The 69173-nt window shown below is 49.6% G+C and overlaps 1 protein-coding gene and 1 pseudogene across 1 annotated transcript; both read right to left on the bottom strand.

Annotated features, from left to right (window-relative positions):
* Positions 1-14656: 14656 nt before the first annotated feature.
* LOC123815193 lies at positions 14657-32420 on the bottom strand (annotated as a pseudogene).
* Positions 32421-37511: 5091 nt separating this feature from the next.
* On the bottom strand, positions 37512-40869 carry LOC123815167 (patr class I histocompatibility antigen, A-126 alpha chain-like). Its single transcript, XM_045833382.1, is given in 9 exon segments — positions 37512-37919; positions 38075-38122; positions 38265-38297; positions 38733-38843; positions 38927-39202; positions 39801-39906; positions 39908-40077; positions 40269-40553; positions 40713-40869. Coding segments are annotated over 9 exon segments (1107 nt in total). The 5' UTR covers positions 40786-40869; the 3' UTR covers positions 37512-37914.
* Positions 40870-69173: the final 28304 nt, after the last annotated feature.

Here is a 69173-nt window from a genome sequence, read left to right as displayed (position 1 = left end):
GACAGTCAGGTGTGGAAGGTCAGGAGTCTAGTGCTGGACACTCAGGTTTAAAGTGCCAGCTGGACACCCACGTGTGGTGGACGTAAGTCCGGACTAGAGATACAAAGTCAGGGTCATCAGCTCGCATCTGGTCAAGGCAAACATCTGGCTGAGGGGGCCCAGGGAGCTGGCGAAGTTAGAGCAGGCGGGGGTCTGAGGGCCGGGCCTGCGGGGGGTGGGGGTGGGCAATAGGGCAAGGAGAGACAGGCTGAGGAGCCTGAGGAGGGGGCAGCCAGGGAGGGAGGAACTGGACTGTGGAAGGAGGGAGTGACAGGTGTCGGGCACCACCGGGGGAGAGGGTGACAGTGTAGTTGGCTGTCCAAGCCCAGACACTTGCGAAGGGGGCGTATTCATGACCGCACCAGAGCAGCAGAGACAAACCAGGGCTGTCCCGGGGAAGCCGGCCTGTGTGGACGCCTGTCGGGATGGGCCGAGGGAGCTGGGCAAGGAGCGGGTCGCTGGCCCGTGTACCGTGAGGTGGCTGGTGGTCTTGACTAGGGCGGTGCTGCGGGGGTGGGGTGGTGGCAGGGAGAGCTGGGAGCGTGGGAGAACCGAGCAGGACTGGGGAGCAGAGAGATGGGGGCCAGTTAGAGGGGGAGGTAGTTCGAGAGGGATGTTTTTGTTTTGTTTTTCAGCTGGGAAAAATAACATATTGTAAGCTAAACACACAGGGAAAATGTGACAGATCACCCGGTAGATGCAGTGTCTGTGAGGCTGAAAGGTGGTGGGAGCTGGGGGGCGACAGGGGGTGAGCCGGGTTAGAGAGTGGGGGAGGAGGAGATGGAAATTCAGGGGTCAGCGATGACAAAATCTGGTGGCGGAAGGCAAGGGGAGGACAGGACCATGGAGGCAAGGGGGCCAAGGAACGGACAGGCTGGGCATTGGGAGGGGGGGCGTGGGACGTGGAAATCCCTCAAGAATGAGGGCAGGGACATGCTGGGGAGTGAGAGCCAGGAGCCCGAATCTGCAAAGAGCAGTGCAGTCTGATGGTGCCAGACTCCACACTGAGGTCCTTCTAGGGGAGGGGGAGGGAGGGGCGACGGTCTGGAGGCATCTGCTTGTCCTCCAACATGTCTTCTCCTTCCTTACTGACAGAACCCCAGGGTGTAGCTGAGCACGTGGACCCCGGAAGAACACATTTCCCGGCTTTCCTGCAGCCATGGGGGTCGTGTGGCCACACCTTGGCTCTTGGGCTGTAAGTGGAAGTGTGTGTATGTCACTTCTGGGAGGCGTCCTCATAGGAGGGGTGCACCCTTCTTGGTTACTTTTTCCTTCCTGTTGGCTGGCAAGAGGACCTAAGGGCTGGAGCTGTAACAGCCTTTTTGGACCGTGAGGTAACCTTGGGAATGTGAGCTGTGACTGTGGAGCAACCAGCCAGGGGCCTAAATTTGAGAGAGAAAGATGGAAAAAAAGACAACAAACTGATCTTGTTTAAGTCACTATGACAGGAATTTTCTGTTACTTGTAGTTAAACCTGGTGCTGATGGCTACAACTGGAAAGCTACTTTGGGGTCACACTGAAGGTGACATTTGATACCAGTGGGCAGTGGTGGGTGCTAAGAAGCCTTTGAAAGTTGTTGAACTGGATGTGAGCTGGTGGGAACTGTACATTCAGCCAGGCTCTAGAAAATAAACTGAAGACAAGGAGGAGTGCCCTGACCGGTGTGGTTCAGTGGGTTGGGCATCGTCCTGTGAATTGAAAGGTCATCAGTTCGATTCCCAGTCAGGGCAGGTGCCTGGGTTGTGGGTCAGGTCCCTGGCTGGGGGCATGTGACAGGCAACCGATTGATGTTTCTCTTGTACATTGTTGTTTCTCTCCCTCTTTCTCCCACACTTCCCTTCTTTCTAAAAAATAAAGAAAAAACAAATCTTAATAAAAAAAAACCAGGAGGAGAGAGCTGAGGGGGAGTGTATGCAGTTGAGGGATAACTGCTGGAGACCCGGGTCAGTGAGGCGTCTGAAGGACTGTCTGGAGGGCGGGCGTTAGGAAGGCTGTGAGGTCAGTATTAAGTTTAATGAGCCATCCAGGAACTTCATTATGGCTAGAGTCGGGCTGTGTGAGGTTTGAGGAGGAAGCTTATTGAGGCAGAGTTGGATTTCCAGTCAAAAACACATGGTGTGCAATGGCAGGGTGAGGGTCTCTGGCGGCGTCTGGCAGACTTAGGAAGGGACATTTAAGGGTCCTCGGAGATGCCTGGTGCTCGGGTTAGCCTTGGGTGCAGAGGCTGACAGGCAGAGCATTTGGAAATGTGTGGGGCGCTTTGAGTTGTCACAGTGACTGGGGGTTGGTTGCGCGTGGCCCTTAGAGAGAGGAACCGAGGCACTGGGTGTCCTGTAAGGTGGCAAATGGGTGCTGCGGTCCTGCCCTGAGCACCACGCACCCCTGGGAAACACTGAGGCAGAGCAGCCCGGGGAGCAGGGACAAGCCGCACAGGGTTAGGTTTGAATTCTCGCTCTGTGGCTCTCTACCCTGGGTGAAGAGAAGCCCTCAGTTTCCCCATCTATATAATGGGATCACAATGGAGACCTTGCAGGGCTGAGAGAAAACTAATAGTGGCATTTGCAGGTGGCCCAGCACAGAGCTGGCCCCTGGGCTGCAGCTGGGAGGGGCAGAAGTCCTCAGAGTGGTGGGCGGAGCTGAAGACAAATCTGGGGAAAGCTGAAGTCCAGTCTGGTTATGTGGGGCCATGGCGTCCTACTGTGCTGCACATTGGGATCACTCAGGGGCTTTAAAAAATATGAATGCTTAGTCTTTACTTCCCAGATTTCCGAGTTGAAATAGTAGGAACTGGGGTTTGGGCACAGGAGTTTTAAAGGCTCCTTGGGTGATCAGTGCCTTCTGTGGGGCTTGAAACTCTCACTCTTTAAATCACTCCTCTGGGTAAAGCCGTGATTCTCAAAGCGGGGACCCTGGACCAGCAGCATCAGCATCACCTGGGACCGCGTTAGAGGTGTAGATTCCCAGGCCGCACCGCTGACCATCAGAAGCTCTGGGGTGGGGCCCAGCAATCAGCCCCCAGCACACCTTGGGGTGACTCCGACACCCACTCAAGTGTGAGACCCACTGCAGCACTGCACTGTCTCCAGGAGGCCTTCGAGGAAAGGCTGACGCTGCCTCACCCTTGGGTGGCTCTCCACACGTCTCTGAATACGGGAGCAGGCCACGTGAGCGGTGGGTGGCAGGCTCCACGAGCCCAGGGACTTTGTCCATCCTGCTCACGGTATCTCCCCAGGGCCTGGCCCAGAGTCAGTGTCGAATGTGTGAACAGCAGACGGAGAGAAGTACTGTGACCTGGGAGTGAGACCCTGCTCCCTTATTCTGTCCTGGCCCCACAGCGTGGGAGTGTGGTGTTTCTAGTGTCCTCAAAGATGGACCTCTGGCACCAACGGGCCCTTAGCCGCCAGCCTGTCCTCCTGGCGCTCCTTCAGTGTTTGTGCGTGTCTCTGAAGGGGTGCGTGAACGGAGCGCAGGTACACTACCTGACAGGAAATTTGAGATTTTTTCCTTTTCCTTTTTGTTTTGAAACAATTTCAAATGTACACACAAGCTGCAAGAATACTACAGTGAACTCTGGAATACCCTTGGCTAAAGACCCATTCACGTTTTGCTAATTGTCCCCATATGGCTTTTACAGGTCTAGGACCACACTTTGCATTAATTTTGTCTCTCTAGTCCTCTTTAACCTCTGGGGGGGGTTGCCAAGGGCAATTTTCCTGTATGTGATTTTCCCTTGTGGGCAATTCATGTGGCTTGAAAGTTGCCTTCAGGACGCAACCTCCACCTAAAAAGCCATTCACTGGACATGTCTCAGCTGAATCCCCAGTGGCCCTGGGGGTGAGCAGGGACTATGAATGCAGCCAAAAGCCAGGCAGGACTCTGCTGATGGCAGGGGACAGAAGTCCAGTGCCAACTGGAGTAAGCTCAGAAGCTGATCGGCCCCTTACCTGGGCCAGCTTGAAGCGTTCTCACCTCAGGCATGGCTGTACCCAGCAGCTCAAAACGTGTCCTCAAGTCTCTCACCCTCTCTGCTTTCCTCTGCGTTGGTGGGAAAGGTGACTGCTATGGGCTCTCTCATTATATGGATTCCCCCAAAGTGGGGGCCTGGCTGTCTCCACTGGACTCACTGGCTAAACCGGGATTAGTCTGTATAGTCCAAAAGGATGATTGGCCAACTCGAGTCATGTGCTCACCTCTGGGTGGGGCCCTCTGTGACAGCCCCATCCTTGGGAGAATGGCAATTCTAAGAAGGAAGAGAGGGGTTCTGCTGCTTCTGATTAATTGGCAGTAGTCCAGCGGGGAGCTATTGTCAGAGTCAGGACTAGTGATACCAGCAGCGACAGTAGTTGTAACAATGCACTGAGAGCGTGCTGGGTTCTAGGCACCGTAATAAGTGCTTTATCTGTGTTAGTTCACTTAATACAACCTTTTTTTTTTTTTGCGGTAGATGCTTCCATACATGTTTCACGTACGAGACAACTTCACAAAAAGGTGCAGTTACTGGCCCAAGGCCGCACAGCCAGTACTCAGCAGAACCAGGACCCCACATTCCCCAGCCTCGCTCCGGGGTGGATGGAGACTTGCCGCCCGAGCACACCCTCCACCTTCCGGGTGCAGTGAAGCCAGGCTTCTCGCTCCAGGCCGGGAGCTGTCCTGCAGCGCCCCCTCCCAGTGCACCTGGGAGCCCGCGGGGGAGCTGAACCTCTCCGTACAGATCGCTTATTCGAAGTTTGCCATCACCTCCAGAGCGCAGAGCACAGCCTCAAGATCCAGAAAACAGAATGGATGAGTTCAGAGCGGCCGCTAGAATACTTACCGAACTTTACAGAGCCCCGGTGCTCCGTGCTCGAGCTGCACCCCCAGATCAATGAACCCAGGCATCAGCGTTGTTTGGCACTCCCCAGGGGAACTCCGTGTTCAGCCAAGGTGAGGAACCGCTAGTTTAGAGGCCTTATGGCTTAGTGGAAATAGTCGTGGGTTAAGATCCACCCGGGTTTGAGACGTGGCTCCGTCATTGCAAACTGTGTGACTTTGTGCCGGTCACTCAACTTCTCTGAGACTCCATTTCCTCTTCTTGGAAAGATGTAATTAAGTCCCTCTGCCTTACACAGGGGTTGTGAGGGCCGAAATGAGACATTGTCCGTAAGCCCCCCTAGCACAGAGCTGGCACTCAGCTCCAGCGTTGCAGCAGGGGGCAGAGCAGAGAGCCCCGGTCCCTTGTCTGGTCAGTCAGGCCTGCGCAGGACCACCTCGGGAGGAACTGTCGCCAGAGACTCACTGTCACTGGGATGAGGTTATGGAATGCACTTTCGGAGCTGCTGGGATCCTCGAACCCCAGCCCTCCACTTGGGCTTCCGACCTCACGCAGGGGCTTGAGGCTTCTGAATCAGGTGAGCTTGGGATGGGACCGGGTTGGGTGAGGGGGGGTGGGTAGGCATTGGGGCAGACTGCTGTGGGGGAAGGGCAAGTGGCCATGTGAGCGCACTGGCTTCGTCTCACCACCAGGTGGCAACAGGAATCCAGCCACTGGGCGAGGACACTAGCCAGGCTGAAGGACGACTGGGAATAACACAAAGATATTGGAGGACTGAGTACTAGTAGTATGGGCCCAAACCTTATTTTCTTTCATTTCCATTGACTTCATGCAACAGTCCCATGAAGGCACCATTACTCTGGTGCTGGTACCCGGCAACTAGAAATTGCCCCCCCTCCCCCGTCAGTCTGACTCCAGATTAATCTCTTAGCCCCCGAGGTCATAGGAGGTCAGAACTGCAAGGGCCTTTGGAAATCCTCAGGTCCTGTGATTCCTAAACCTGTATGATGATAAAAAAGCATCCGAGGCTCTTTAAAAAAATATTCCCAAATTCCTGGGCCCCAGACACTGAATTAGAATCTCCCAGGAGAGGGGCCTGGGAACACGTGTGGTCAAGAAGAGTCCCTGTTTGGAAACAGGGATCTGATCTCAGAGAGGGAAAGTGACCTGCCTGAGGTCATACAGCTAGTTCTCTAGAGTTCCCAATACCCTCGAATTCAGAAGCCAGACCGCCCTCCAAGAAGACGAGATAATACACCATATGATCCAGCAATTCCACTTCTGGGTGTCTACCCAAAAGAATTGAAATCAGGGTCTGGAAGAGATACTCGAACACCCTTGTTCCTAGCGGCATTATTTCTGTGGCCAGAAGGTGGAGCAGCCCGAGAGCCTATGGAGGGATGCGTGGAACAAACGCGGTGCACGGACAACCGAACGGTACTCAGTCTCACAAAGGAAGAGAGTTCTGACTTGTGCTGTAACACAGATGAACCCTGCAGACATTATGCTAAGTAAAATGAGCTCCTCATAAAAAGACGAATTCTGTATGATTCCACTTACGTGAGGAACCTATAATAGTCAAGTCACAGAGACAGAAAGTAGGATGGTGGTGCCAGGGCCGAGGGGAGGGGGGCGAGGAGCTACTGTTCAGCTGGCACGGAGTTTCGGTTCTGCCCTGTGAGAGAGTCTGGAGGCGGGCGGCAGTGGTGGCGACTGCGCAGTGATATGAATGCTCTTGCCAGCACAGCCGCACACTTAAAGTGGGTAAGGTGGGTGATTTTGCGTTATGTGTATTTTACCACTACGACAAAATGAGGGCCCTGGCTGGGCGGCTCAGCTGGTTGGAGTGTTGTCCCCCGGTGCACCGAAAGGGCACGGGTTTGATTTCCCGGCAGGGCGCACACCTAGGCTGCGGGTTCCTCTCCAGTTGGGGCACGTGCGGGAGACAGCGGTTCCATGTGTCCTTCTCACATCAGTGCCTCTCTGTCTCTCTCTCTCCCTTCTTGTCTCTCCAAAATCAGCAAACATAGCCTCAGGTGAGGATTTGAAAGCCATCAGGGGTAAAAGAAGATGAGACAACATGTGCCCAGCCCTGGAGGGTGGTAGTGGTGAGGACTGAAAATGTAAGTATGAGTTTCTTCATGTTTTTTGTTGACGGGAGAGACCTAGTTCTTCTTGTTGATGCATGTAAAGAATTACATATCAGGAAACCTAGTAGTATGTAATCAGTTTATTAATGGTCCGCTTCCATGGAAGAGAACAGGACTGGGTAGAGTAGGGGGTGAAAGGGAAAGTTTCAGAGCAAAGCAGGATGAGGAAAGCCAGAGAGGCTGAAGACCAGGGTGGCAAGCCCCTGGGCAGCCTGAGGCCCAGTGGCCAGAGGCCCTGTGGCCCGAGAGCCAAGAGCTCCCTGAGTCCGAGAGAGAGAGAGAGAGAGAGAGAGACAGACAGACAGACAGACAGACAGAAAGAGAGAGAGAGAGACACGTTTGATCTCCGGACTTATACAGTTGGTGGGATAGGAGGGAAAAAGTTACATATTGATTAACAGGTAAATGTGGTGCCAGCTTTCCTGGGGAAATGAGATTACCCAAATTTAGGGATGAATGGGGGTCTATCAGTCCAAATTCTTATCTTGCTCTAGACTCCGTTTGGTCATCTTGTTGTAAAACAAATACGTGACAGGAGGCAGTTAATTAAAATTGGGGCAATTTCCAAAGTTATTTATGGGCTCTTTCTTTGGGCACCGGGGACCCTCTCCCACATTCATGCCCTTGGGGGTGAAAGCACAGTTTCAAGGCTTTCTTTCCCAGACAGTGGAAATGTTACATAGAATTTCAAGGACTTTTCTTTCTTGCTAATATAGTGTTTCTTGTGATGTTGAAACACCTGGCAATATTATCAGACCAGGCTCAGGACTGCTGAGTTAGTGTGTGAGACATGTCTCCTTCCTCCTCCCTGCCTCGGTTTACTATTTATTCCACCTAATTGGTAAAGGGCGTTTCCTGGCAACCAGGGTGCTAAATGGTGGCCAGTGACAGTATTGCAGTCTCAGAGTTCTTCCTATGCTGTCTCCTGCTTCATTTTGAGTCATTTTGTGTATAAATATAATGTGGAATTTGATGGATATTGTCAAATAACCTCTCTGCTTGAAAAGGATTGCACTAAAAATGCATGGATATACTTTTTTCCCCAATAATATCACCAACTTTGGGTTTTATTATTTCACATTTCTCTATTTAATGGGTGAGAGATGGTACTTCTTTATTATTTAAATTTGCATTAAAATTTATTAGATCTAAAGTAGAAGGTCCAGAATTTACCAATGTCATTGATAGCCTCAGACTAATTTTCCCCCAAATGTTAATTCCTAATTTACTACACTAAATAAAACAAATCCATATTTATTGTTAAGGTAAATCAACAAAACTACTAGCTCTGTTATTGAGAGGAGAAAGAAATTCCTGCTTGAGTTTCTGCCTTGATTGCTGCCTGCTTATTCAGCATGAATTCTGGGTTCTCAGACAGAGGCTGTCAAGGCAGGGCATGGGGTTGGGGACCTCCAATGTGCAACTCTGCTCCACCTCACTGCGCCCCCTGCTGGTCCTCCCGGCGGCTATTACCCGTATGGAACTCCCAGGTCACTCTCCCCTGGTAGGACAAAATGATCAGTGACAGGCTGGGCACAATTCCCAGCTCCTTGTTTCACTGAAAAGAGCCCTGTAATTGCTAGTCCATTTTTCCCTCTCTATCTCTTTCCTTCCTAAAAAGACTGATGCTTGCATGGTGGAAAAGCAGCTAAACTGAGCTGGATGCAGAGGAGGAGATTTTTCGTTTTCTGTTTGATTTTGTTCGGGCGGGAGGTGGAGGCTGACAGGAGCAGCACAGAGCGGCTTCAGGGGCAGAGGAGAGGGGAGAGGGGGGATTTTCATGGCTGTGGCTTTGAACTGAACTGTGTGTATGAGTCCCTTTCAAGTCCTTTGAGAGTGTGACAAAAGAATGAAATTGCTTGTTAATTACTTTCAGGCTACTGGGGTGTATTTCTTGTGTTAGATACCATTCAGAGACCAATCACCTGTGACTGTACTTTCTCAGGGTTCCGCCCTTATTAATGAACTTGGGCACCAGCTCTCCAGTGTCCAGCACCCTGGTGTTGCCACCCACCGCCACACCCTGGACCTGTCATCATCCAAAACCGCTCCAGCCCTGAAATCACATTTCAGACGTCCCACTCTGTGAGGACAGTCTCCTGCCCCCTCCCCCTTCCCCCACTTTCCCTCCACCCCGCCTCTCCTTTGACCCCCACTGGGGGGCTTCAGCCCATAGATGCCAATTCTTATGCCCAATCACCCTTTCCCTTTTCTCTTGGCAATGGTGCCCACTTTTTCCTCGAAGGAAAATTCACTTTTTCTTCCATATGGATAATGTGGTTCAGCTGAGGCTGACTCTCCCCTCCCCCACCCAGGACAGGCACATCTATCTGGGCAAGCGTATCTCAGACCCCTAGCCACAGCTGGTCAGTGGTCAGGGATGGTCAGCCCAGGGACAGCGAAGCTGAGACTGTTGCTGAGACTCCAGAGGAAGGGACAGTCCCTTGCTGCTCAGGTGGTTCAGCTGGCAGGACATCACAGCCTGGACCTGCGGGGGGCCATCCTGGGCAGGAGAGCCTCCAGGGTAGTTCGAGGAGCTGTGCAAAGGCAGGAGGTTCCTGATGGCCTTTTCTGAAGCTGGCCTGGGTTCTTCGCATGTGAGTCGCTGTCTGGGATCCGTGAGTCGGGGCTGGAGTCTACCACCTGAAACAGACCTGACATTACAGCGTCACTCCAGCCAGGCTCAGGGGTCCCTCCATGTGGGGCCCCTGATCACGTGGGAAGATTTTCTTCTTAAAACCTTTATGTGAAGGATAATATAGGTACAGAAAAATGCACCCAGTATAAATGTACAAGTCAATGCATTATTATAGAGCCACCTCCCATGGGACCTCAGCAAGGTCAAGAACTAGGACATCGTCAGCCCCGCCTCCCTGTCCGGGGGCAATCTGGTCCTTGCTTCCCTCCGTCATTTTCAGCCTGAGTATGGGTCCCTGAACACTAAGGCGTACCTTTGCCATTTTAGAATGCTGTAGAAATGGAATTATTTATTAATCTTAATGAAACCAAGTCTGTCAGACTTTTCATTTAAGGTTGGTGCTTTTGTGTCATGAAAAGAAATCTATTACCACCCTGAGGTTTTCATCCTGAATCTTCTCTTTCACTTTCTATCATCTTTCAGAATCTTTATTGTTCTTCCCTCCCCACCTCCTGCCCCGCCCAGGTTGACAGCCCACCTGGGATTTCTTTGTTTTGGGTGTGAGGTGAGGGGCAAGCTTCATTTTTTCTCCTCGTGAACACTTGATCTGTTTCCTAAAAAGGTTCATGTTCCCTGTGTCTTCGGTGCCACCTGGGTCACCACCCAAGTGTGTCTCTCCCTGCACAGCACCTCCCTCTCCGCATCACTGGACTTTTACAACAAGTCTTGATATCCAGGAAAGCAATATTCCCATGTTCTTTTCTTAGGATGCTGTTCTTGGCCCTTTCACTTCCATGTACTTTACACGGACATAAGAGATGAGAGACATCGATTGGTTGCCTTCTCATAAGCACCCCAACCAGAGATGGAACCTGAAACCTGGGTGTGTGTCCTGTCCGGGAATTGAACCTGAAACCCTTTGAACTGCAGGACTATGCTTCAACCAACTGAGTCACACTGGCCAAGGCTCCAGATGTATTTTAGAATCAACCTATCACATTCCAACAAACAAACAAACAAAAAAACCTAGAGGTTTTTTTATTTGATTGCATTGAATTCATAAATCAATAAATCATTCAACATTGAGTCTTCTAATCTTTTTATTATTTTTTGGAAGAGATGTATATATTAAGAGAAGAACATAGAGGATGGGAGACCTAAAGTAATTTATTTTTTTCCAGTTTTACAGACATATAATTGACACAGTGTTGTATAACTTGAAGGTATACAATGCATTGATTTGACACATTTATATGTTGCAAACTCATTGCCATCATAACATTAGCTAACACCACCCTCTGTCACAGGATCACCGGTTCTTTCATGTGGGGAGAGCATTTAAGATCTACTCTCCTGGCAAATTCCAAGTGTGTAACTCAGGACTGTTAGCTGTAATCACCACGCTGTTCGTCAGATCTCCAGCACTTGTTCTCTTGTGACTGGGAGCTCGTACCCAGGAGGTTTATCTCCCAGTCCTGGACACGGCGTATGGGTGTGTGTGCTCATGTGTATACTCACACACGTACACTGACTCAGTTGATTAAAATTTTTTCTATGCTTTTTGCATATCCCTTATTAGATTTGACCCTAGATGATTGCTGTATATTTTAATGCTATTCAGAGGGATTATTTGAAGTCCAGATTCTTTGGCTCAGCCTTTGGAAAGTCTGAGTGAGCAGTCCTGGGGTCGGGTCCAGTGTGAATGTGGGGAAAGCTGCCCAGGTGGTTCTGACACGCAGCCAGGCTCCGGAACGTGGGCCTCCCTGGGGCCCCGCTCTGACCTCTGTTCAGTCCCCTCCAGCTCCCTCCCCTCCCACTGGCCCGTCCCATCAGGCAAAGAACATGCTCAAGTCTCTGTCTTGGAGGGAACCTCCTAATTCCCTCAAGGTCCTGGCATCAACTTCTCCCATTCACAGCCACGCTTTCAGAAGGTGTTGTCTACGCCTGTGATTCCACCATTTTATGCTTGTATACGCCTTTAAATAAATCTGAAACATCATCATGTAGCCCCTCACACAGTTTTAAATTGATATCTAATTCAATACATCTTTCCCCTCCCCTGCACTCTTCCCGCTCTACCAGTCAGGCTCTGCTTTCCAAGTCCCCGCCCCCCCACAACCCCCACAAACACACAAACACACAGCTCCCCCACTATCTGCAGGACGACTTCAGACGCCCCAACACCACTACGGCTGCTCCACTCAGGTCTTTAGACTTTGCTGTCCCTAAATTGTGAGGATGATTCCAGTCTTTGTCCTACCTGCCTTCTCTGCAGATTTGAGGCTCTTGACATTCCTTCCTCTTTTCTGGCTGCCGACGCCTCTAACCAGCTGCTCAGTAACTGCGCTGAGCGGTTGAAAGGAGCAGGAGAGAAGCTGGAGGGAGCCCGGGGTGGGGGGAGCCCGGGGTGGGGGGGCCTCAGTGTTTCCTGGCCCCGCCCTCTTCCTCTTTCAGACGGGCTGACCCTACCCGCCTCACAACATTTTCCCAAGATGAAAAAAGATAATATTGACCATTGCAGAAATTTAAGCACACTGAAAAGAAAAAGAAATTAAAATCGCCTGAAACCCCCTGCCCTGGGAAAACCCCCGCTCAGCGTCGGCGCCTGTCTCCTGTGCGTGGCCCCTCTGCGCACTGTCCGCGCCCGCGCGTGCTGGCTTACAAGTGGGTACAAATGGCTAGTTCCTTAGATGCCTGTTTTTCCTTTCAAAAATTTTACTTATTTATGCATTTTGACTTTTCTTCCTCAGAAAACAAACGTTAACACTCCGGTGTGTGGCTTTCCAGGCTTCCTACTTATTGATAGACTCACACACAAAACCCTGAATTTATTCTTGCTACCGTTTTTATGTAAAAAGTGACCATGTTATGTGTACATCTATTCCTTTTGCTTCTTTAATTTAACCATTTGTATCAATTAGCATAGCTCTGAGCCACCCTTTTCAGTGGCTGTATAATATTCCACGACGGGGATGAGCCACCGTTTATTCACTCGTTGCCCATTAAGCGTGCCTTGTTTTTCAGTTTTGTCTTGTTTTGTTTTCATCACTGTGACTAATGGTACAATAAATGTTCTGGTACAAAAGGAGGTGATTCCCAGGCATGGATTGCTAGGTTAAAGAGCATGGGTATTTCACCCTGGCTGGTGTGGCTCAGTGGATTGAGGGCCGGCCTGTGAACGAAAAGGTCACCAGTTGGATTCCCAGTCAGGGTATGTGCCTGGTCTGTGGGCCAGGTCCCAGTTGGGAGCAAGCAATCTCTCACACACGGATGTTTCTCTCTCTCTTTTTCTCCCTCCTTCCCCTCTCTCTGAAAGTAAATAAGTAAAATCTTTTTTTAAAGTGTGTGTATTTCAATTTTAATAGATATTTCCAGATTGTTTCCCAAAAAGGCTTTAAGGAAACATGTTTTCACCAGCAATGAACGAGAATAGAGTCATTTTCCCCATATCTCTGCGGCCAGTAGAGATCATCGGTGTCTGTTGTTGGCTGGTCTGTGGTGCTGTGATAGCGCACGACCACTGTAATTTACTTTCCCCGGCAACTCGTGGGACTGAGCACCTTTTCATGCGCTCGTCGGACCCCTGGATTTACTCTTCCTCAAACTCTTCCTGTCCTTTCCCTTTTTGCAGTGGATTATTTCTCTTTCTTATCAGTTTGTGGGAGCTCTCTGTTCCATGTAGATATTAAGTTGGCTCTCACATTGATTTAAAATGGTTTCTTATTCTATTAATTCCCTTTTGACTTTGGTAAGTTATCTTTTGTCATAAACAATTTATAATTTTTATGTAATTAAATGTGCTAGCTTTTCTCTTAGAGCTTCTAGGTTTCTGGTCTGGGTTAAAAGGTCTTTCAGAAGATACATTTTATATATTCTGAGTATTGTTTACATTTGTGTGTTTAAACCATCTGACATTGACTTTTTATTTGGCTGAGGTGCCAGGTAGGGCTCCACCTCGTTTTCTTTCCAGCTGAGTGGGCATCACTTATTAAGTGTGATACCACTTTTTTTTCCTGATCAAATAGAAATTCTGCCATGATGACACAGGGTATGGCACAAATAGTACCCCTTTTTATTACAAAATCCTAAGCATGTCATTCTGTAACATAACAGTATCACAGTCAAGCACACCATATGACATTCTAGGTGAAATGTTCAAATGAGAACTATAAATTATTACACCCATAGTATCACCCTACCCACCAGCTCAAGCAGGCCTTCCTTCTGCCGGACCCTGTGTATCAAATCAAATCTGTATGGGGATCTGTTCTTGTGCTTTCTTCTCTTTCACTGAGGTTTTTTAAAATTTTACTTTTCACTTACAGTTTACATTCAGTATTATTTTGCATTAGTTTCAGGTGTGTGGCATAGTGGTCAGACAATCGTGTACTTTACCAAGTGCCCACCTGCACCGCACAGAGTTATCACAGTATTAGTGACTGTATATCCTATGCTCTACTTCACGTCCCTGTGACTGTTCTGTAACTCCCTGTCTGTGCTTCTTAATCCCTTCACATTTTTCACCCAGCCCCCCAAGTCCTGTTCCCTCTGGCAACCATCAGTCTGTTCTCTGTATCTATGAGTCTGTTTCTATTTTCCTTGTTCATTTATCTTGCTTTTTAGATTCCACATATAAGTGTGATACCATATGGTATTTGTCTTTCTCTGTCTGACTTATTTTACTTAGCATACTGTTCTCTAGGTCCACCCTTTTTTTGCAAATGGTAACATTTCATTCTTTGTTGTGGCCAAGCAATATTCCATCATATATACGTACCACTTCTTCTTTATCCTTTTTCCACTCGTCAGTGGATGGGCACTTGGGCTGCTTCCATAGCTTGACTATTGTAAATAACGCTGCAATAAACATAGAGGCAATATATAGTCTTTCTAATTAGTAGTTTGCGTTTCTTTGGATATATTCCCAGGAGTGGAATCTCTGGGTCGTGAGGCAGTTCCATTTTAAATTTTTTTTCTTTTTATATAGTATATTTTATTAGTTTGTACTAATACATTCTCATATTAAAAAGGCAGTTTAGTACAAGAATCTTTCTTCTGATATTTGAGTTATTTGAAATAACATAGAACTGTACATAAAAAATATCCTCATTTGGATAACAAAAAAAAAGAGACAAGCTAAACAACAAAAAATTTTCCTTTTTTACAGGTGGACATTGAAGTGGACCTAATATGGTTTTCTTTTTTAAAAGCTTCCAAAGACAAAAGCAGCTGAAAACCTAATTAAAATGAATAAAAAGTTTTTTACTAAACTACTGGTCTCCAGCACCATTTTGTTTTCTGCTGTTTTGATACAGGTTCTTCTTTGTCTGTTTCTTCTCTTGCTCTTTTTCCTGGTCCAGATGCACCATTTTCATCACGTTCCTCATCACTATCAAATTTAGTCTTCTTGCCCTGAAACTGTTCTTTTCCTTTAGCAGGCCCAGTCTGGGCAGCTTTATTTCCCTTTCCTTTTCCTTTAAATCTGCAACCTTTTGACTTCCATTTGTTTAGGGATTCTTGCTGATCATCTATGATTTTCTACAATGCTTCTTTTTCCACATCTCCATCTAGTACTTCCCATGTCACTTCTTTGTTCCTTAGTTATAGGTTACCATTATTTGCATCTTTGGCTTTATCCAGTGCTTCCTTAGCTTTTTCTTTAAATAGAATTATTCCCTCTTTTGATCCTCTGACAAAGTCTATCCATTTTATTTCACCATGATTTGAGAAAAGGATGTACAAATCTTCTCTACAGGTCTGATCATCTAGGTCCCCCAAGAATTTCAGCAAGCAGCCAATTTTTTCTTCCAGATATTTAATTTCGGCATTCTCTGCTAACTTTTGTTTTTCTTCTTGCTCTTGTTTAGCTCATAATTTAGCTTCCACTTTATTTTGCTTTCTTTCTTCATTTTTTTTTTTTTTGCAAAGTAATCTTCCTTGAAAAGTATAAGTAGATCTGTGTCTTTGTACTTTTGTCCAGGGGTCTCCACAAACTTTTTAGCAGACTCAATGCTATCGAACACAGCAAATATTGATCCCTTAAATGCTTTGTACAATGTTCTTCTCATCTGAATATTTAGTACTTGACCTTTATCTTCTAACCATTCTTTAATGTCATCAAGGGTTGCATCAGTAGGGAAGCCTTTAATATAAACAGATCTGTTTTCTTACATCATTTTTATACTCATCAGTCACTTCAGGGAGGGGTTTGTTTGGAGATGTTCTGATTTTGGTTTTATCTTCACTTATCTCCATGAGTTCTGCCTTTGATTTGCTCAATGCTTCTACTATTACATTAAAGTCTGTTGTTAGACAGTTTAACCTATTGAATTTTATCATTATCTCCAAAGGTACCCAGCCTTCATCCAGTTTGATCTGTTCCTTTAAAAATTTGTCCCGTGGCAAATTTAAGTCACCAAAATAATACTCAATTTGATGACAGATTTTAGCCTCCAGAGCAGCCATTTTTTCATCACGATTTTCGGCCTTTGTGGCTGTCTTTCAGGTCCTGGTCCAGCAGACTCCAAAATCACTAACAGTGACTGCAGCGACTGGCCTCCCCAGAGCCACCAGCTTGACTAACGTGTGTAAAGATCCATTTTTAATTTTTTGAAAAACCTCTATACTGTTTCCCACAGTGTTTACACAAGTCTTCATTCCCACCAATGGTGCATGAGGGTTCCCTTTTCTCCACATCCTCACCAACACTTGTTGTTTGTTGGTTTATTGAAAATAGCCATTCTGCCCTGGCTGGTGTGGCTCAGTGGATAGAGTGCTGGCCTGCCAACCAAAAGGTCCCTGGTTTGATCCCCAGTCAGGGCACATGTTTGGGTTGTGAGCCAGGCACCCAGTTGTGGGTGTGTGAGAGAATACAAACAGTTAATGTATCCCTTGCTCTGCATGTGAGGGAGTTTCTCTTCCCCTCTTTCTCCCTCCTGTCCCCTCTCTCTAAAAATAAAGAAATAAAACCTTGAATAAAAAAGAAAATAGCCATTCTGACAGGTGCTCACTGTGGTTTTAATTTTAATTTCCCTGATGGTTAGTAATGTTGAGCATTTTTTTCATATGTCTGTAGGCCATCTGTATGTCCTCTTTGGAGTAGTGTCTATCAGGTCCTCTGCCCACTTTTTATTTTATTATTATTATATTTTAATTCTCACCCAATAATATATTTATTGAGTTTAGAGAGAGAAGATGGGGGGAGAGGGAGAAACAGCAATATAAGAGAGAAGCATTGGTTGGTTGCCTCCCATACACGCCCCAAATGAGGATTGAACCCACAACCTGGGTGTGCATCCTGACCCGGGATCAAACCTGCAGTCAACCTTTTGGTGTCTGGGATGATGCTCCAACTGAGCCACACGGCCAGGGATCTGCCCACTGTTTAAGCCTATTGGTTCTTCTGGTATTGAGTCACTGACTTTAAAGAAAAAGTAATTCTTGGAAAGGTGTTGTCAGGAGTCAGAGTTCTGGACACGCCTATTGTCCCCATGTCCTTGGCCAGACTTGAAGAGTGGGCCACCCGGCTTACTGCTCTGACAAGACACCCCCACCCCGCACACACAGGGCTGTTTCTGCATTGTGTGTCTGCATGCACTTCTCTGCACCCGCTTTTCCCCCTGCCGGCCTCGCCAGCATGCAGCCTCACCACAGCTCTGCCGCAGATACCAGGACTAATCTCATTACACCCTCTGTCCCTGCTTACCTCTGGGCAGCCTTCTCCCTGCATCTGATCCCCATCTGCCCCCTCCCCCTGTGCTCATGCCATCTCCCACCCCCTAACTCCTGAAACTCTCCATGGATCCCCCTTGACTCAGGCCTGGGAGGGGCCCTAGGATCTGTCTTCTATGAAGAGTCCTTCAGCCTCAGCTCTTCTGGAAACTGCCTCTCCCTGAGGACCCTGCTCCCTCCACTACAAGCTCCAATGGTAGATGAGTTCTCCCCCTCACGCCTCCTGCCCCTGGGCCAAAGGTGGGGTTGGTGATGTTTTTCCTCCACTTCCAGTACATGACCTTTCACTCTTCTCCCCAAATTCACTCCCAGCTTTAAATATTATGCTATTTAAAAATATTTTAATTTATTTTTAGAGAGAGGGTAAGGGAAGGAGAAAGAGAGGGAGAGAAACATCAATGTGTGGCTGTTTCTCATGTGCCCCCTACAGGGGACCTGGCCCTCAACCCAGGCATGTGCCCTGACTGGGAATAGAACCAGCGACCCTTTGGTTCACAGGTCGGCACTCAACCCACTGAGCCACACCAGTCAGGGTTAAATCTCATGCTATTTAACAATACTTTTGTTGCAGACGTCTGGGCACTGGGCCCTCCTCATTCTTTGAAGAGTTTAGCACCTGACTCACTACCCTTCTCTCTAACACCACTCCAGCCATAAATCTTTTTTTTAATCCTCACTTGAGGACAGTTTTTCATTGCTTTAAGAGAGAGAGGAAAGGAGGGAGGGAGCGAAGGAGGGCTCAGAGAGAGAGAGAGAGAGATGTGATAAACATCGAATGGTTGCCTCCTCTATGTGCTCCAAATGGGGATTGAACCCCCAGTGCGCCCCAGTGTTCTGCTGCTGCCATAGCTCAGTGGCATGAAACAACAACCGTTTTATTTTTTCATGGTTCTGTGGGTTAGGGATTTGGCTCAGCTCAATTCAGCGATTCTTCTGCTGGTCTCACCTGGGATCATCCGTGTGGTGGCAGTCGTCTGGTGGCTTGTCTGGGCTGGATGGATGACCCAAGATAGCGGGCCTGTCGGTGCTGGCCACCAGTTGGGACTGTCTGCACTCGGCCTCTCGTCCTCCAGGAGGTCCGCCCCGGCTCCTTCCCCTGACAGTCTGGGGGCAGCACGAGAGGGAGAGGGGAAGCTGTAAGGCCTTTGGGGCCCCAGGCTCAGGACACCCACAAAATCATGTCTGCCATGATCTGTTGGTCACAGCACATCACAGGCCAACCTGGACACAAGGGAGGGAGAAACAGACCCCACCTCTCAGAGGGAGTGGCAGTGCAGTCGCACTGCAGAAGGGGGATGGGAGGGCCTTCCGGCTATTCATCCTGCAGTCCAGCTCTGCCCGTTGGCGTGTGCTGCTGGGAGAGGAGGCAGCAGTTCGCTTTGCTGATTGACTGTAACTTGGACTCAGTGATGAGCTCCATTGGGTGAAGCCGAGGTGCTAGGGATCCCCAGAATTACGTAGAAGGAATCCAAAAGCACACGAAGGGAGAAATGTGAAGTGGATTTGTCGCGTGTGACCTGCACATCCCTTCCTTATTGCATCCCCAGAGGATGCAGCCAACACGGGGCATTAGAAATATGACATCCAGGGGGGACCAGTGCCCCTGATGAGCTCATGCTGGCCTTTCCCACAGCTCAGGAGCAGCCGGGGAGACCCACCCCTGGGATGCTCGCTGGAGTCCTGGGACAGGAGAGGCCAAGTGGCAGCATTTAGTGCCCAGAGTTTCAATGGGCATCAGAGGATGGTGATCGGAATGTTTGATGCACAGGTTTTGAGGGTGGCTAATGGACTGGGGTGTCCCTAGGAATAAAATAGGTAGGCGGCCTGAACTGAGGCCAGGATCCCCTTGAACAGCACATTGCAACATCTCATAAGCACGCAGTATAAATCTTCCCCAAAGCTTCCCTCAAAGGACCCTGCACCATTTACTCGGGTAACTGTGTCCCGAGGAAAAGGACATTCTCAAACTTTTGGAGATTACTAGATACTATCTTGATTTGTCATTAATTCCTGGTAATCAAAAAAGCCAGTAGGGGCTGATGCTGGTCAGATGATAAATGGAATTTTAGCTAAAGTTTAGCCAGTGGGATCACAGACCCATCCTGTGGTTACTTCCCGAGTCCCTCAATGAATGCTTGGCCGGTGGCTGAATCCTCGCATTGGCTCAGGGGAACACCAAATAAGGCTATTACGGTGTGAGGGACCACAGGAAGGAGCCCAGAACTTCCCCTCCCATCTGGATAGGAACTCAAAGGGATGCTGTACTCAGGATACCTGTGACACCCCCATTTATCTCACCTGTTGGCTTCTGCAGAAGGCAATGGCTTTTAGGGAATTTCTGTAATTCATTGTAAACATAATCTGTTCCAGATGAGATCTCTTTATTGGAGCAAATTAGCATAGCCCTTGGTCCCGCTGCTACATCGGTCTGGCAAACGATTTTCCTCTCCGTAATGACTTGCAAGTTCGGTGTCGCCAGTATGCGTGTGCTTTCACCGTGCGCGGTACCTCTGCACAGCCCTGACTGCAGGCTCTGCCCATCCTCGGACTCTCTCGTGATCTGGTCTGCGGAGGTTTCGGTCGTTCTACTGTCTCACAGAACATGTACTTTGCTGATGATGTTACTCTGATTGGATCTAAGGAGCAGGTCGTAGTAAGCACTTTAAATTCCTTAGTAAGGCAAGCAATCCATTGGGTGGGAACAGCCCATAAATGTAGGCACTTGCCATCTCAATAAAATTTCTGGGGGTCCAGTGATTTGAGCAAATTAGTAATTTCTTTAAAGGTGGATGTTATACCTTGTACTACCTATGACTAAATATGAGGCCTGATGCTTTGTAGGTCTTTTTGGATTTGGGGGTGGTATGGTTTGGATTGTGTTTCCCCCAAAGATATGTTGATGTCCTAGCCCCCAGTACCTCAGAATGTGAGCTCAGTTAGAGAGAGGGTTTTGCAGATGCAGTCAAGTTACAATGAGGTTGTTGGGGTGGGTCTATTCCTGTGTTGCAATGTGACTGGTGTTCTTGTGAGAAGAGGGAGCTGTCATGTGAAGACAGTCGCACAGGGAGAGCCTGTGCTCTGGCAGAGCCAGAGATCAGAGCGATGTGTCTACAAGACAAGGATTGCCGGGAGCACCAGAAGCCAGGAGAGGGTCAGGGGATGGGTTCTCGCCTACACCCTCTGAGAGCGCATGGCCCTGTGGCACCTTGAGGTGTGTGTGTGTGTGTGTGTGTGTGTGTGTGTGTGTGTTTAATTACTTTATTGTTGTTCAATTACAGTTGTCTGCATTTTCTCCCCACCACTCCCATGCCACCCCAGCCAAAACCACCTCCCTCCTTCTTCTTCTTTTTCTGATTGGTTGTTTTTTGCTACCTGATATTCCAAATCATTGATTTGATTCTTGGCTTTATCCATTCTATTGTTGTTTCTTTGTAAATTGTTGTTTATTTCAATTAGTGTATCCTTCATTTCTGACTGGGTCTTTTTTATGCTGCTGAAGTCTTCACTAAATTTCTTGAACATCCTTATAACCAGTGTTTGGAACTCTGTATCTGATAGATTGCTTATCATCATTTCATTTAACTCTTTTTCTGGAGTTTTGATCTGCTCTTTGATTTGGGCCATGTTTCTTCGTCTCCTCATTTTGGAAGCTTCCCTGTGTTTGTTTTCATGTATTAGATAGAGCTGCTATGACTCTGTGTCTTGGTAGAGTGGCCTAATGTAGTAGGTGTCCTGTAGGGTCCATTGGCACAGCCTGCCCTATTGCCCAAGCTGGGTACTTGAGATGAGCCCTTCCTGTGGGCTGAGTACACCCTCCTCTTGTAGTTGAGCCTTGACTGCTGTTGGCAGGTCAATGGGAAGGATTTTTCCAGGCCAGTCAGTTGCAAGGACTGGCTGTGACCACTGACCACCAACATCTGCCCTCTGTGGAGGATCAGCTGTGCAGGAGCAGGGTGGTGGTGCTCTGACATGATCTGTAAGTGTCTACCGAGTGCAGTAGACCTGGGGTTTCCTGGATGGTGCAGGCCAAGGTCAGCCCCCACCTTGTTTTGCCTGGGCTGCCATTCCTGAGCTGTACAGCAGTCTGAGATGGCTGCTACTCGTGCTGGGCTTGGAGATTCCCAGGCAAAGCCACGCTGTGCAACAAGGCCAGCTGCTGCTAGTGCCAGACTCACTGAGGCCAGCCATTGCTTGTTTGATAGGATTTAGGAAGTTGTGAAGCATGAGCCAAGACCAGTCATTTATATGGAAAAGCAGCCTGGGTGGGCCTGTAAGCTGGAATGGATGGAGTCTCTGGGAATCTCCAAGGTGGTCAAACAGTGTTAGGCAGGTTGATGGAGTCTCAGATATTGCACCAGTTGCCAGCTCTGGTCGGGGGAAGGGTTAGCAAAGGCATAATGGCCTCTGCTCCCCTTGATGCCAGATACTTCAATTTCTCCCTGTATACCACTGGTGCCTTTCAAGCTGCTAACCTGGTGCTGGAGCTCAGAGGGAGTGAGTCTGAGTAGGTGAGTCTGTGTGTGGGTTTTTTAAGAGGAACTGCTTTGGGCTCCAGAAGTGTCCTCCACTGACCCTGGTGGTTTTTGCAGCTAGAAGTTGGGGACTTATCTTTCTGGCTCGGGAACCCTGGGCTGGGGGATCTGGTGTGGGGCTGGGACTGGGACCCCTCACTCCCAAGATCTCCCTCCCAAATTTTTATCCACCACATGTGGGTGAGGGATCAGCCTGTTGTGTGTCTGCACCCCTCCTACCAGTCTGCATGGATGTGGTTTCTTTAATTCCGTAGTTGTCAGACTTCCATTCAACTCCATTTCTGTCAGTTCTGAGTGATGGTTGTTCTATATTTTCATTGTAATTTTGATGTGGTTGTGCGAAGAGGTGAGCCATGTCTGCCTGTGCTGCCATCTTGACTGGAAGTCCCCCCAGATTTTAAAAAGGAGTGTCTTGTTATTCATAACAAATCCATTTCAATCACTCCAGACTGTGTTAATGAGGTGACTTTTGGGAAGACTCTAAGGGTGGGGAGCTGGTTGCTGGGGGAACCACCTTGACTGGAGGGTTGAAACTGCAGCCTCTTCTGTCCTTCTGAGAGGGGAGAGAGCCTGGAGATTGAGTTTAATCACCAATGACCAATGATTTAATCAATCATGACTATGTAATGGAACTTCTATAACAACCTAAAAAGATTAAATTATGTTTTGTAGTTTTCAGTGTGTAAGTCTTGTACTTTTTTTTTGGTTAAATTTACTCCTAAGTATTTTATCCTTCTTTGATACTTGTGTGAATGGAATTATTTTCTTAATTTTATTTTCACTTTTGGATTGTTCATTGCTAAGTGTAGAGAAATACAACTGAACAACTGATTTCTGTATATTGATCTTATACTCCCAACTTTGCTGAACTTGTTTATTCTACTAATAAAACTAGTAAGTAGTTCTACTAGGCTTTGTTTTCCATTTTGTTCATTGGTTTCTTCAAAATATATCATAGCTGCTTTGCTCTTCTGTTCATACATGGACACCTTTAATTAATTTATCTTGTTATTTAAAAAAAATTCTGCAGAAATTTTTTGGTAACTTGATATATTTTCTTTTAAATTTTTTTTCTTTTATTCATTTGAGAGACAGAGGGAGAAGGAGATGGGGGGACAGAGAGAAAGAAACATTGATTTGTTGTTCCACTTATTTTTGCATTAATTGAATGATTTAAAAAATTTTTATTTATCTTTAAATAAATAAAGGGGAAGGGAGGGAGAAAGAGAGAAACATAAATGTGTGGTTGCCTCTCATGCACCCTCTACTGGGGACCTGGCCCAAGACCCAGGGATGTGTCCTGACTGGGAAATCAAGCTGGTAACTCTTTGGTTCTAAGGCCGGCACTCAATCCATTGAGCTACACCAGCCAGGGCTCATTGAATGATTCTTGTATGTGCCCTGACTGTGCTATCTCACTGTGGTTTTGAATTGCATTTTTCTAATGATTAGTGATGTTGAGCATGTTTTTATGTGCTTACTAGTGATTTGTATACCTTCTTTGGGGAAATATCTATTCAAGTCCTTTGCCCATTTTTGAATCTGTTTTTGTGTTGTTGTTGAATTTTATTTTATTTTTTAAAAATGTTTGATTTATTTATTTATTTTTAGAGAAAGGGGAAGGGAGGAAGACAGAGAGAGAGAGAGAGAGAGAGAGAGAGAGAGAAACATCAATGTGTGGTGCCTCTCACTTGCTTCCTACTGGGGACCTGGCCCGCAACCCAGGCATATACTCTGACTGGGAATTGAACTGGCAACCCTTCAGTTCTTAGGCCGGCACTCAATCTACTGAGCCACACCAGCCAGGGCTGTTGTTGAATTTTAGAAGTTCTCTCTATATTTTTGGATATTAAGCCCTAATTGTAATGGGGCACAGAGTAGGGGTCCCTGCAAATAGCAGCGGTGTCCCCACAACCCTTGATTGGGGGAAGGGGGAAGTGGTTGATACAGCATTTAAGACACCCTGCACAACAATGGCAAGTTAAGAGCCATGCCTTTCCTGAAGGGAAGAGGACTGCCTCCCTAAGGTGTGCATGACTTTTAGAGCATATAGTGACTTGAGCTTCTAGCCAGGGGAGGCAGATGCCAGCCTCAGATGCCCCTGTGTCACTGGGAACTCTTGCCCTGACTAAAGATGGCAGCAAAAGAAGGAAAAGATAAGGGGGAACTGGCAAAAATGGCAGACACTAACACACCATAGGAGGGGTCGGATATGAGGTCACATAGGAAGTTCTGTGCCAGGCTTCTAAAAGAGGGAGGGCTAAAAGAGAAGGGGTGTCCACCATGAGGTTTGTGTGTGTAGGTGAGAGTCCATCATGAGGAGAAGAGGTCTGGAGGGAGAGACACCTGAGTATGAGCATGCCACGAGGTCTGGAGTAAGGAAGAGGAGGCGTGCTGGGAAGCCTGCCTGGAGAAGACCGCAGCAGAGCTGATGGAGCTGTGTGGGGACCTGCCTAACAAGCATGGATTCGTGGGAGATGCTTGGAGCTGAACTGTGACTGGGAATGCTGAGTTGCAGACTCCTGCTTCTCTGAAGGACGTACAGATAACTCACTCTCTTGGGACTGTGCCTCCCTGGACCCCATGGTGACCCAGTGTGACATGGCATGTTTTCCTGAACCACTGCGTGGAGGCTGAGACCAACGTACCCCAGACCCTGAAGGAGAGAGCTGCTGCGAGAGGATGTTGACTCTGAAACCCACAAGCACACCTTCCAGAGGGGATGGGGATCTGTCTGTAAGACCAGCTTAAGGACAGATAAGGGCACGGAGAACTTCCTGGCATGTTTTAGCTTGTAGGCTTTTGGAGAGCAGGAAAATGCTGGGTCATGGGAGAAGAAGGTTCTGAGCTGGAGTGTTCTCAGCCCCCCTGAGGCTGGAACTCTGTTAATAAAAACCTGTTTCCTTCAACACTGATTGTTGGGTTATGTGTCAAGGTGCCACGTGGCTGAGCTCCTGTTTGCTTGGTTAAATGACCAGGTATGTGATTTGCAAATATTTTCTCCTGTTCAGTGGATTGTCTTTTTACTGTGTGAATAGTGTATTTTGATGCACAAAAATGTAAATTTTCAGGAAGTCTAATTTGTTTGTTTTTCCTTTGTTATCTGTGCCTCAGTTGTCATACCCAAGAAATCACTGCCAAATCCAATGCCGTGAAGACTTGTTTGTGGATGATAAAAGGGGCTACATACTAACCTGACAGGCTCAGGGGAGGCCTGTGTGCCAGCCTCACAAACTCAGAGACTGAAGTAACCACAAATGATGGTGTGAAATTAAAATTTATTAACTAAAAGCAGTTTATGGCAGGTAGTCATGTCCTAGGCTAGCATCTTCCCTGACAAAGGTCAACCTTTACCTTAATTAAGCCTGCCTATCATCTTTTTGCATCTACAATAACATACCTTTGGAATGTCTCAGTAATTTCTCCTTTCCAGACCCCTCGAAGCAATGGTACCTCAGATAGTGCACCAGAGCACCAAAGCAGAGACCATAAATTCCCTCACTGTTTTTATAATAGTGTTAACTTTTGACTACTAACTATCCTATATCCACCTATGTAAACTAAGCATGTGTTTCCCTAGCTGCTGTGGCTCAGTGGATTGAGCACCAGCCTGAGAACCAAAGCGTTGCTGGTTCGATTCCCAATCAGGGCACGTGCCTGGTTTTTGGGCCAGGTCCCCAGTATGGAGCATGGGAGAGGCAGCCACACACTGCTGTTTCTCTCCCTCTCTTTCTCCCTCCCTTCCCCTCTCTCTAAAAATAAATAAATAAAATCTTTTTAAAAAAGGAGTACGTGTTTAACAGTTTATCTAACTGTTAATCTGTTAATCCGTTTATCTGTTTTTATCTAATCCCAGAAATTTCCCTGCTTTGCTTTCTTCCACCTCCCAAATCTATCACCAACAGATTTCATGTAACCCACTCTCACCTCCTCTCTTAACTGTACTGTGGAAAGCAGGGTGCACAACTGCCATTCTCTGGAGCTTTTCCTCTCTCCATTGAGACTTTTCCTCCCAGCCACTGTCCTCAGTTTGGCTCAAATAAACTCACAAAAATTCTTTACAGGCTTGAATGTTGCTTATGTTGATATGTCCTGTGTTTTCTTCTAAGAGTTTTATTGTTTTAGGCTTTACATTTAAGTTCTGGATCCATTTTGAGTTAATTTTTGCATACAGAGTTAGGTAAGTGTCCAGCTTTAATCTTTTGTGTGTGGAAAACCCAGTTTCCCCAGCATCATTGGTTTCAAAGACTAGTCCTTCCCCTCTGAGTGGTCCAGGCACGCTTTGTCAAAAACCACGTGACCATACATGCAGGGGTTTACTTCTGGGCTCTCTGTTCTATTTCACTGTTTTATATGTCTGCCTTTATGCCAATACCACACTTTTTTGTTTTTATTTCATAACATTTTTTAATTTCACTAATTTTGTCGTAATTTTTGAAATTGGGAAGTGTGAATTGTATAGTTCTCTGTCAAGATTGTATTGGCTATTTGGGGTACCTTGAGATTCTATGTGAATTTTATGATGGGTTTTTCTATTTCTGCAAAAAGTCATTAGGATTTTGTAGGGATTGTATTGAATCCATAAACATGGCACGTATTTCCATTTATTTATTTCTTCTTTAATTTCTTTTAGCAACGTAAATAGTTTTCATTGTACAAATCTTTTACCTCCTTGGATATTTAATTACTAAGAACTTTATTCTTTTTGATGCTCTTATCAATGGAATTGTTTGTGCAATTTCCTTTCAAATAGTTCATTGTCTATAGAAATGCAAATGATTTTCTGGTGATGACATTGCACCCTGCTACTTTGCTGAATTAATTTATTCCAACAGCTTTCTTTTTTTGAGTCTTTAGAGTTTTCTATATACAAGATCATATCATCTGCAAACAGAGATGATTTTATTTCTTCTTTCCAAATTTTGATGCCTTTTATTTCTTTTTCTTGCCTAATTGTTCTGGCTAGAACTTCCAGTACTATGTTAGAAATTGTCTTTTTATATTTTTTAAAGTATTGATTTTTGAGAGGAAGGGAGAAAGAGAGAAATATCAATTTGTTGTTCCACTTATACATTCATTGGTTGAAACTTGTATGTGCCCTGACCAGGGACTGAACCCACAACGTTGGTATATTGGGATGATGCTCTAACCAACTGAGCTGCACAGCCAGAGCAAACCTCCAGTACTATGTTGAATGGGGTGAAAGGGGCATCCTCATCTTGCTCCTGAGCTTAGAGGAAAATCTTTCAGTCTTTCTTTATTGAGAGTATGATGATTGCTGTGATTTTCACACATGGCTTTTATTATGTTGAGTAGTTTGTTTCTGTTCCTATTCTATTGAGCATTCTTATCATGAAAGGGTATTGAATTTGTCCAATTCTTTTTCTGCATCAATTTTCTTCATTCTTCATTCAATGTTGTGCAGTTCAAAACTATGAATTGCTTATTTCTAGAATCGCACATTTGATGTTTTTGGACCACGGTTAACTAGGTAGGTGAAACCACAGAACACACAGCTTCGCTGTAACACTGCCGTGGACATGGGGTGCAGGTGTCTTTCTGAGATGGATGATTTCATCTCCACTGGGTGAGTACCCAACAGTGGAATTGCTGGATCACAGGGCAGTTCTATTTTTATGGTTTTGGGAACCACTATACTAGTTTTCATAGTGCCTGCACAAATTTACATTCCCACAAATAGTGCACAAGTATTCCTTTCTCCACCTCCTCACTAATGCTTTTTATCTCTTGCCTCTTTTTTTTGTAAAAAATTATTTATTTAATATTTAGAGAGAGGAAGGGAAGTGCAAAGAGAAGGAGAGAAACATCAGTGTGTGGTTGCCTCTTGTGCACCCCCTACTGGGGACCTGGCCCACAACCTAGGCATGTGCCCTGACTGGGAATTGAACCAGTGACACTTTGGTTCGCAGCCCATGCTCAATCCACTGAGCTACACCAGCCAGGGTGACACCAATGGATTTTAATAGGGATTGCATTTAATCTGCACATTGCTTTGGGTGGTATAGACACTTTAACAATATTAATTCTTCCATTCTATGAGCATAGAATATCTTTTTATTTATTTTGTTCATCACTATCTTATAGTTTTCAGTGTACTAGAATTTAACCTTTTTGGTTAAGTTTGTTCCTTGGTAGTTTATTCTTTTTGATATAGTTATAAACAGAATTTTTAAAATAATTTCTCTTTTGGCAGTTTGTTATTAGTTTATAAAAACACAAAAAAATGTAATTTGATTTAGTATCCTGCAGTTTTACTGAAAGTGTTCATTAGTTCCAACAGGTTCTTTTTAAATGGAGCTTATAGGGTTTTTTTCTACATATAATAAGCTCATGTTAAGTGAAAATGTGACATTTTACTTTTTCCTTTCGAATTTTGATACCTTTTATTTTCTTGACTAGTTGTTCTGTCTAGGACTTCCAAAATTATTTTGAATAAAAGTGGCAAGAGTGGACATCCTTGTCTTGTTCCAGAATTTAGAGGAATATCTTCTGCTTTTTATCATTGAGTGTGATTTTAGCTGTGGGATTCTCACATGTGGCCTTAATATGTTGAGGTATGTTCCCTCTGTGCACACCTGTTTGAGAGTTTTTGTCATCCATGATGGTGAATTTTGTCATGTGGTTTTCCTGCATCTACTGAGAAGATTGTGTGATGGTTATCCCTCATTTTGTTTAGGGGATGTACCCACTGACTGAACTGTGGGTCTGAACCACCCCTCGTGTCCCCCTTCACCACGGAGTGTGGTGATTGGAGCGTGTGCTTGGACTCGGTTTGCTAGTGTTGTGTGGACGATTTTTGTGTCTCTGTTCCTCAGGGTAGTTGGCCTGCAGTTTTGTTTTCTTGTGGCATCCTCGTCTGGTTTTGATGTCAGAGTGATGCTGGCCTCCTAACATGAGTTTGGGAGTGTTCCCTCCTCTTTATTTTTTGGTGTAGTCTGAGCAGGATTGGTATTAATTCTTCTTTGAATGTTTGGTAGAATTCACCAGTTAATCCTGGTCCTGGACTTTTGTTTGTTGGGAGGTTTTTGATTACTGACTCAGTGTCCTTACCAGTAATTGGTCTGTTCAAGTTTTCTGTTTCTTCCTGATTCAGCCTGGGTAGGTTTTATGTTTTTAGAAACTGATACATTCTTTCTAGTTCACCAATCTGTGGGCATATTGTTGTTCATAGTAGTTCTCTTACACTTTGTATTTCTGTAGTATCAGTTGTAATGTATTCAATTTCATTTCTGATTTTATATGTTTGAGTCCTCTCTCTTTTTGTTCTTGATGAGTCTAGGTAAAGGTTTATTTATTTTGTTTATCTTGTAAAAGAACAGCTTTTCATTTCGCTGACCTTTTCTACTGTCTTTTTAGTCTCTACTCCATTTATTTTTGCTCTGATCCTTGTTATTTCCTTTTCTCCACCAACTGTGGGCCTTTTCTGTAGTTACTTGAAGTGTAAAGTGAGGTTTTATTTTTAGATTTATTGTTTCTTGATGCAGACATTTATTGCCACTCACTTCCTCTTAGAACTGCTGTTGCTGTGTCTCATAAGTTTTGGTATGTTGTATTTCCATTTTCATTTGTCTCAAGATATTTTTAAATTTCTTTTTTGATATTTTTTTATCCATTGACTCTTCAGTAGCATGCTTTTTAATCACATATTTGTAAATTTTTCAGTTTTCTTCTTATAATTGATTTCTAGTTTGGTACCATTAATGAAAAAGTGCTTGATATAATTTCAATCTTAAATTTATTAAGATCTGTGCTTTGGCCTGATTTGTGATTTTCCTGGAGAATGTTCCATGTACACTTGAGAAACATGTGTATTCTGTTGCTTTTGGTTGGAATGCTCTGCATGTACCTGTAAGTCTATGTGATCTAATGTGTTGTTTAAAGCCAGTTTTCTTATTGATTTCTGTCTGCATGATCTACCCACTGGTGAAAGCGGGGCATTAAAGTTCTCCACTATTATTTCCCCGCTGCCTATTTCTCCCATTAGGTCTGTGTGATGTTTGCTTTATATATGTAGGTGCTCCTATGCTGGGTACAAAAATGTCTACAAACGTTGTGTCCTCTGGTTGGCTTGATCATTATGGAATGCCCTTTTTGTCTCTTAACACAACCTTTGTTTTAAAGTCTGTTTTGTATGCTGTAAGTGTAGCCACTTCAATTTCTTCTGGTTTTCATTTGTGTGGACATCTTTCCTTCTGCTCCTTTTCAATCTGTGTGTCGTTACATCTGACGTGAGTCTCTTGCAGGCAGCATGTCAGTGGTCTTTTTTATCCATTCGGCCACTCTGTCAGAATGCTCTTCAGACTGGAGAATGTAGTCCCTCTACATTTAAGTTGATTATTGATAGAGGTGTACTTACTGCTACTTTGTTCATTGTTTTCTGGCTTATTTGTAATTCCTCACGGTTTCTTCCTTTGTGCTTTGATGACTTTCCTTAGTGGTACGCTTAGATTCCTGCCTCTTTATCTCCTGTGTCTCTACAACAGGTGTTTGCTTTGTGGTTATAATAGTGCTTACATGTAACAAATTATGTTTATAATAGTCTACTTTAAGTTGATAACAACTTAACTTCGAATGCATTCTAAAACTCCACATCTTCCTGTCCCTTCCCCATGTTTCGTGTTTTTGATGTAACATTTTACACCTTTTTTTCTTGGGTGTCACTTAACTAATGATTGTTGTTATAGTTATTTTTACTAGTTTTGTCTTTTAACCTTTATACTGACTTTATAAGTGATCGATCCACTGTCCTTACTATATATTTACCTTTACCAGTGAGATTTATACTTTTGTATGTTTTCTTATTACTGTTTAGTGCCCTTACTTTTCACATGAATGAAGTCCCTTTAATGTTTTTTGTAAGGTCAGTTTAGTGGTATAAACTCCTGTAGCATTTGCTTGTCTAGAACACTATCTCTTTCTCAGTTCTGAATAACTTTTCTAGGTACACTATTCTTGGTTGGAAGTTTTCTAGAATATATTTAATTGATTATGCTATTATAGGTGTTCCAACTTCTCCCCCTTTGTGCCCTCTGCTTGGTACCCCCCCTCCCTCCAGCAATCCCTCCCTTACTTCATGTCCATGGGTCATGCTTGTATGTTCTTCAATTACTCCATTTCCTATATTCCTCTTAACCTCCCCTTGTCTATTTTTTACCTACCAATTTGTACTTCTCTATCTTTGCACCTTTTTGCCCTCTCTCCCCCTTTTCCCTTCCTCTGATAACCCTTCAAATGATCTCCATATCTATGATTCTGTTCCTGTTTTGCTTGTTTGCGTAGTTTGTTTTTAGATTCAGTTGTTCATAGTTGTGAATTTGTTGCCATGTTATTGTTCATAGTTTTGATCTTCTTTTTCTTAGATAAGTCCCTTTAACATTTCATATAATAAAGGCTTGGTGATGATGAACTTCTTTAACTTGACCTTATCTGGAAAGCACTTTATTTACCCTCCCATTCTAAATGATAGCTTTGCTGGATAGAGTAATCTTGGATGTAGGTCCTTGCCTTTCATGACTTCAAATATTTCTTTCCAGCCCCTTCTTGCCTGCGAAGTTTCTTTTGAGAAATCAGCTGATAGCCTTATGGGAATTCCTTTTTAGGCAGCAGTCCCCTTTTCTTTTGCTGCTTTTAGGATTCTCTATCTTTAATCTTGGGTAATGTAATTATGATGTGCCTTGGTGTGTTCCTCCTTGGGTCTAATTTCTTTGGGACTTTCTGGGCTTCCTGACCTTCCTGGAAGTCTATTTCCTTCACCAGATTGGAAAGTTTTCTTCATTATTTGTTCAAATAAGTTTTCAACTTCTTGCTCTTGTTCTCCTTCTGGCACCCCTATGATTCTGATGTTAGAGCGTTTAAAGTTGTCCCAGAGGCTCCTAAACCTCTCCTCATTTTTTTGAATTCTTGTTTCTCCATTCTGTTTTGGTTGGATGTTTATTTCTTCCTTTCATTCCAAATCATTGATTTAAGTCTCAGTTTCCTTCCCTTCACTGTTGGTTCCCTGCATATTTTGCTTTATTTCATTTTGGGTAGCCTTCATTTATTCCTTCATTTTGTGACCAAATTCAACCATTTCTGTGAGCATCCTGATTACCAGCGTTTTGAACTCTGCATTGGATAGATTGGCTATCTCCTTGTTGCTTAGCTCTTTTTCTGGAGTTTTGATCTGTTCTTTCATTTGAACCATATTTCTTTGTCTCGGTGCACCTGTTATGTTGTAAGGGGTGGAGCCTTAGGTATTCACCCAGGCAAGGCAACCCTCTTTGCTGTCTTGTGGCGCTGTTTAGGGGAGGGGTCAGAGAGGGAACAATGTGGCTTGCTTGCTGCCTTTTATCCCCACTTTCCTATGAACTCTGTCATGTGAGACTGGGTGTTTCTCCGGCATGGCAGCCCTCACAGTATTTTACAGCTAATTTGAGTCTTTAGTTTTCCACTCAGCCAGCCCTGCCTTACCTGCCCGGTCCGCCGCATTGTCTCGCATCCTCTCTGCTAGGCTGCCCATCTCCGCCCCACCTACCAGTCTCGGTGAATGTTTCTTTAACTCCTTGGTTGTCGGAGTTCCATGCAGTTTTATTTTCTGGCACTTCTTGTTGTTTATTGTTTTCAGATTGGTTGTTATTCTTCTTTTGGTTGTGTGAGGAAGTGAAGTGTTTCACATTTCCAAGTATTTGAATCAACTGACTCTTGCACCAGTAATAACGAGAGATAGAATTAGTCCCAATTCTTACCAAGAGCTGATTTTGTCTGAGTTTAATTTTCGCCATGCTGGGAGTTGTGCAGTGACGTCACATTATGGCTTACTCTGAACCTCCCTCTGACGCAAACTGTTGGGCAATTTCCATAAACGTCCGGGCCATGTGAACATGCTCACACAGGGGACAGACTGGGCTCGTCGTCGGGACTGAACGGGCTCTGGCCGGGAGCCCGCGTCACCTCACTGTTACAATGCCCTTTCCTGCACGGGTCTGCGGTCAGAGACCTGCGGTCTGATGCAGAAATGCAGCAAAACCTCACTTTTCAAACTTAATTCATTCCAGAATTCTGTCCGAGAAGCAGTTTGTTTGAGATCCCAGTCATACAGGTGACTGATCATACAGGTATCAGCCTGAAAGTGTTGTCAGGTGAAGAATCAAAATTTTGGCTGACAACTGAAACATGTTTTCCAAAAATAATTCAGTCACGAATTGAGTTGTTCGACATGGGAGACATTCGGGAACTGAGGTCTGACTGTATTTGGTCTTTGCCCCTGGTTCCCTGCACAGAGCTCCTAAAACCCTTGGAGTCTCCTGAGTGACAAGGATGCTAATGAGATGGCCCTTGGCTGAGGGTCCTGGACAGTTTCAGGATGGGGGCCGGTCACCAGAAAGAGCAAGTTTGATCAGAGGGTCAGAACTTTCAGCCTCACTGCCCAGCCTCTGGGAGAGGGGCTGGAGTTTGAGTTCAATCACCAATGGCCAAGGATTTAGTCAAATCTGTCTACATAGTGACACCTCCATAAACCCCCCTAATAATGGGGTTCAGAGAGCTTCTGAAGTAGTGAACCCCTCCCCATGCTGGGACTTGGGGGTGACACTTTCCAACTCCATGGTGACAGAGGCTGGGCACTCGGGACCCTTCCCCACCTCACCCCATGTCCCTCCTCATATGGCTGCTCACTTGTATTGTTTGTAATAAAATGTACAGTAAACACAGCATTTTCCCAAGTTCTGTGAGTTGATGTAGCAAATTAATGAACTTGGTGGGGAGTCCCTACTTTTTGTAGGCAAGTCGGACAGACGAGCAGGTAACACAAGGGCCTGAACTTGAGACTTGCTCTGAGGGGAGGGCAGTCTTGTGGGACGGACCCTGACCCTGTGGGGTCTGAGGCTGACTCCAGGGAGTTCACGTCGGAGTTGAGCTGAACTGTAGGAAACACAGCTGGTGTCTGAGAACCAGAGAAGTGGGTGAATGGAGGAAAACACCCCTCACCATCCCACAGAGAAACTCAGAGGAAGAGCAGGTGAGAGACCCTCTGCTTGGGACGTCATTTATTGGTCACATGTTCCTGCAGCCAAACCCGAGTGTCTGTAATGCACCAGAAAGTTCCAGCCTCAGACCTTTGCTCCAAGGACTGAAATGTGTTCTTTTCCATCCCCCTTTCCAGCCCCTGAACTCTGTTCCTACAGGGGAAGGTTCCACACGTAGGGTCCTGGTGGGCACGCTCTCCCTCCCTGGAGCAGGACTGCACTTTCCCTCCCCCCTCCCTCCCCCACAGGTGGGCGTGTCCTAAACTCTAAGGGACCCCAGGAGACTTGCAGCCAGGGGAGCACTGGGCAGCAGCAGCTCATCCCAGGCTGACCCCCGACTGTCCCCAAGGTCCCCATTTCTCTGACTCCCCAGCAAGCTGACAGCAGCCCCACCTGAGTCTCCTGTTGCTTCTTCTGTTCTAGGCCCTTCCTTGCTTCACCGTCTGCAGTGAACGTTAATAACCGTGCTCTCCAAAAAAGACAAGTCTCAGTTGGAGGCAGAGACCATGTCCCTCCATGAAAGAGGGAAACCCATGTCCCCAACATTCATGCATCTGGACACGGCACGAGGCTCCACCAGTCAGGTGACCACATGCCAGACTCTGACTCAGGACGTGGTGACACAGAGAGGCTGGGACTGTGCAGAGGGCCCTCAGCCAGGGTGGTGGGAGGGGCAGCAACAGTGTCCGGGCGCCGGAGCAGCAGAGACAGCAGTCCCAGCCGCAGGGCCCAGGGTCCCACCTCAGGAGAGTCAGTGGGGTGAGTGGTGACATCTGTGCCGGGCAGAAGGGCAGCGGGGCCTGTGTGGGACCCGACCCAGGCTGGGCTGTGGGCTGTTCCTGGCTGTGTGGCCTCTAGTGTGTTTTGCAGCTTTCCCCAAAATAGCATTAGAACCCAATTACTCTTTTATAGCTAAGTTACAAAAAAATTAGGATTCCATTGCTTGCTCCAAGAAATATATCTAGGGAACAGTTTCACTCAGAGATTTTATTATGCTGACCCAGGCCCACTCCCTAAACCTCCCACCTGACTCTACCCCGTGGTGGAGAGAATGACCATAACTCCCAACATCACGTCTCATGAAAATGACAATATATGTCCTCCCTTTTCTTTCTGTGGGGAAAAAAAACACTAAATGTGGATTGAAGACCCCTCCCCACCCTGAGCTCCATCACTGACCTCAGTGGTCCCGGTCTGGCTGAGCCCCAGGAGGGCTCGTGGGGCTTCTTACAAACCCCAGGCCTCTCCCAGACCCACGTCTCAGGGGAACAGGCCCCAGGCCGGGATCACTCGTGTGACAAGCCCTGCAGGCGAGGCTGACGCACAGCCGTGTGGGGTCCTGTCTGGGTTCCTGCTGCTGAATGTGTGACCTGAAGACCAGCAGCATCCGCACCAGCCTCGTTATGAATCCAGAATCCCACTCTCTGCTCCAGACTCTCTGAGTCTTAACAAAGTGTGCAGGAAATTTGTGGGCACAAGAAAGTTTGGGACTCGGTGCTCAACAGCCTTCTAGACTCGGAGACAGACTGTGCAGGCGGCTCTGGCGTGTGGTCCACTCAGATCGCTCAGCACTGGGGCCCTGGGTTCCCTCCTTCTTCCTTCATCTTCTGTAGCTGTCACCCCCTTGGTGACCTTGCCCGTGCTCACGGCTTTAAATAGCACTTACGTGTGTGGCCTCCCGAGTCTATCTGTGCAGCCCGCACATCCCCCCATCTCCAGACTCAGCGGTCCGCCTGCCAGTTGGACGACTCCCTGGGATCTCTCACAGACGTCTCAGCTCCACCGTCTCTGACAATGAACGTCTGTGACGTCCCCTCAGATACGCTGCTTCCAGAGTCTCCCCATCTCTGCTGACACAACTCCGTCTCTCTGCTCGTGTCCTCTGAGATGTTTGCTGACCTGGACTTCTCTCCCTCGTGCCCCAGATTAAGCATCAGGAATGCCGTCAGGTCCCCCTCAGAAGGCATCCAGGATCCCCCCACGCCCACTATTCCCACCACTCACCCCGGGAAGCATCCCCAGCCTGGAGCCCAGGCACAGACCCCTCCTGCGTCCACACTGCCTCCCTCACCTCCCAAGTCTGCCCTCAGCACAGCAGCCACTGGGACCCATTAAGGGGGACGTCAGGCCATGTCCCCTCCTGCTCTACACTGTCCTCTGACCCCACCTCACTCAGAGCACAGTCGTGCCCTTCCAACGTCCTCCAGGCCCACGTGGTCTGGCCGTGCCTCTCTCCCATCTCCCTCACTCCCTGCTCCATTCCCACACTGACCCCCCACCCCTCCTCCTCCTTCCCAGACTCCAGACACACCGCTGCCCCCGGGGCATTGGCACTGGAGGGTCCCCTGCCTGGACAGAACTTCCTCCAGACATCCTGGTGGGTAATGCCTCATGTCCTTCAAATCTCCCCTCAAGGCCACCTCCCCAGTGAGGCCCACACTGACCACCCACATCAAGCAGCCGCCTTCCCTGTCCCCACAGCCCACACTGGGGACCACCGTCCCCTCTGCGTCTTCCCAGACCACTCCCCCTCCCACACACACCTCCCTGTGTGCTGTGCTCACACCCACTGTCTCCCCACACAGCACGGGCCCCATGAGGCCGGCAGTGATCCCGACTGTGCTTCAGTGATGTCCCCACATGCAAACCCAGTGCCACACGTCTGTCACACAGCCACCACTGCTTCACAGATGGTCAGGGCAGGGCACCTCCCTGTGCTGCAGGCTGTGTCTGTATTAACGTGGCCTCAACCACAGCTGCTCCGTGGCAGCTACCACACCACGTGCACTCACACCGACATCGATGTCCCCGCACTTTCCCCACAGAGCTGCTCCCCGAGTCCACAGCAGACCCCCCTCTGTGCATCCCGGAGTGCGCACCGCAGCCAGCACTGCAGCGAAGGGCAGGGGGAGGGCACGGGTGAGCAGAGCAGGATTCCAATGGGGACTTATCCAGGATGGGAAATTATGGGATCCCAGCTCTGCTCAGTCCAGAACCCGGTTCCTTTGAGAGTTTAGGATGAGATGAAAGATCAGCCAAGCCCTAGAGGAGGCAACAGCAGGATGAGTCTGACAACTCATCTCTCCACACCCCAGACTCCTGTGTGCAGGGACCCCCTGGGCCTGGTGGGGACAGTGACAGGCAAAACACCCCTGCTGCTGGCAGACGGGGGACACCCAGAGGAGAATGAGACCAGGACTCCTGACAAGGACAAACGCAGTCCTGCTGCTCTACAGAAACAAAGAAGCAACAAATAAAGACCCAGAAGATGGGGCTGAGGGTCCGACCCAGGCCTGAGCCTCGGCTGACCCGGCCTCACACAGCCCTCGCTGCCCGCGGTCCTGGAGACGGGCTTCACGGGGGCAGTTTACAAGGCCCGGGGGATGCGGGTTCCTGTGATCCCAGGTCCTGCTGGGACAAGGTCCTACTGAAGGGACAGGACAAAGGGGCAGAGGGCGACCCAGTGGAGGAGGGACCACGTCAAAGCCCACGATGCACTGAGCACTGACTGGGCACAGCCCCGACCATGCTAGGTCCTCACAGCCTCTCCTGTCCCTGCCACAGACTCAGCACAGCACACACAGGGGTTCTGGAAACTTCTCGATGACTCCATTTATTTCCTTCTCAAAATTTAGGATCTTCAACTTTTTAATTAACACATCAATCATTCAGGGCAAGAATTGAAAAAAACAAATTTACATCCAGAGCCTCATTTTAATGAGGGAGTGAGAAGCTGCAGCTCAGGCACCAGGAAGCACAGACAGGGGTGGGGAGGCCCCACCCCCCTCTGCTGGAGCAGGGGAGTGTGGGGAGGGGCTGGTGGAGGGGGTGGGCCCGCCTCCCACCTCCTCAGTGATGCTGATGGGAACACAGACATTCAGACACCAGTTGCAGAAGCAGAAATGAGATACCTCTGAAGTCACAAACAGGGGCTGGCGGGTGTGTGTGTGAGGAACCTTCCATCACTCATTCCCCGACAGGGCAGCTGTCTCACGCTGGAGAAGAAAATAATTGTGAACAAATGTCCATCAGTCGCTGTAGGTGGTGACATTGTCCAACAGCCCACCTCATGCTCACCATGTCCCAGAGAGTCCCCCCATTACCCAGTCCCATCCCCTCTGCCCCAACCCTCCCCATGTCAGGGTCTCACCTTTACAAGCCGTGAGAGACACATCCGAGCCCTGGGCACTGTCACTGCCTGGGGGGGCACAAAACAGGATGTGGTCAGAGCCCCCAGGACAGGAGACCCAAGGAGGAACTATGAGAGGGGAGGGGGAGGTCCCCCATGGGCTCCCGTCTGCACCAACACAGGGTCTCAGGGGTCCCCCCTCCATACTCACTGGCAGCCTGAGCGTAGCTCCCCCCTTTTCCACCTGTGGGAAGAAAACATCCTGTGAGACACCAGGGAGGAGGCAGGGACCTGAGGTCCTACAGGAAGCCCTAGTGCTCAACCCCACGGAAGAAGTTTCCAGAACTCTGACCACAGACCCAGGGCAGGATCCGGAAACCTGAGGGAAGTTCATGTGCAGGGACTGGACCTACCACCCTCCTGCAGGTCTGTCCTCAGCAGGGACCCTCCCCTTGGACCTGGGACTGTTGGGAAGCAGGTCCCCATCCCCAGAGTCATCAGGGTGACGAATCTGTCCCTTATCTCACACGTGCCTTCCTAACCAGTCAGTGTAGCCAGTAGGGCCCCAGACTGGCAAGCACATGAGTGAATACGATACTTCCCTTTAATGAAGCAGGACACAGGTCTCCTGGGCTTGAGACCCCCGGTGGGACAAGAAATGAGACCCCACCCACCCTACCTGAGCGCCTCCTCCCCCACATCACAGCTGCAGCCGCCACAGCTCCAAGCAGGACCAGGCCACCCACGATGCCCAGGATGATGATGATGGTGTTGGTCTGAGGAGGCGGCTCTGCAAAGGGACAGGAAGGTGAGGGCTGTGCCCCCCAGGTCCTGCCCCAACCCCCCTGAAGTCCCCAGGGGGCCCCTCCTCACCCCATCGCAGCGTCAGGGGCTCCCGCAGCCCCTCGTGCTGCACATGGCACGTGTATCTCTGCTCCTCCCCACGCAGCACCACCACCGCCGCCCACGTCTGGAAGGTCCCGTCCCCCGCGGGCCTGGTCTCCACGAGCTCCGTGTCCTGAGTCAGGTCCTCCCCGTCCCGCCGCCAGGTCAGGGCGATGTCCGCAGGATAGAAACCCAGCGCCCAGCACCTCAGGGTGGCCTCACGCTCAGAGGTGGGGTGGCGGGTCACTCGCACTTCTGGAGGGTCTGAGGAGAAGGGTCGGAAATTAGGGAACTTCGCACGGCCGTGGGGCAGTCCAGCAGCGCTCCCGTGGCCGTCCTGAGACTGGACAGGACAGTGTGGGGGGCGGGGGGGGGGCAAACCCCAGACCCAGCCTGGGCAGAGGCACCTGGGGGATCCCCTGGTCTGTAGAAAGTTCTAGAACCAGAGGGACAAAGCCCAGGGGCAGTTCAGTCTGCGCAGAGAAAGATTTCTGTTTCAGACTCTGGGTGGCGGCCACGAGGCTACGGAGAGCCGGGTCGGACCTAGACCCGCGGGTGCTGGGCAGGAACCGGCCTGAGAGAGGAAGTCCCCACGGGCCGGGGAACTGCCAGGGTCAGAGGGAGCCGCTGACCGGAGATCTCAGGGCTCGTCCCTACATCCCCTCCATCCCCGGGAGAGGCTCCCCCGCCCCCGCCCCCGCCCCGAGTCCCTCAGAGAAGGCGGGGTCGCCCTCCGGTCCCGGGTCGGAAAGTCCGGGCGGACTCGGTTTCCCGACGCAGAGGGGGTTCTGACCCTGGTCCCGCGTCCCGTCTCCCCGTCCGAGCCCAGCCCGAGGTGGGGGCGCCCCGCGAGCCCCGGTACCTGCGCGCTGCAGCGCCCCCTTCCCGCGCTCCAGGTACCGCAGGAGCCACTTCCTGCACCGGCCGTGCACGTAGTTCCTCACATCCTCCGCCTCACCCGCCGCCTCCCACTTTGCGCCGGGTGATCTGAGCCGCCGCGTCGGCCGCGGTCCAGGAGCGCAGGTCCTCGTTCAGGGCGATGTAGTCGGCGCCGTCGTAGGCGAACTGGCTGTACCCGCGGAGGACGGTCCCGTCTGGCCCCACGTCGCAGCCGTACATCTCCTGGAAGGTGTGAGACCCTGACCCCGCCCCGAGGTCAGCCCCGCCCACCGACCCCGCCCCGCCCGCGGGGATCGAACCGAAACCGAAACCGAACCGGGTCAGAGTCCCGCGGGCTCCTCTCGGGGTGAAGCTCGGACGCGGACCCTCGGGGCGGCCCTGCCCGTCCACGGGGATGGGGGTCGTGCCCGGCCCGGCCCCGCGCGCTCACCGTCCGCGCTCTGGTTGTAGTAGCCGCGCAGGGTGTTCAGGCTCACTCGGAAAGTCTGTGCGGTTCCCTTGGCGTTCCGTGTCTGCCGGTCCCAGTACTGCGGGTCCTCCCGCTCCACCCACGGCCCCTCCATCCACGGCGCCCGCGGCTCCATCCTCGGGTTCGCGGCGTCGCTGTCGAACCGCACGAACTCCGTGCCGTCCACGTAGCCGACGGAGAAGAACCGGACCTCCCCGCGGCCGGGCCGGGACACGGCGGTGTCGAAATACCTCAGGGAGTGCGGACCTGCGGGCGGGGAGCGGTGAGACCGGCGGCCCTCCGCGCGGCGCGGGTCCCGGGTCCGCGGTCGAGGGGACGGAAACGGGGACGGAGAGCGGGACCCCACGCCCCCGCCGGCCCGCGCTCCTCCCCGCAGAGGCCGCTCCCGCCCGACCCCGCGCTCACCCGCCCCGGCCGCGGTCAGCGCCAGCGCCCCCGAGAGCAGCAGCAGGAGGCTCGGGGACCGCATGACTCGCATCCTCGGGGTTTGGGGAGAAACTGCATCCGGGTGGGTCCGCGGAGACTTATAACCGGAGAGCAGCGGCGACGCCGATTGGCTGCTCTAGACACCGGCCACCAATGAGAGAGGCAAGTGCGGCCGCGTCACGAGTATCCGGGAAAGAGTCCCCCGTGCGGGTTCGGAGATGCAGAAGTGAAACCCGCGAGACTGCACTCCCCAGCGCGGAGCTTCCCCGCCCAGACTCCGCCTTCGGGCCGAGGCCCTGAGCGCCGGGCCGGGCACCTGGGACTTTGCCCCGATCCCCCTCCTCCTCCTCAGGCAGCTCGTTGTCGCACCGCGTCCCCGAGTCCCGGCCCCGATTCTGTCCGGGGGAACCAGGGAGCGACCCCCAGGCTGGGCCCAGCCCCCTTTCCTCCCCTCTGTTCCCGGAGCCCCTCTCCCGGGCACGGACTCTGCCTCCCATCCCTGACCTCCCCCCGGACTCATCTAGAAGGAAACTGACCCCCGGGGACTTGACGCCGGAGAGGAGCGGCCCTGGGAACGGGGGTGGAGGGACCGGGGCTTTCTCGTGGGTCCCGGAGGAATTGTGCCTGGAAATCCCCCGCCCCGTGGTCTGGGTCACGACATTAACGTGGCAGCGTCAGCATGGCTGTGTGGGGCTGCAGCCTCCTGTGGCTGGTGGGGCAGGTGCGGGGCAGGCGGAGGTCGAGTCACCGGCTGTGCGGTTTTTCCAGGCAAGGCTGACAGAGCAGGGGGGAGCCAAGGGGCAGAGTGAAATGATGCCTCATGGAGGTTGAGAGCAGGGAGGAGAGGACACTGAGGGGTGAGGGACAGTGAACAAAGGGCAGGATCACAGACTGGGACCCCAGTGGGCTCCAGGGGTTGTTGGGGTGATGACTCGGGGCCTGGAAACAGGCACAGCTGTGAGGAAGGTTTGCTGACCTCACATTACAGCCTGTGATCACATAATCATGCTGGTGTTTGCGGAGCTCCAGCCACTCTGCTTTTAGGGTTCATGTGACCTGACTGGCCCACCCAGATAATGCAGGGAGTCTCCCTGTCCCACAGTCCTTAACCTCAATGACATCACCCAGGTCCCTTTGCCACGTGAGGAAAGCTGTTCACAGGCTCCAAGGACCAGGCTGGGCGTCTCTGGGGACCACTGTTCAGCCTCCCACCTCTGATGGCGTTGTCACTGAGGGTCAGGGAGGCAGCGCTCTGGGAGGGTGACAGTGGGCCAGGAGGTAAAAGAAACGGGGGAGTGGCCTGGGGTCCACAGGGAATCCCTATGATGAGGAAGTGGGGGCTCCAGTCTGATGGCACATTGGGGGTGCTAGGGAGGAGTGAGGGGAGCAGGTCAAATCAGAGGAGGAGCTGGGACCCTGCCCCCCTCCTCGCCCAGGGCTCCAGGTCAGAGGGAGGGGGGACCCCCGTGGGAGGACTTCAGAGGGAGCTGTGGCCTCAGGGAGACCTGGTTCCTGTCAGAGCTGCGAGGTGCAGGGACCTCATCCTGGGGGAGGGCTGTGCAGGTTCTGGTCCTGGGCTGAGCACTCAGGGGCGCAGTGGGCAGGTCTCAGGGATTGGGGAGGAGGGGGTGTGCGAGGGGACAGAGTGGGGGCTGCAGAGCCTGTGGAGATGAGGTGCAGGGTGTTTGGGGACCAGGGGTGACTGAGACAGACAGGGACAAGGACAGATGAGGTTGGTCCTGGTGGCTTCAGGGAGGATGGTGGTGAGTGAGTGAGTGAGGGGCTGGGGGGGAGCAGGGGTTGGGCTCTCCCTGGGGCTCTGTGGGTGGGGAGGAGGAGGTCAGGGTGGGGGTCTCAGTCCCAGTCCTGACCCCTGACTGTGGGGTGGAGGGCCTGGGGGAGAGGCGGGGTCTTGGAGGACGTGCATGAGTTCTCTCTGAACCCTGAGAGGGGGACTGTGCTCACTCCAGGTCTCAGTGGGACAGCTGCTGTTGGAGGTGTGACTTCTGGGGCATCAGGTGGGACCCTGGTGCCAGGGCCCCTCTCCTGTCCTGCTGAGGGGACAGAAGGCCCAGGGCAGCTGTGGTCCTCATCCCAACAGTCCTGATGTGCGTACCCACACTGGGGAGGATGTAGACACTGAGATGCTGTTCCCAGTAAGAGATGATTTCATTTCAAAAACTGAGTTTAAAAGACAGAAGTAGGGAGGAGAGGAAAATGGCCTACTTTCAGTTTCCCTGGTGTCACCGTCCAGGGCAAGGAGGGAGGGGTGCCAGGGAGGGGGGTGGGGGGCATCAGGGATGGTCCCAGGGCCCCTGAGCCTCCTCCTCTCCAAATGGGGGACATTTGCAGGATAATGTAGAGAAGTTTATGTTACTTTGACATTTTATAATATTAGGGAAATTACAGTTATTTTCTAGAGTGTAATAATATTGTTTGAAGAGAAAGGTTATTTTTTCAGAGATAAATACCAAAATATTCAGGGGAGAGGGTCATGATGCTGGCAGGTGATTTTCAAATGTGTCAGCAAAAATTACAGAAATACATTCTGTCAGTAAAATAGGACAGAATATCAAAATGGCTAAACCTAGAGTGACCTCCGTGTTGGTCTTTCAAACTTCAGGTGTCTTTTAGGTAAGTTTTCACAGTCCTTTGGAGAAAACACTAGAAATGATGATGCACGCTGACATGGGGTGTTTGTTCACAGTGTGACGTTACACGGGAGTTAGGGTTTAAGTGTGTGTGAGTGTGTCAGTGTGTGTGTGAGAACGTCAGTGTGTGTGACTGTGTCCCTGTGGGTGCACTGTCTGTGTGTTGGTGTGCAGCAGGGTGTGTGCAGTCTGTGCCTTCACTCAGTCCCTCACTCAACAGATGTTTTAAAATCAGCTTTCAGGGCCGTGGAAATACAGGTGTGAAAATCAGATCCCTGTCCTTGTCCTCATAAAGCTTGTGTTCTCAAGGAGGGACAGACAGTAAATGATTAAATAAATACATTGAAAATGTGTGTTAGTGAACTGGGTGTGAGCAAAAGCAAAGCGGGTGGGGTTGGAGGGAGGCTGGAGGGGCCCGGGCAGGGGCAGTGCAGGGAGGGCCGCTCAGCAAGGACGCTTGGGGACACTGCCAGGGAGGGAGGGGCTGCCTGGTGGCAGGTTTTCAGGCCCAGGACCAGCAGTGCGGGCTCTGAGGTGTGACAGCCTGGGCGCCTGGGCTGGAGGAACACAGGGAGGACCGGGATCTGGGCCCGTCACGCAGCCACAGCTGTGACACCTGGACCTGACCTGGAAAGGGCCTTGCAAATGTAACACATTTAGGAAAGCTCACTCCAGACAGTCCGAGAAGTCAACCGTGGAAACTCCTCCCTCCCCAGACCCCTGGCACCCAGGATCCCTGCCAGGGAGGAGCATGTTACCAAGTTTTCATGTGTCCTTCCTGAGGAAAACCTCCACAAATGTTGTTACTGTTGCTATATCAAGAAGGAGTACTGTGAAAACCAGAAAGTAGATAAAATGTTTCTTTTTAGTTTCCCCAGGGTGTTGTCATCACGGGGCTGGAGAGAGGGGTCGCAGTGGGGAGGTGGAAACCTCAGAGGTGGCCCAAGCCTCCTGAGCACTCCTCTCTGTCAGTCCTTGTTCAGTCCCTGACCTTGACACCTGTGGAGTCCAGGACTGCTTGGAAGCTACTTCATCCCCGACCCGGTGCCCAGCCTCCGGGTCAGCCACCTCTGACCACTCACAGCACAGACCCTCCCAGGGAGCAGTCAGCCTCCGGGAGCAGCGCGGCAGCGCCCCCGTGTGGCCACAGGGCAGATGACAGAAGACCACCCTCCCTCCCCTTTCTGCTGTTTAGTCAGATCCCTCCCAGGATCTGCTCCCAACACCAGAACAGGGCTTTGAATGCAAGACTGGGTCCCCATCCAGTGTCAGGCTCTGGGTGAAAAGTGTTTCTCACAACCCACACTGACTTAGTGTTCCCTCCGCATTGAGTCACCGCGGACCCTCCCTCAGGGAAGGGTGAGGTCTTCCGGCCACGACAGGTTCCCAGGTCCAGGACAGTTCCCAGGTCCAGGATGGACCCCATGAACTAACTAGGTGACCTTAGTACCCCAGAATAGGGCCTGGGACACCCAAGTCCCTGTCACATGTTCCTGCTGCTCCCTCTGGAGCTACCGGACCCTCCACCTGGGAATCAGTCCAGTGAGTCTCAGAACATGGGATAGGGGCAGGGACTGGGGCATTAGGTCCGGGAAGGAGAAGGTGGTTCTGAGGAAGTCAGGGTACACAGAAGGAAGCACATCAGAGGGGCAGGGGTTGCAGGGGGGAGAGAGGACGGAGCCAGGAGGAGAGCAGCAAGGGGAGGGCTGGCCATGGGGACACCTGTCCGTGTTTGGAGAGGGTCCTCCAGGTCATAGACAGCAAAGGGCTGTGCTGTCCCTGCAGGGATAAGCCCTGGTCCCACATTCCTGGGGATCCCAGGGTCCCACTAACTGCACTAGCACCTCCCTGCCATGTCTGTGCCCAGTCCTGAGTAGCAGGTTGTCACAGCCTTCAGAGGTCCCTCCCTGCCCTAGGACAGGACAAGCCCTTGGGCCAGGCTGAGGGCCCCTGATGACCCGGTGCTGAACGTGGGTGTGGGCTGCATCCACTGTGGGCTACGGGACCTCAGTGATGGGGCCCAGGCTGCCATTTCCCAGGGACAGTCCCTACACCCTCCACAGCTCACTGCCCTGGAACTCTGGGATCTCCTGTCTTCCCCTGGGGTCACCCACGCACCACATCCACAGACTGGACCCTCCAGGCCCTGCTCTCTGCTGCCCCCAGTCCCTGAATGAAGGAACCCTGCAGCCTCGGCCCCAAATCTCATTTCTACCCGGACAACTGGCCCACCACCCTGGGGTGCTATGGACTGAATGTTTGTGTCCTCAGAGTTCACCCTGAAACCTAACCCCCAATGTGCTGGTGTGTGGAGGTGGGGCCTTTGGGAGGCGATTAGGTCAGGAAGGCGGAGCCCAGATAAAGGAGACCCTGGGGAGCTCCCTCACCCTGCCCACCGTGAGAGGACACAGTGAGGGGACACAATGAGGGGACACAGTGAGGGGACACCGTGAGGGGACACAGTGAGGGGACACAGTGAGGGGACACAGTGAGGGGACACAGTGAGGGGACACAGTGAGGGGACACCGTGAGGGGACACAGTGAGGGGACACAGTGAGGGGACACTGTGAGGGCACAGACATCTATGAACCAGGAAGTTGGCCCTCACCAGACCCTGAATGTGCTGGCACCTTGATCCTGGACTTTCAGCCTCCAGAACTGTGAGAAATACATGTCTGTTATTTATAGTCTGTCTATGGTGTTGTTTTAGCAGCCCAAACAAACAGGGGTCTACAAACCAGGGAAGGGCACCCCAGAGCCCTGTGTGTGGCAGATGAGCCATGGCTGCAATCTGAGACATGAGAGGTGGTTGGTGGCCAGGTGCCACCCATCTGCTGCTCTTCCTGGTGAGACCAGAGCTTGGGGAGGCACCGAGCATCATACTTCATGACAGGCTCAGGGAATGGAGACCAGCTGGTAGGTAGCAAATGCACACGTCATATGGGACCCCTGTTACAGACAGAGTTGTGTCCCCCACTACACGTGTGTTGAAGCACCAGCCCCCAGTGTGATTGTATTTAGGCACAGAGCCTTTAAGGAGATCATTAAGGTCAACCAAGGTCATGGGGCGGGGCCCTGATCTGATAGGTCAAGTGAGGTTATGGGATAAAAAGACCTCAGATTCCTAAACCCAGCCCTGCCCCCCCTCCCTCCTCACACAGGGGAGGGGCTGTGTAAGGACGCGGGGAGAAGACAGCCGTCCACAAGCCCGAAAGACGGCCCTCAACCAGAAGCCAGATTTCCTGGTACTTTGACCTCGGACTTCCAGCCTGCAGAACTGTGAGAAAATGAACTTCTGTTGTTTAAGCCGCCCAGCCGGTGGTATGTGGTTCCAGCAGCCCGAGCAGACTGGGGCAGCCCCCAGACCAAACCCCGGCAGCCCCTCCCGGTCCCAGACTCAGCTGTGAGGAGCCGGTCCCAGCGCATGCGCACTCGCTCACTCACGGGCTCAGTGAGGCCCCTGCGCCAGGCTTCTCCTTAGTCCTGGGGGTCGTTCAAGGCGGACAGACAGCACGCCCGCTCTCCTGGTGCCCACAGCCTGACAGGGAAGACAGACGGTGATGAGGACACACTGACGGTGGGGGATTACGTGGTCTGTGTTCCTCTCACCTGCCGCTGGGGAACAAACAGCCCACAATAAACTTTGTTCTCTCCTGTCTGTGGTTGACTGGGTCAGTGGGCGGCTCCTCTGCCCCGAGTGACACGGGCTGGGGCTGCTGTCCCTGGAGGCCCGGCTGGTCCGGAACATTCCAGAGGGTCCCTGACGGGCTCATCAGGTGCCGGCTGTGCTGGGAGCTCCCTGGGGCTGCTCACCGGGTGGCCCCGGGGCCCCTCCGCCCGCTCCTCCCCTTGGCTTGGCTGCTCCCAGCCGGGCCCCTGCTCCCAGAAGGGCGTGTTCCAAGTGCACAGTCAGAAACCACAGGCTCCTCCTGTCAGAGCCCCAGCCTCAGTCCCTGTCCCCTTCCTCGTGTCCCAGTCGTCAGAGCCACTCACGGGTCCGAGGGGAGGGTGTGGGGTCCCCTCCTCTAGACAGGGGACGGCCAGGTCCCATCACAGAGAGCGTGTGGGTGGGGGACGCTGCTGAGGCCATCTCTAGAGGAAGAACCTTCACTGTGTGTTAGACAGTGGTAGAAGAGACAGAGAAAAAATAATTCACAGCAGACAATCAGTGCAAAGTGATGGGAGAGGTGACACTTTTATTTATTTTAATATTTCAATTACAGTTGACAGTCAGTAGTACTTTATGTTAGTGTCAGCACAGTGGTTAGACACTGGATACCTTACACAGTGGTCCCTGGTGGGTGTGGCACGACTAGGAAACACAGCCATCGTTGTGTCACTGACTGTGTTCTCTATGCTGTGCTTTCCGTCCCCATGAACTGTTTTCTGACTGCAAATTTGAAAAAAAATTTAAGTTATATAATTATTTTACTTTTGTTTTTGATAATCAAAGAATTTGAACATTTTAAATAAGATCTTTGGCTTTTTGAATTATTTCTTAAGTGAATTGTGTATGTATATACATTTTTGTTCAGACTTTACTCAGCCCCTACGAATGTGGAGAATTTGAAATTCTTAATCCCTCCACCTTGTTCACCCAGCCTCCCCACCCCTCCCCTCTGGCTACCACCAGATTGTTCTCCGTATCTGAGTCTGTTCCTATTTTCTTTGTGCATTTATTTTGTTTTTAGATTCCACATATAAGTGAAGTATTTTATTTAGCATGGCACTGTCTAGGTCCATCCATGTTGTTGCAAATGGTAAGATTTCATTCTTTTTCATGGCTGAGTAATATTCCACTGCATACATGGACCACATCTTCTCTGCCTGATACCATTTTGGTCAGAGAAGATGCTTGATATGATTCCAATCTTATTAAACTCACTGAGACTTGTTTGGTGCCCTAACATGCGGTCCGTCCTGGGAAATGTTTCTTGTGCACTTGGAAAGGTGTGTGTTCTGCTGCTTTGGGGTGAAATGCTGTAAAATACCCACAAGTCCCTCAGGTCTGATGTGCCATTGAAGGCTACCGTTTCCCTGTTGATTTGTGTCTGGAAGATCTCCCCACTGGTGACAGTGGGGTGTGACAGTCCCTTCTGTGACTGTACCACTGCCACTCTCTCCCTCCATGTCCATCAGTATTGGCTTTACACACGTGTGTAGGGTTCCCTGTGTTGGGTGTGTGAATGTTACAAGGGTTACAGCCTCTTGTTGGGTTGATCCCGTCATCACTAGGAAATGTCCTTGGTCTCTTATCACAGCCTTTGTGTCAGAGTCCATTCCGTCTGAGAGAGACCCCCCACCCCGCCACAGCTGTCTGCTGGTCTCTGTTCACCTGAGACGTCCTTCCTGCCCCCTCACTCTTGGTCTGTGTCGTCCAATCTGAGGTGGGTCCCGTGTGGACAGCACGTGTCTGGGTCCTATTCTCTTATCCATTCACTGGTGGGAGCATTTAATCCATTTACATTAACAGTGATTATTGACAGGGATGGAGTTGTTACCACTTTATTACTCATATTTATGTTTGTTCTTACAGCAGCGTCCCCTGTGTGGGTGTGGGTGTCCCCCTGACGTGGCTGAGCTGTGGTTGCTGCTGGCGCGTCCATGGATGGGGCTGACCCCCAGGCCCACTGGCTGTGAGTCTGGCCACAACCACAGCACACGAGCTGCTGAGTGGGGGCTGAGCCCTCGAAGTGGGATTCACCCCAGCAGGGCCTGGGCCTGTGGAAACCCCACTTCGGACGTCCTGCTTGTGGAGCTAAGAGGGTGGAACTCTGCTGGGGTCTGAAGCTGGCCACCGAGTTGGGTCTGGGGCCTCTTGGGAGGGGCTGTGGTGCAGGCCCAGGCCCAGCATTCCCTGGTCGGAGCTGCAGAAGGAGCCGCGGTTGCCCACATCTGTGCTGGGCCTGGGGGTGCATGGGAGAGACCACCTGTGACTGAGGCCAGCTGCCCCCAGGGTCACACCTGGGGCAGGTCAGCAGAAGGCACAGGGCACCCCGAATCTTACTGCCGTGTGAGGCTGCCTGTGGGGCACAGCCAGTGAAAGAGCCAGTGAGAAGGTGAGGGGGAGGGCTCAGCACAGGAAAGGGGCAGCTCTCCCTCCAGCCCTCGCCCTGAAGCCACACAACTCAGTTCCTCCCCATGTGTCCCTGGTATCCCCCAAACCACTGTCCCTCATCTGGGAACCTGGGTGAGAGCCTGAGTGTGTCTGCACTGGCCCTTTAAAAGGCACACCTGGGCCCTGACCAGTGTGGCTCAGTGGGTTGGGCATCATCCTGCAAAGTGACAGGTTGCTGATTCGACTCCAGGTCAGGGCACTTGCTTGGGTGATGGGTTCGGTCCGGTTGAGGCTCCTATGAGAGGCAACCAGGGAATGTTTCTCTCTCACATCAGTGATACTTTCCCCCTCTCCCTCCCTTTCCCTCTGAAAGCGTGTCCTCAGATGAGGATTTAAAAAAATTATGTTGTTTATGCCTTTTGACCCGGCAATTCCACTGCTGGGATTATACCCTAAGAATCCTGAAAAAACCAGTTCAAAGGAACCTGTGCACCCCAATGTTCACAGCAGCACAATTTACAATAGCCAAGTGCTGGAAACAGCCCATCAGTAAATGAGTGGATTAAAAAACTGGTGCATTTACACAATGGAATACTACACAGCAGTAAGAAAGAAGGAACTCGTACCCTTCGTGACAGCATGTTTGGAACTGGAGAGCATTATGCTGAGTGAAATTAGCCAGGCGGTGGAAGACAAATACCATATGATCTCAGCTATAAGTGGAATCTAATTGACACAGCAAACAAGTGAGCAAAACAGAACCAGAGTCATGGAAATAAAGAAGAAACTGACAGTGACCAGAGGGGAGGGGGGAGGGGATAATGGGGCATAGAAGGGGAAGGGTCACGTCAGGGAACACGTGTGAAGGACCCGTGGGCAAGGACAACGGGTGGGTGGGGAGGATTCAGTGTGGGAGGTGGGGGGTGGGTAGGACAGGGGAGAGTAATGGGGGAAAATGGGGACAACGGTAATTGAACAAAATTTTTTTTTAATTTAAAAATTGTTTAAAATTCTGTTTATAAATAAATAAATAAATAAATAAATAAATAAAATGGAATGCCTGGGACCCCACAGCCCTCTGTCTCCCCCAGGGGGATGGGGTCCCCACTGGTTTTCACAGCTGGGTGCTGTGGGGCTCCTCTTCCCACCACTGATGCTCCGGGCTGGGGAGCCCCATGTGGGGCTGGGACCCCTCGCTATTCTGAAGGAACCTTCACAGCTGAGACATCTCTGCCAGTTCTCCACTGTCACCCGTGGGAGTGGGGCCATCCCGCTCCCTGTCTCGACCCCTGTTAGCAGTCTCAACGTGGCTTCTTTATACTGAGTTAAAGGACTTCTGGTCCGTAGGTTCTCCAGGCTGATTGTTCTGTAATTCAGTTGTAATTGGATGTGGTCATGGGAGGGACAAGCGTTTACTTTGCCATCTTGAGTGGAACCCTGACGTGGCAGTTTTAACTGGGGTGGTCAGAGTGGGCCCACGGAGGTGACAGGTGAGCAGACTGAAGCAGTGGAGACCCTGAGCCACACAGGGATGTGGAGGAGGGACGTCCCTGGATCGCCCTCTGTGCGTGCCCAGGACCCTGACGGGGCAGTAACTCTGTGGTGGGGACAGAGGGGGGCACACATGGCAGCCGTCTGGCAGGGGGGTCTCTCCCCACTGGATGGAGCTGGGGGAGGGAGGCGGCACTGCTGTGTGGGGGAGACTAGGGGAGGAGGGAGGAAGCAAAGACGGGGGGAGAGGAGGTGGGAAGCCCACACTGTGTCTCTGCTGTCGCTCCTCTGCATCCAGTGTCCCCACGTTGTGGTGACTGAGGTGGGACAGTGAGGCCGTCACACTGTGAGAGGCCGAGCGTCCGTCTCTTCCCCTGCCAACCACAGGCTGCCCTGGCTGCAGGGAGGGACGTGCTGACTGTGGACTCAGGACTGAGGGGGACCGGACCTGGGGGGACAGGACACATCAGTGAGAGACAGCTGTGGGTCCCCCCCCAGAGAGAGGAGCTGAGACACACCTGCCTGGTGGGGCACCTGAAGGGTCCTCAGTGTGACCTGGGGGTGAGGTGCTGTCAGAGCCCAGGGGTGAAGGTGAGGGTGGGTCTCAGCCACACTCTGCCCCAGCTCTCTGCCCCTGCACCCAAGGCCCTCCCTGCTCTCCTCAGTGAAGAGGCCAGGAACGTCCTCAGTCTCTCTGATCACTCATTTGGGAGTCCTTCCTGCTCTCACCTCCTTCCTTTCTGCGCTCACCTCCTTCCTTCCTGTTCTCACCTCCTTCCTTCCTGCTGCACCTTATCCTACCACCCTGGCTCAGACCTCTCCCCTCTGCCCTCCAGTGGTGGGAACAGCTCACTTCCCACTGAGCAGTGGGCTCTAGGTGAGAGGCTGGGCTCTGCCTGAGGCTGAGAGAAGGAAAGGCTCCTGGCCAGGGGTTGGGGAGGGAGCAAGGGGACAGACAGGGGAAAAGCTGAGGGGGTGGGGGAGGTGATGGGGAAAGATGTTCCCACATCATCATTTATCTCTCACAGTCCAAGGGAGCCACCCACCTGCCCCACCCCTGGCCCAGGGCCATGGCAAGAGCAGCAGGAGCAGAGAAAGATCCCACATGAAAGAAAAATATAACTGATTCTTCCTTCTCACTCTTGCCTGTTCTGGTCAATTCTGTAAATGACACTTGTTACAGAAACTTGAAATTATTCCTTTTAGGAAAACCTCCAAATACTAGGGAATATAATTATTAATGAGTGAGCCCCGCAGACGGGACAGCAGAGGCTGTAAGAACAAAGGCGTGTGCGGGGACCGGCCACCGAGTGCTGGGTCCTGAGGCTGCACTGACCGAGCTCTCAGGTGGCGCTGAAGTGAGGCCACCTGTGAGCTGGGTGAGCTGGGGCGGCTCCTGGGACCTCTGTGTCCTCTTCAGAGAAGGGAGATGAGCCCCGATCCTGGTCTGAGATGTCATCCTCCGATAAAAGGAACCAGGCTCCTTAGAAGAGGAGCTGACTCCGGGGCTGAGACAGAAACACCAAGATGAGCCTGGAGCGCCCTGCACTGTCAGAAAGGCAGTGCGTCCCCCACACACGGGGCACGTCACAGGGGACGCGGGGTCAGCCTGGGGGGGGCTCCCCATGGACACAGCTGGGACAGTGTGAGCTCCATGTGACACTGGTGGTGATTATAGCCCAAACTATAAAGTTAGTGCCCATGAGCTCATACTCATGTAAATGATTGAAACTTTTTAAAATGAGGGAGTAAGGGCAAATCTTCCTTCTAGATTTCCAAGTTACACATGAAGAGAATCCCCCCTTCCAGGAGGTGGAGCTGAATTCCTCCCCGTGAATGTGGGCTGGACGTGGAGACTTGCTTCCAAAACATAGAACATGGAGAGTGAAAATCACCACTAACGGTAAAGTGACTACAGTGACCCTTGAACAACATGAGTGTGAACGGTGCAGGTGCACTTGCACACGGATTTGCTTCAGTGATGTGTGCGGTGTCGTAAGTGTATTTCCTCTTCCTGATGACTTTCTTAACCATGTTTTCTTTCTCACAGCTCCTCTGTGTCAGCGTGCAGAACAGAGCACATGTAACACGCAAACTGTGGTAACCGACTGTTACCAGTAAGGCGTGTGGCCTACAGTCAGCTATTGGTAGTTCAGTTTTGGGGGAGTCAAAACTTATACAAAGATTTTCAACTGTGCTGGGGACCGGTGCCATGAACCCCCATGTTGTCAAAGGTCAACTGTATCTTACAGTGGAGAGCTTGGCAGACATAATAACCTTAACCATGTGATAAAGGTCACGTTAATATCATGTGCCCTCTGATATGATGTGATGAGAAGGGCACTTCGCCAGTTGACAGTCTTATGGACACTCCTTTGTAGGGAACTCTCTCCTTTCCTCTTGCTGCTTTTAAGATTTTTTCCTTATCTTTAATCTTGGGTAAGTTAATGATGATGTACCTTGGTGTGTGCTTCCTTGGGTTCAGTTTCTTTGGGACTCTCAGGGCTTCCTGGACTTCCTGGAAGTCTGTTTCCTTTGCCAGATTGAGGAAGTTCTCCTTCATTATTTTCTCAAATAAGCTTTCAATTACTTGCTGTTGCTCTTCTCCTTCTGGCATCCTTGTGATTAAGATGTTGGAATGTTTAAAGTTTTCCTGGTGGTTCCTAAGCCTCTCCTTATTTATTTTATTTTATTTTTATTTTTTTGAATTCTTGTTTCTTCATTCTGTTCTGGTTGAATGTTTATTTGTTCCTTCTGCTCCAAACCATTGATTTGAGTCCTATTTTCCTTCCTTTCACTGTTGGTTCTCCATATATTTTTCTTTATTTCACTTTGTATAGCTTTCACTTTTTCTGTATTTTGTGACCACACTCAACCATTTCTGTGAGCATCCTGATTACCAATGTTTTGAACTGTACATCTGATAGATTGGCTATCTTTTCATCACTCAATTGTGTTTTTTTTTCTGGAGCTTTGATCTGTTCTTTCTTTTGGGCCTTATTTTTGGGCCTTGTCCTTACTGTTGTGTTGTAAGGGGTGGAGCCTTAAGTATTCACCAGAGCGAGGCAACCCACACCATTGCTGTGCTGTGGTGCTGTATGTGGGGGAGGAGTCAGAGAGAGAACAGTGCCACTTGCTCAGCTCTCTGCTGGCCTTCAGTCACTTCCCCTGCTACCTATAAGCAAATTTGGGCCCTTCTTGTGATGAGTTGCTGGTGGGTGAGGTTGTGTACATTCTAGGACCCTGTGGGTCTCTCCAACTCTCCTGTGAGGCTGCGAGTTTCTCCCACTGCCTCAACCCCCACAGGTTTTTACAGCCAGAAGTTTTGAGGCTTTAGTTCCCTGCTCTGGAACCCTGGGTTGTGCAGTCTGTCTCACCCCCCATTTGTCCCTCCCAGTTCATCTGCATGCAAATGTGGGACTGCCAGCCACTGCCTTGCCCACCTAGTCCTCCAGCCCCTGCCTTGCTGCACATCCTCTCCACCCCGCTGCCCATCTCAGCCCCTCCTACCGGTCTGGATGAATGTTTCTTCTTTAACACCTTGGTTGTCAGACTTCCATACAGTTCGATTTTTTAGAAGTTCAGGTTATTTTTTGTTTTTAAATTTGTTCTTGTCCTTGTTTTAATTATGCGCAGAGGCAAAGTGTATCTACCTACACCTCCATCTTGGACCGAAGTTCTCAAAAATAATTTTAAAAAATGAAATGACATGGTCAATTCAAATAGACACATAGTTATCAAAGGTATTGAATCAGTAATTAGTAACATTCCCAAACAGAAAGCTCCAAGCCCAGATGGGTTCGTGGGTGAATTCTACCACACATGTAGGGAAGAAATAATGCTAGTTCTCTGTAATACCCTCCAGGAGATGAGAGGGAATACTTCCTACTTCATTTGATGAGGTCAGCATTATCCTAATACTGAAATCTGACAGATATTACAAGAAAACAGTAGACCAATATCTTTCAAGAACAGAGGTGCAAAAATCCTCAACAAAATATTAGCAATCAAACAAACCCACATTGTATAAAAAGAACTATTCACCACAACAAGTGGGATTTAGCTAAGGTATGCAAGGCTAGCTTCAACATTTTTCATCTTGTGATACACATACACTTATTACTAAGATTCTGTGGCACGCCAAAGAATATATATATTTTTGGCTGACCTGACAAAAGCTGGTATAATTTTGATTCATTCACACTGGATGGCTATGGTTGTGTGAGCTATACTCATTTGTTTTTTAGTTGACAACATAAGTGAAAAGAGGTCAGTGCCCCTGACTAAATAGTCAGGTGTTGCATGTTTTAAAAACCCTTGCAGCACACCGGTGGGGCACGGCTACTCTATGCTGTATGCAAAAGGAACACTTAGACCAAACATGTTCTCTGTCTTAACTCAATGACAATTTCACATGGAACACAAAACCAGCCATCAGTGGAGACTGTAGAAGCGTAGAAGCAGGCTCATGATTGAGCAAGAGAGCTGCATCTATGGGTTTGAGCCTTTTTAACAGCAGGGATGCATCTTCCACTGTGTGAATGACTAGGATAGGAGGTCTGGGTGGTCAGATGCACACAGACCTTGGGAGAAGTCTTTACCTTCTACATGTTGGTACATTAAAAAGGGTTAGCCTTTTTGTGAGTGAAGAATTATTTATTATTGCATGCAGAGAAAAAAGTTTACATCTATTGCTATATGTTTGTAACTTTAAATTCTGATCTGAATTTGATTTCTAATTGGTAATGACAGACACACTCAGGCCCAGCAGAGGGAGCCACACATGGTGGGAATTCCTCTCTCCTCTCAGACCATCTTTCTCCCTGACAATCTGATTTCAAACCGCCAGCCTTCCTCCTTCAAGGTGATTTTTATTTAGGGGTCCTTCTTATCTAGCCCTGCTTCAGCCACGTTCATAAACTCACAGTCCATCAGCCAGTTCAATGCTTGTTTAAACCCAACTGTGGATTAGGTCCAATTTCTCTCTCACAGGCCACTTGGCACCATGCAAATCAGGGGCTGTACCTCCCAGATGTCAACTTTAAGGTCCCAGAACATGCCATGATTAGGCACTTTGCCTGGACTTCACACTGATCTCCAGGAGCTGCTGGAGCGGAGTGTAGAGTCCAAATGTCACATCTCTGAGATGTTCAGGAAGGCAAAAGACCCCTATGTACCCTCAGGCTGCCTTGCTGAGTGCCCACACAACGTCTCCTCAGGTGCTTCTGGAATGCTGTTGGGCACCCACTTTACAATTTCCATCGTTCCCCCTTTCCCCGCTCCCCAGTTTTCTTCTTCATCCTCATTTATGCTCTCATTACATATCTCTAGACAATAACAATACTCATTTCTTATCCCTTCTCCCTGATTCCAGTTCCTACTCTCTCTAACCCACATGCTGTTTATCTGGAAACACACTCTGACATTACTGATCATTTTTTATTTAAAAAATCCTCAGTGGGGAGTGATATCAACAGGACACTGGACCAGGAGGCTCTGGACCCTCCCCCAGGGATGTGCTACACCAATACTCACACGTGCATCAGTGTTCTTGGTGAGAAATCCAGACATTGTTCCAGAGAGGCTGCACACCAGGAAAGTGAGAAAATACCCACAAAGACACTGGGAGGAAAGTTTGCCATGAACCCCAGTCTTTCCATAAACCCCCCTCCCAACACAGCACCTCACAATCAGGAGGGAACCCCAAGTCTTGGCTCTTCTTTGATGAGCAAAGGGTTTCAACCACACAGCTAGCAGCCCAACTTTCCTGGCTGCTGCCTGAGGTCTGGTCTCTAACTCCCTGTCTCTCCAGCAGGCAGGCCCAGTGTTTGCAGGTCCCTGGGGTCACAGGGAACAGGGGCAGATCTGAATGGGGGTGAGCACCTCCTGGGGCTCCTCCTCCTGGCTCACACAGAGTCAGCAGGTGGTGAGACCAGCCCCCAGATCCTCCCTGGGGGAATTAGACTACACACCCAACACCCTAACTTTTCTGGCTGCTGCCTGGGGACCTGGTGGCCTGTCCCTGGCAGGGGTCTGGACTCTCTAGTCTCCTGGGGACTGCAGAGAACACAGCAGTGGCTGTGAATGGGTGGGTGGGCTCCTCCCCCACCTCCCCTGGCTCCAGTGATGAAGCCCAGCTCCCAGCTTCTTTCTGGAAGGACTTACACTGCACAACTAGCATCCTGACCTTTTCCCTCTGCTGCCCAGAATCTGGCTTCTAACTGTCCTGTTTCCTGAGCTGATGAAGCAGGCCCTCCCTACTAGTCCCCTGGGGAACCTGACTGGGTGTGTGGACACTTCCCATGATTCCACACCCTGCCCCCCCCTCCACACAAGCTGCTTCAGCAATAAAGCCAAGCCTCCAGGTTCTCCCTGGAAGGAGTTGGATTATACATCTAGCCTTCCAATGTTTCTAGCTGCTACCAGGGGGACTGGAGTCTAACTCTCCCGTCTCTGAGGGCTGTCAGGGCTGGCATTTGCTAGAGAGCAAAGCAGTGATCTAAAGGAGAGTTTGAATGAGAATGCGGGCATTGTCCACACAGCTGCTCTCCCTGGCTCTGTGCAGAGTGAGCAGGTGGTGAGCTCCAGCTCCCAGCTTCTCCCTGAGCAGGGAAGGCACTGGACACACAGGTGGTGCCCCAACCGTGCCAGCTGCTCCTCAAGGGACTGGCTTCTCTTTCACCTGTCTTGGGGCACAGACAGGACTTGTCAGAGCCTAGAATCCTGGGGCTGCTGAGAACAAAAGAGGAATAGAGGAAGTTATCTCAAGACAATAAATGTCATATATGAAAAACACACAACTAACATCATAATCAATGGAAAAAACTTGAAAGCTTTTCTTCTAAGATCTGGAACAAGGCAAGGAAGCCCACACTCACTGCTTCTATTTAACATAGTACTGGAAGTCGTAGCCAGAGCAATCAGGCAAGAGAAAGAAATAAAAGGCATCCAAGTCAGAAAGAAAGAAGTAAATTTATCTTTGTTTGCAGATGACAAGCTCATATATGTAGAAAACTTCAAAAACTCAACAAATAACTGTTACAACTAATAAATGAATGCAGTTAAGTTGCAGGAGACAAAATCAACACACAGTAATCAGTGGTGTTTCTATACACAACAATGAACTAGGTGAAAAGGAGATTATTAAAACACAATCTCATTCACAAAAAGACTAACATAGGAATAAACTTAACCAAAGAGGTGAAAACTGTACTCTGAAAATTATGGAAACCTGGTGAGGAAAACCAGGGCAGACAGAGATAAATGAAGGGACATCCATGTTCAGGGGTTGGAAGAATCTTGTCAAATGTCCACACTACCCAGAGTGATCCACAGGTTCAGTGGAATCCTTCTCAACACCCCAGTGGCATTTGTCACAGAAATGGAAAAACAGTCTTAATCATATAAAATCACAAAAACCCCTGAGTAACTAAAGCAATCTTGAATAATAAGAACAAAGCAGAAGGTATCACATTTCCTGAAGTCAAATTTACATTGTAAAGCCTGAGTAATCAAAACAGTATGGTACTGGCATTAAAAACAACAACCTGGATTAAGGGAATACAACAGAGAGCCCAGAAAAAAAAATCCATGCATTTATGGTCATTTGGCTTTCAACAAAAATTTCAAAAATCAATGGGGATAAAGTAGTTTCTTCAATAAGTGTGATGGGGAAAACTGGCTATGCACATGCAGAAGAATGAAACTACATCCTTATCTCACACCATAGAGAAACCAACTAAAATTGATTAAATACTGAAATATTAGATCTGAAAATCTTAATTCCCTGAAGAAACTATAGGCAAAATCTCCTTGACCTGTTTTTGACTTTTTTCTTTCTTCTTCTTCTTTTTTTAGGACATAACACCAAGAGCACAGGCAACAAAAGCAAAAATAAACAAGTTGAATTGTATCACACTAAAAAGCTCCTCAGCCCTGGCTGGTGTGGCTCAATGGATTGAGTGCCAGCCTGCAAACCAAAGGGTCACTGGTTCAATTCCCAGTCAGGGCACATACCTGGGCTGTGGTCAGGTCCCCAGTGGGGGGCGTGTAAGAGGCAACCACACATTGATGTTTCCCTTCCTCTCTTTCTCCTTCCCTTTCTCTCTCTAAAAATAAATATATATAAAATAAAATATCTTCAAAGCAAGCATCAGAGCTAAAAAGGCAAGCATGGAATGGAAAAAGTATTTTCCAGCCATATATCTGATAAGGGGCTAACATCCAAAATACGTAAGGCACTCATCCAATTCAATAGCAAAATTACAAGTATCTGGAGGATAAAATGGGCAAAGGACCTGTGCAGACATTTCTCCAAAGAAGACACACAGATGGCCGACAGGTATGTGAAAAGGTTCTCAATCAGAACCACAGTCAGATCACTTCTCGCCTGTCAGAATGGCTATTACCAAAAGACAAGATAAGTGTTGATGACAATGTGGAGATAAGGGAATCCTTGTACACTGTTGGTGGGGATGTAAGTTGGTACAGCCACACACACACACACACACACAAACACCATGAAAGTTCATCAAAAATTAAAAATAGAACTAACTTATGCCCCAGCAATCCCACTTCTAAGTACACATCCAAAGGAAATGAAATGTGGATTTTGAACCTCCACCTCCAGGCTCACTGCAGCATTATTCACAACACAAGGATATGAACACAACCTAAATATCCATCCATGGATAAATGAATAAAAACTGTGATAAACACACACAAATGGAATAATATCCAGCTTGTAAAAAGAAGGACACTCTGTCATTTGTGACAATATGGACGCACCTGGAGCACATTATATAAGTGACATAAGTCAGACACAGAGAGACAAATACTGCATGACCTCACGTCTGTAGAATCTAAGACAGAAAAATTCACAGAACCAGAGAGCAGAATGGCATTCATTAGGGGCTGGGGGCAGGTGGGAATGGGGAGATATTGGCAAAGGGTACAAAGTTTCAGTCACTCAGGAGGAATGAGTTCTGGACATCTGTGAACAGCACGGTGACTACAGTTAAAATGATATTAAAATCTGTTAAGAGGTAGATCTTAGGTGTTCCCACCACACACACACACACACACACACACACACACACACAGAAAGAAAATGGTTACTATGGAGGTGATGGATATGTCAATTAGTTTAATTGTGGTAATCATTTCACAATGTACATGTATATTAAAACATCAAGTTGTATACCTTACATACATTTAATTCCTCTTTGTCAATTATACCTCAAGTAAGCTGGAAAAAAGTCCCCAGGGTGTGCAAACACATGGAATCACCAGAGAGCTAATTGAAAATACAGATTTCCAGACCTCACCACCCACTGGACCCGAGCCTCTGGGCAGTGGCTCTGGGGGACTCTGTGCTTTGGAGAAGACCTGCAGGAGGCTGGGCTGAGCAGAGCTGGTCTGGGACCTGCTGTCCTGGAGGACAAACCCGAACCCCTCCGGCTGGCCCCCCAGGGGCTCCCCTGCAGTCTGGCAGCTGACTGCTGCTGGAGAGGGTGGGGTCACAGCAAAGGTCTGCGGCTCTGCAGCATCCTGGAAAGGCCCTCCACAGTCCCCATCCAACTTCTGGTCTTGGGCATTTCTCTCACCCTAGCGACTTGCCTAAACTCACGTCACTCTAATTCCTAAACAATTTGTTTAATTTCCAGGGAAAAGAGGAAACAAAAGCTGGACCTCCCACAGCCTCTGTCTCTCCCACCCTTCCCCCTTTCCCTTGTCTCTGTGATAGGGTCCTGTCTTCTCCACCCTCCCTGTGGTTCCCTCTGGTTTCCTGGGGTTGGTGCACCAGGTCTCCAGGTACCAGGTGACAGGAAGAAGCCTCGAGCCTCCTCTGGGTTCTGCACACACCTCACCTCTCTCCTTCCCGTTACACCCCGACTTCCTGAAAGAACAGCACAATCCAGCTCCAACGCTGCTCTGTTCTAGCGATGGCAACCCAGGACAAACAAAATGCCATCTCAGCCCCCAGGGATCTCATGCCCCACCCCCACCCTGCTTCTCAGCCAATGGCGGTGTGGCTTTTGCCTGGTCTACTGCAGCCAACCTGCTCTCCCTGAGGTCTCCCAGGTTTCCCAGCCACGTTTCCACTTGTCTGTACTCCCCCTTCCTGAGTCTGTCTACTGTCTTAGGTTGTTGGAGGCTGTCCAACAACTGACCCCTGACATAGTCGGGATGGATGAGATGCATCTGCACAGCAGAGGCAGCTGTGGCCGGGTCTCCTGTCAATCTCTTCCCATATGCTTGTCCGTATTAGCATCAAATGGTGAGATTTTTGGACACCTGTGCTTTATAACAAAAAACTCTGCATGATGCCTCTGATTCTGGGTGAAATGACTTGTTGACCACAGAATAGAGACCCCTAGCAACCCTAATATTGCCTGTTTCCCTCACCTGGGAAGTTAAGGACAAAATTAAACTATGGGCAGACCAACTGCCAGCACGCTGAAGGAAGCTGTTGCTAGGAATGTTTGTTAGGGAGTCACCACCCGAAAGCTTAAGATTTATTAGAGCCACTACCCCTCCCATACCCTGGACAGGAGTGTATAGAATCAAGGAGTTTTAGTTGAGAATAATAATTTCAATACATGGAAACAAACAAAAAACATGCTCCCCCCCAAGATGTATAAATCAAAAAATCTAGGCAAAAATCCAGTTCCCTAATTGAGATAAATTTAATCTCAACGGATAATAGTTGATTTTTATATATCTACAAATCACCCCTTGCATTCTTTTAATTTAGACCAGTTTCTAGAATTTTAATAGATACCTAGTTATTAATTGGCACCTGAAAGTTTGTGCCTGTATAGCTTCGTTGGCTAACTGATTAATGACCCTCTTGGTCAAAATAACCTTTGCTTAATATGGTTGACCTGTGGGACTTCTTGTACTTTTTGGTACTTCTTTGTTTAACATGATTGATCTGTAAAACCTGTGTTTTTAGAAATTCTGTGGTAACCGTTTCTGTTTTAATAATCACACTATGCATTGAATGTTGTATAACCTCCCCTATAAAAATAAAGATTGATTTTTCTCGGTGAGTCAGTCAGGTCTAGAGAGCCTGGCTGTCCTGCGGCACCTCACCCGGTGTCTCATTTCGCCTGAGCCGTTCCTCCTTCGGGGACCCAGAGACCTGCCGAGGCTGGACCCCGGCATTAGGTCACTCTCTCTCAGCCTCAGCTCCCACACCACTTCTCTGCCCAGATTCTCCTAACGCCCTCTCTTCACTTTCTGGAACCTTCTTTTAGCCCACGTCAGTCACCGTTGTCCACATTCCTGGGAGTCAGTCCTTTGCTCTCTTCTCACTGGCTCTCCTTCCCTGGATGACCTCATCCAGTCCAGAACCTTCTCCTCAGGAGCTTCAGCCCCGGAGCCTCACTGTGACTGCGCACAGAGGGCGCCCCGGGGTCCCTCCAGCGTCTGAAACCCCACCGCCCCCCAACCTCCCCCACCCAGGGTGTCTTCCCGACAGCACCTGCTGCAGGGGCTGCACCACCAGCCCGTCTCCCCCAGCACACACCTGGAGGTGACTCTGTCTCCCTGCTCCCCTCACCCCACGTCCAGCCAGTGACCAGAGCTGACAAACCCCCCGCGGTCTCACCTCACTTCACTCTCAGCCCCGCGCTGGTCTCGGACTCGCTCCCTCCCCAGCGGCCCCCGGACCCCAAGTCCCCTTCGAGCTCCAGGCGGCAGCCTGCGGTCGTCAGGTCGCCGCGGCCCCTGTTCTCCGGGCTGAGCTCCGCTCCCCGCCCCCCGCAGCCCTCACCTGGGCGCCTCGGGACTCAGCCTCCGTCCAGCTCGCGCCTGTGTCTGCAGCCCTGTCCCCGCGTCTGTCCTTTCCGGTCCTCGGCGACCGACCGACCCAGCGCGGTCACCCCGGGCCCCCGTGTCGCAGTCCCAGCAGGGACACTGCTCCCGGGGTGGGTGTCACAACCCGCACACCCGCCGAGACCCCGCACGCAGCCCCGGGCTGAGCAGAGCAGCACCGATGGTCCCCGCGTCCCCCCGCCCCTCCCGGAGCGCTTCCAGGGCCGGAGCAGCGCTGTCCCCGGGACTCAAACCCCAGGGACCCCGGGCCCGCGGGCCTGAGAGCGCCGACCCGGCGCCCCGCGGTCCTAGTGCCCGGACCTGTCAGCCCTGCTCTGAGTCTGTCCAGCTGCGCTGTGTCTCTGTCTCGCATTCAGTGAGCGGTGTGCGCGCTACATTCAGTGCGTGCGGTTCTGGCTCTCCTCCCTCAAGCTCCCACCTCGGGGCGGGATTTCTAAACACTGTCTCTTCTACCAGTGAGTCAGGGGACCACAGGCAGGTCACAGAAACTCTCCAGGTCTCCGTGTTCCCACCTGTGGATGGAGAGGATTTCATTGAAGTCCTTTCTAGCACTGAATAAATGGAAAGACCCTTCACAAGGAAAAGAAGTTAGTAAGTAAATAAACACACACAGACACATTCATAAAGATACACATTGTGACTCAATGCCAAGGGGTGGCTCAGTGACCTTCAGAGAGGGGCGGTGGAACTGAGGAGAGAGCATGGAGTCTTCCCAGGAGGGGGGGTTTCTCTGGGGTCTCAGGGAGGAGCAGACTCTCACAGGGGAGAGGCCTGAGCAGAGGCCCAGCTGGGACAGAGGAGCTGGGAAATGGAGGGTGCGGTTCTCTCTGACCCCCTTCCTTCCACTGTCATCCTGGGGACAGTCTGGGCTCACATGTCACCTCCTCCATGAAGCTTCCTCATATTTCTTCTACTTTTCCACATGTCTCTCTTCCCTGCCAATGTTACATCTTGAATATACCTCCATTTCGTTTTGCTTAAATGCTAGAAATGTGGACACAAATATCTTAAAGCTTTCTTAAAGCCTGGTGTAAGAGAGGCTTCCTAGCTCACAAGCTGATGCATCTCCTCACTTCTCAAGCAGGGCTGTGGAGAGACCTGACTCAGAAGGTGTGGAATGTGCCCTGATCAGTGAAAATCATCACGACCTCCAGAGACCCATGGGGGTGGACTCCGGGTTCCTAGAGGCATTAATGATGTAATTTTTAATACAAAAATGTGGCAGCCTCTACATGCTGCTCCTGGCAGGGAGAGCCGCCAGCAGCGCTCTGGCGGGTGTGTGTCTGCACAGAGGTGACGGTGACCTGGCACATGGCTGTTCCCTCCGTCTGAGTCCCTGGGGGCCGCTCTGTTCTCGGTCCCATCTGGGAATCAGGGTGGTGAGAGTGTTTTGTCTGTTTCATCCTCTCCAAGTTAACTTCTCAAGGCAAATACCTACTGTCTTCTTCTTTATTTTTTTTACTGAATGTCTGACATAGTGCTCAGTAAATGTTTATGCATTAGTAAATGAATGAACCAACACATAAAATGAACTAGGTGCTTGGAACATGAGAAGAAACTCTAAGGTTTATGAAATGTGTATTTTCAATAGCCATCTCTTATCTCATAAAAAGAATAGCTCAGATTTATACACCAGAGCTAATGTGTCACACAACTGTTGAGTCGTCATTTAATTGCAGGTGTGGCAGCTGCAAATGTTTTTAAATAGGATGCTCACCTGACTTTCACCCCGTCAGGGGAGGACTGGGAAAGGGTGAGGCAACCACGAGAAGCAAAACCCCAGATGAAGCTGCCCTAAATACTGGGCGGCCTCCCTGAGTGAAGAAGAAAGGGTGGAGGTGTTCCCGGGAAGGGGCGGGCCCACTGCAGGTCTGCCTCAGGTCGGCCTGCAGTGTGTGGGTTCTTTACTCTGTGTGGGAGAGATTTCACAACACGAGTCCAGTGATTTTGAGAGCACCTTTAATAAGGCTGGGGACAGTGAAACTAAGGAAGGACTTGGGGTAACAGAAGTAACAGGAGAGAGTCTAGGCAGGGCTGCTGACAGCTCACTAGAAGTCAGAGAAAAAGGGGGGCCTTAGGGGCAGGATCAGGGGTGAGCCTGGGCTGAGCTCCTGCTGTCCACTGCTGCCCTGGCTGCAAGTCTCCTTGGGACCCTGAGAGTTTGGGAGGAAGTGAGAGGCTCCTGCAGGGGGAAGGGGCAGGAGCTCAGGCTGAGTCTCTGTCCTGAGGGCTGTTTATGTTTGTTCTGCAGGTGAGAACCTTAGGGGAGGGTTTCAGCAGAATGTTCATTACCTCCCCAGATGCATTTCTGACCTGCTGCTGCATCAGAATGAGCACATAGGGGGGTTGGGAATATTCTCTGGTCTGCTTTACTGTTTGACTTACATCCTGGGTCTGTCTGGCTTTTAGTGGGGTTTTTGTTATTTGGTCCCCTGACTTCATCTGCCCTTGGGTTTTGCTGGCACAAATGACATTAATTGGGTCTCTGTTCCCCATTTTCCCAGACCAGGGAGATTTAAGCCATGTGTTCCCTGGTTAGGGAGGAGAGGGATGAACTATTCACTCCCAAGGCCTTGGTCAGGGGAGATGAGGCCTTGGGGCTCACCAGCTGGTTGTGAGTTGCTCAAACTGTTTGGCTTTGTTTTATTTTCTTGTCTGTTTCCCCATCCACTTGCCCAGGAATCTCCTAGCTTCTTACTATCCTGTCACAGAGGTTCAAGGAACAAGAAGGGGGCCATTTAGGGGTGATCTGCCTGCTACCTCTGTCACCCTAGCGATGGCCAGAATTAGTGGTTCCTCTGGTGAGCCCTGTCCCACCTCATGCTCAGTAGAATCCGCACAGCTGGTGGCAGAGGACAGGGAGAGGGGGTGGGTCTAGCCTCAGCCATCACCAGAAAAACCTTTTGTCTACAGGGTCATTGCTAAGGCAGGATCCCACTTGTTGGCGCAGATGTCTGACCTGCCTCCTCTCCAGGTGCCTGGTGCCCCAGGACCCTGAGCCCCGGGCCCCTTTTCCGCCCAGCAGTCTCTCTCCTTCTGCCAGCCCCTGGCCCCTGCCCACCCTGTTGACCCAGTTCCGAATGTGTTCCCGAACCTTTAACCAGCTAGTCCTGTTTCTCCTCCACATTTATCAGTCAGGGAACATGTGTCAGTTTTGAAAAATAATTTTGAAACTTTGGGGGAGGTAATATTTATCTTTTTTAAAAAGGTTCAAATCTCAGCTCTACTACTTAGCTGTGATGCTGAGCAGGAAGAACCTAAGTTTCCACTCCCTGAAATGCAGACTAGTGACAGCCCTGCTCACCCTGAAGGACTGATCATGAGAACTGGACAAGGGAACTCATGTGAATTGTGCAGCCTGTGTCAGCCCCTCCCCCTCCCGTGTGTGATCAGTTTCACACGTGCACAGTTTAAAGGAACTCCTGGGGGAGAGACCCCTGCAGCCTGATCCTGCTACAGAAAAATCTCAAGAGGAGGTGCGGTTTGGACCAGAACTTAGGGGTGGAAAAGATTCTGTTGACTCTGCCGCTAAATCCTCCCACCTTCTGCTTTCCCTGGTGGTTTTATTCACTTGGGACATAAGGACGACAAAAGAGTAGGTGCAAAAACTCACACCCACAATCATTTTCTGCAGCTGCCCAGGTGCTGTGACAGGGAGGACCTGGGACTGTGGCTGGAGGCTCTGGGGCAGTGAGTGTGGGGGAGGGGGACCCCAAGTCAGAAGTTCGTTTAAAGTGTCAGAGCTGACAGGATGTCGCCTCCATGAGTCTGGTTTTTTCACGCAGCTGTGCTGCCCCACCTCCTCCTCACTAGGGGGTGCCCCCTTCCTTATGCCTAAGCCCCCCTCTCAGGCCCCTTCCCTTCTGCCCTGTCTGAGGTTGGGGGTGGAGCTGGAAGGGTAGGAGGGGTGTGGTAGCATTGCCCTGCTCACTCTTCCTCCTGTGACCCTGACTCCTCTGTCTGCAGGTTCTAAATTAACATTTGTTCTGGGTCGGGAGCTCTGGTAACCTGCCCTCACCCTCCCACACACTTGCACATTCTCACCTCATTCCCACAAATCTCAGTGCTCCCGCTGCCCCTCCATTCATCACACGCAGGCTTTGCTCTCTGTTTCCCCTTGTCTGGGATTCCTTGACGGCTGCTTCCACTGTCCCACAGAACAGCTTTTCTTATGGGATCCTGGTGCTGCCTCCTTTCACCCCCTGCTGGATATTATTCAGTGTCACCCAGCACTGCTCCAGCTTCCTCTTCTCCCAGCCTGACCCCTCCCTGGTTCCTGGGCTTCTGAAGGCACAGGCTGCACAGCTGAGCTGCCCTGCTGGTTAGTTCCCAACCCCTGTGTGTGACTAACAGCAGCAAGGTCTCCCTCCCAGCTCAGCATGTGGTCCCAGCAGGATAGGGAGTGGGGTCTTGGGCTTTGAAGGGCTGTCCTCAGGAGACTCAGACACTCTCACCCTTGGAATTGAGGCAGCAAGATGAAGACAGTCTCTCCCAGGTGTATCCTAGATGAAGGTGTGGAGGATCTAAAAGAGGAAAGATCCATGAAAGGAAAGGTAGAAGTTGGTGAAAAACTAAGAACACCTAGTTTATAGCCCTTCCTCTCATGGTGTTGGGTGTAAATCTGGACTAGGAAGTTAAGGAGCCTTCTGAGCAATAAACACAGGACCCTGGAGCCCTCACATTGAATCAGCCACAGGGAGGTGGCACAGAGAGGAGGTCTCTCCCTCAGTCACTCTGCCCTTGGCCTTCTTCGTCCCTACACACTCCCATCTCATTCTTCCCACAACTCTCAGTCCACACTAACACTCTACTGGGAAGCAAGGAAATCCCTGCTAAGGGGAAATTTATAGCTGTAAATGCTTATTTTAAAAAAGAAGAAAGACCTCAAATCAATCACTTACTTTACAATTCAGCAACTAGCAAAAGGAGAACTAAACCCAAAGCCAGTAGATGAAAGGAAATAGTAAAGATTAGACCAGAGTAAATAAAACAGAGAATAGAAAAACAACAGTGAATATAAACAAAACCAAACACTGGTTCTTTGGAAAGATTAACAAAATGGAGAAACCATTGTGTAGGGTGACTAAGAAAACAAGCTGCAGATCAAGTTACTGAAGTCGGGAGTGAGGAGGGGGCACCACTACTGATGCCACAGGAAAAAAAAAAAGGATGAAAAGAGAGTCCCATGAACAATCGCATGACCAACAACTCGGTTACCAAGATGGAATGGACCAACTCCTGGAAACACAGACCCTATCGGGACTGTGTCAACAGGAAAGAGAAAGTCTCAGCAGACCTGGAACTAGTGAGAAGACGAATCAGGATCCAAAACCTCCTGACGAAGAAAAGCCCTGGAGCTGACGGCTTCACTGATGAATTCTACTAAATATTAAAGAACTAACACCAACTCTCCTCAAATTCCAGCAAAGAATTGGAGAGGACAGAACACAAGTTAACTCAGTCTATGGAGCTGGCACTGCCCTGACAACAAACCCTGACAAAGACACTGCAAGAAAGAGACCAACATCCCTTATAAACATTGATGCAAAAATCAACAAAATATCAGCAAACCGATCCAGCAGCACACTAGATGTATTACACAGCAGGCAGGGTCAACGTACATAAACTAATCAGTGATAAATACCACATTAACAGAATGAAGGGGAAAATTCTTCATCAACTCAATAGATTCAGAAAAAGCATTTGATGTAATTCAACACTCTTTTGTGGTAAAAAAAAAAACACTCAAGAAATTAGTGGTTTTAATTTCAAACAAACAACCTAACCTTATGCCTACAAGAACTTGAGGAACAACAACAAAGACAGCCCAGAGCAAGTAGAAGAAAGGAAATAACCAAGATCGCAGCAGAATTAAATGACATAGAGACTAAAAACACAATTCTAAGGATCAATGAATGCAGGAGCTGGTTTTTTTGAAAAGATAAACAAAATCGACAAGCCTTTAAGCAGACTCATCAAGAAAAAAGGAGAGAGGACCAAAATAAACGTAGGCAGAAATGAAAGAGGAGAGATTACAACTGACACCACAGAAATACAAAGGATTGTAAGAAATTACTATGAAGAATTGTAAGCCAAGAAATTTGAAAACCTAGGTGAAATAGACAAATTTCTACAAAAAAAATATAATCTTCCAAAACTCAATGAAGAAGCAGCAGAAAGCCTGAACAGACCAATAACAGCAGATGAAATTGAAGCAGTAATCAAAAAAAACTCCCAACACACAAAAGCCCTGGATTGGATGGTTTCACAGGAGAATTCTACAAAGCATTTAAGGAAGAGCTAACCCCTATCCTTCACAGACTATTACACAAAAATGCAAAATGATGGAAGACTCCCAAACTCCTTTTATGAAGCCAACATCACCCTAATCCCAAAACC

This window comes from Phyllostomus hastatus, unplaced genomic scaffold, assembly GCF_019186645.2.
Source record: "Phyllostomus hastatus isolate PE091 unplaced genomic scaffold, TTU_PhHast_1.1 phas_contig_102, whole genome shotgun sequence".
Classification (NCBI taxonomy): domain Eukaryota; kingdom Metazoa; phylum Chordata; class Mammalia; order Chiroptera; family Phyllostomidae; genus Phyllostomus; species Phyllostomus hastatus.
Note: the sequence above shows the minus strand (reverse complement) of the source record. Positions and strands in the feature narration are given on the sequence as shown.